The 71,595-nt window shown below is 43.8% G+C and overlaps 1 protein-coding gene across 2 annotated transcripts; it reads left to right on the top strand.

The window, feature by feature from the left end:
* The first annotated feature begins 16,910 nt into the window (after nt 1–16,910).
* On the top strand, nt 16,911–55,135 carry EIF4E3 (eukaryotic translation initiation factor 4E family member 3). 2 transcript variants are annotated; one of them, XM_060109885.1, is made up of 7 exons: nt 16,911–17,088; nt 31,679–31,751; nt 40,645–40,739; nt 42,342–42,402; nt 45,024–45,090; nt 48,821–48,976; nt 53,314–55,135. In XM_060109885.1, the coding sequence occupies exons 1-7, from the start codon at nt 16,925–16,927 to the stop codon at nt 53,358–53,360; spliced, it is 663 nt and encodes a 220-aa protein (XP_059965868.1). In that variant the 5' UTR covers nt 16,911–16,924; the 3' UTR covers nt 53,361–55,135. The 2 variants fall into 2 exon arrangements, with proteins under 2 accessions (XP_059965868.1, XP_059965869.1); XM_060109886.1 differs by lacking the exon at nt 16,911–17,088 and adding an exon at nt 17,373–17,389 and having other exon boundaries at nt 53,314–55,133.
* The last annotated feature ends 16,460 nt before the right edge of the window (nt 55,136–71,595 follow it).

Raw genomic sequence — 71,595 nt, 5'->3', positions numbered from 1 at the left:
ATAAGTTTATTTATTTATTTTTTGGCTGTGTTGGGTTTTCGTTGCTGTGCGAGGGCTTTCTCCAGTTACGGCGAGCGGGCCTCTCACTGTCGCGGCCTCTCGTTGCGGAGCACAGGCTCCAGACGCGCAGGCTCAGTAGCTGTGGCTCACGGGCCCAGCTGCTCCGCGGCATGTGGGATCCTCCCAGACCAGGGCTCGAACCCGTGTCCCCTGCATTGGCAGGCAGATCCTCAACCACTGCGCCACCAGGGAAGCCCTCTTTTCATTTCTTTTTATGTGGTGTATATATCTCAGTAAGATTTTACATATCTGAAACCGCACTTTTTTTACCTTCATACTTGATTGATATAGTTTGGCTGGGAACAGAATTCTCCTAGGTTGGAAATAATGGCTAATGATGTTGAGCATCTTCTCATGTGCTTATCTGCCATCTCTGTATCTTCTTTGCCGATAAATCTGTTCAATTTTTTGCCCTTTTTTCATGATACCATTTGTATATGTTTTTATTATTGATTTTTGAAAGTTTTAAGAATATATTCTGGAGTCAAGTTCTTTTTCAGATATATGATTCACAAATATTTTCTCCTGGTCTGTGGCTTCTCTTTTTATTATTTTAATAGTGTCTTTTGACAAGCACAAGATTTTGATTTTCACCAAGTCCAGCTTATCATTTTGAATTATTTTATGAATCTGATTTTGCTGTCACATTTAAGAAATCCTTGCCTAAATCGGGGTCACAAAGATTTTCTTCTGCGTTTTCTTCTAGAGGTTTTATTTCCTTAAAATTTTATGTTTAGTTTTATGTTTCATATTAAGCTAAGTCTTATAAATGGTATGAGGTATGGGAGGTATGGATTGAAGTTCTTTTTGTTTTTGCATATGGATAGCCAATTGTTCCATCCCTCTCTGTTAAAAAACTACTATTGTTCACTCAATTGCCTTTGCATTTTTGTCAAAAATCAATTGTTCATATATATGTGTGTCTATTTCTGGACTCGCTAATCTGTTCAGTTTATCTACATCTATCTTGAGGGCAATACTACACTGTATTGATTAATGTGGCTTTTCAATAAGCTTTTAAAATCAGGGAGTGTCATTTCTCCAAATTTGTTCTTCTTTTTCAGAATGTTTTGGCTCTTCTGAGTTATTAGCATTTATATATAGATCTTAGAATCATTTTGTCAAATTCTACAAAAAAGCCTGTTGGGATTTTAATTGGGATTGTGTATAGATCAATTTGGGGAGAATTGAAATCTTAACAATACTCCATCTTCCTATACATGATCAAGGTATATTTTTCCATTTATTTATGTCTTTAATTTCTTTCAGCAATATCTTGTAGTTATCAGTGTACAGTTTTTACACATCTTTCATCACATTTATCCATAAGTATTTCATATTTTTGATACTATTATAAATGGTATTTTAAAAAACTTCCATTTTTCATTCTTCAATCCTAGTATATAAATATATTATTGAGTTTTGTATTGATCTTGTATCCTGAGATTTTGCTAAACTCACTTATTAATTCTAGTAGCTTTTTGGGGTAAATTCCATCAGGTTTTGTATATAGATGATTGAGTTGTCTGTGAATAAGGACAGTTTTACTTTTTCTTTTCCAATGCTTTTTATTTCTTTTTCTTGCCTTTTTGCACTGGCAATAAGTACAATGTTAAATAGAAGTGATGAGAATGGGCCTCATTAGTCTCTTCCCCCATATTAGAGGAAAAGCATTCAGTTTTTCACCATTAAGCATGATATTAGCTGTAGGTTTTTGTCGATGCCTGTAGATGAGGAAGTTCCATTCTATCCGTACTTCCCTGAGAGTTTTTTTTTTTTTTTTAAATCAGGAATGAATGTTGGATTGGCAAATGCGTTTTCTGCATCTTTTGAGATGATTTACTATTTCAGTTTGTTAAATGATGAATTATATTAATTGACTCCCAAATGTTAAGCCAATGTGCATTCCTGTGAGAACCTCTAGTTAGTCATGATGTATTATCCTTTTTATGTTTTCTTATATTCTACTTGCTAAGATTTTGTTTGAGATTTTTGCATCTATATTCATGAAGGTTATTGGTCTCTAATTTTCTCCTCTTGTACTGGTTTGTCTGTTTTTTGTTTCAGAGTGGGGCTGGCCTAATAGAATGAGTTGGAAAGTATTCTCTCCTTTACAGTTTTTTTTTTTGTGTGTGTAGTTTGTGTAGAGGAAGAATTTATGTAGTTGGTATTATTTTTTCCTTAAATGTTTGGTAGAATTCATGAGTGAAGCCATTTGAGCCTTGAATTTCCTTTGTGGGAAGGTATTTAACTACATGTTACATTTCTTTTACAGATATATGGCTATTCAAGTTAGTATCTGTTTCTTGAGTAAACTTTGGTAGTTTGTGTCTTTCAAGGAATTTTTCCATCTCATCAGTGTTAATTCATTTTCAGAGACTTATTAATCAGCCCTTTGTTTTCTTTAGAATTCCCTTGCTATCTGTAGAGTCTGCTTGACATCATCTATCTCATTCCTAATTTTGGTAGTTTGTTTCTTCTCAGTTTTTTCCTGAGCAGTCTGACTAGAGGTTTGTCAGATTTTTAAAATCTCTAAGAACTATATTTTTGTTTCATTAATTTTCTCTGTTGTTTTTCTGTTTTCTACTTTATTGGTTTCTACTCTGATCTTTATTATTTCCTTTCTTTTACTTAATTTGAGTCCAGTTTTCTCTTTCCAGTTTCTTAACATGAAGCTGAGTTCATTGATTTGAGACCACTATTCTAAGCATTCTTATTATAAAATTTTCCCTCAGTACTATTTTAGCAGCCTCCCACAAATTTGATGTATGTGTTTTCATATTTATTCATTTGAAAATACTTTCTAATTTCTCTTTTGATTGCTTTTCTGAACCATGGGTTATATAGAAGTGTGTTATTAACATATATATATATATATATATATATATATATATATATATATATATATATATATATATTTGGAGATTCCCAGGGGTATTGCAGTTATTAATTTTTAATTTAATTCCATCGTATCAGAGAACATATGCATGTGACTTGAATTCTATTAAATTTATTGTGATTTGTTTTATGGCCCAGAATATGGTCTGTCTTACTTAAATGCTCCATGTGTACTTAAAAGAATGTGTATTGTGTGGTTATTAAATAGAATGTTCTATAAATGTCCAGCCAAGTCAGTCGATAATGTTGTTGAAATATTTTATACTCTTAGTGATTTTCCGTCTACTTGTTCTATCAGTTATTGAGAGAGGGGTGTTGAAATCTCAGACTATAATTATGGATTTTCATATTTCTCTTAGCACTTCTAACGGTTTTTTCTTCGTGTATTTTGGAGTTCTGTTATTGTCAGGAGCAACATGTTTAGAATTGCTGTGTCCTCTTGATGAAGTAACTCCTTTATATTATTAATTGACCATTGTCATTCCTGGTAATATTCTTTGCTCTGAAATTTAATTAGTGTGATAATAATATAGCCACTCCAGTTTTCTTTTGATTAGAAGTGGCACAGTATATCTTTTATCTACTCTTATTTTTTTATTTAAAAATTTATTTCATGGTAGGATATGCTCATAAAATCAAGCTAAGGATCAATGTAATGTCTAATTTTCTTACAGTCTATGCCTGGGATTTCAGGATGTCTGCTTGTATGTGTGTGTTTGCGTGTGTACATGGTGTGTGGTTTCGAATGAATTCCTGAAGTTCTTTTGTTTTCTTAACAGTTTTTCTCATATAGTCTTGGTTCATGGGAGGTGCTCAGTAAATATTTGTTAAATTGAAAGTTTTTGTGCATTACCTGCAGAAAGAAAAATAGACTTTCTATCCTTTTTACTTTTTTTGTGTGTGTGTGGTAAGCGGGCCTCTCGCTGTTGTGGCCTCTCCCGTTGCGGAGCACAGGCTCCGGACGCGCAGGCTCAGCAGCCATGGCTCACGGGCCCAGCCGCTCCGCGGCATGTGGGATCTTCCTGGACCGGGGCACGAATCTGTGTCCCCTGCATCGGCAGGTGGACTCCCAACCACTGTGCCACCAGGGAAACCCTATCCTTTTTACTTTTAACCTGCTTCTGTCCTGTTGACTTTCTGCTCTTTTTTTTGTTGTTGTTGTTGTTAAGGTTTGTTTTATGTCCAGGATGTAGTCTATATTAGTGAACATTTTAGAGCATTTGAAAAAAATGTGTATTCTGCTAAAGTGCGGTATATTTCAGTTAGATATTGTTGACTGATTTTGTTGTTTATTTCTTCTTTACCCTTGCTGATGTTCTGTCTCATAGTTCTATCAATTGCTGAGAGTGGAGTGTTTAAGTCTTCAACTATAATTGTGGATTACCTTTCTCCTTTCTGCTCTTTCAGGGCCTGCTTTGTGTTTTTTTTTTTTTTTTTTTTTTTTCTTTTTGCGGTATGCGGGCCTCTCACTGTTGTGGCCTCTCCCGTTGCGGAGCACAGGCTCCGGATGCGCAGGCCCAGCGGCCATGGCTCACGGGCCCAGCCGCTCCGCGGCATATGGGATCCTCCCAGACCGGGGCACGAACCCGTATCCCCTGCATTGGCAGGCGGACTCTCAACCACTGCGCCACCAGGGAGGCCCCATCCTTTGTGTATTTTGAGGCTCTTTTGTTTGGTGCACACATTTTTGGAGTCATTATGTCTTCCTGGTGGGTTGCTCCTTTCATCCTTAGGTAATGTCGTTTGTCTCTAGTAAACTTTGCTCTGAAATCTATTTTATCTGATATTAGGAGCGCTGCTCTTACTTTTTTGTTTTAGTTTAATATTTACATGGTATATCTTTTTCCATCCTTTGCCTTTCAATGTAACCATGTTGTATTTGAAGTGAATTTTTTGTATAGAAGATATTGTAGGATCACGGGGTTTTTGCTCGTGTCATTGTTTGTTTGAGCCACTCTGCCTGCCTGGTTAAGGTAGAAGCCTAAGCTCCCCTCTTGGCCTTGCTGGCTTGGGTAGAGGTAGGGTCACAGTCTTTCTCATGGTGTTTGGCTGGTGTAGAGTAGTTCTTGTCTAAAAGTGTTTATCTTGCTTGGCTACTCCTTTCCATGTCCTTTGGTTAGGGAGAAAGGCTTTTGTTGGGGCTTTTCTTGTCTGTACCCATTGTCGTTTCCAGGTTGTCAGCTTTTCCAGCTCCAAATCTGGGATATACGTGGCCAAAAAAAAAAAAAAAAAAAAGGAGGGCTTCCCTGGTGGCACAGCGGTTGAGAGTCTGCCTGCCAATGCAGGGACACGGGTTCAGGCCCTGGTCTGGGAGGATCCCACATGCCGCGGAGCAACTATGCCCGTGAGCCACAACTACTGAGCCTGTGCATCTGGAGCTTGGGCTCCGCAACAGGATAGGCCGCAACAGTGAGAGACCCGCACACCGCGATGAAGAGTGGCCCCTGCTCGCCACAACTAGAGAAAGCCCTCGCACAGAAACGAAGACCCAACACAGCCGAAAATAAATAAATAAATAAATAATTTTTAAAAAAAGGAGAAGAAAAAAAATCCCAGAAACCTCACCATCATGTCATTCCTTGGGTCCCAAGGTGCCTAGCTGGTGTGCCACCTTCTTTAAACCTTCTGTTTGTTTCATATATGATGTTTAGGATTTTTCACTGTACTCTGTGAGAAAAACTGAGGAAAGCATTTCTACTCCATCTTGCTGGAAGCATATTTCTTCTCCATTGTCTCTGATAAGATGTGTTACTGGACCTAGAATTCTAAGATGACATTTTTTAAATTTCAGCACTTTGAAGAGATTGCTCCACTCTCCTCTTACTTGTATTATTTCCCATGAAAAATCTTCTCTAATCCTTATTTTTGTTTCTCTGTTCATAGCGTATCTTTTTCCTGGTATCAAACAATTTGATTATGCTCTGCTTTGGTGTGATTTTCTTCATGTTTTTGGTATTTGGAGTCCCTTGAGATTCTTGGATCTGTTGGTTTATATCTCTTAAACAGTCCCTCTCGAGAAGCAGGTGGTTCTACCAAACTTCCAGCAAATGCTAAAACAGCTGTTAATTTGTAGTTGAACTCTGATGTTTACTAGTCCCATATTGTTTATTTAATAAGCATCTATAGTCTTTGTACACTTTTTCCACAGTGTTCTGTTTTTAGCATTTGGGAGCATAATCCGAATCCTTCCCTAAGTCAAAGGCCGAGCTCATTTTTCATATGACAGAGAGATGTCTTCAGGGAGGTGAAACTTGTCCTCAAGAGAAGAGTTTGTACATGTTAGGACCACAGGCTTGGAACCAGACTGACTTGGGTTTCAACTCTGTACGTCTTGCTGTGTAATTGTGGGAATGTTCTTTAACCACTTTGAGCCTCCAGTGTGTAAAATGGGGATGATAATTGTATCTACCTCATAGAGTTGATATGTGGAATAGCTGAGATAAGTAAATGTGGAACGTAGTTAAGCAGTCATGAAATTGTAGCTATTATTGCTGTTGGTATTCTTTTAAGTAGTCTGTATTTTTTAGTGCAGCTTTAGGTTGACAGTAAAATTGAGCAGAAGGTACAGGGACTTCCGTTACTCCTATTGCCCCTACATATGCACTTTCTCCCCCACTGTCAAAATCCCACCCAGAGAGGTCCATTTGTTACAATCCATGAACCTACATTGACACATCATTTGTCATCCAAAGTCTGTAGTTTACATTAGGATTCAGTCTTGGTGCTTTACATTCACTGGGTTTGGACAAATGTATAATGACCTGTATCTGCCATTAGAGTACCGTACAGAGTAGTTTCACTGCCCTAAAATTCCTCTTTTCTTTGTCTATTCCTTCCTCCCTCCCCGCTAACTCCTGGCAAATACTGATCCTTTTACCGTCTCCATGTTTTCCCATTTTCCAGAGTGTCATATAGTCGGAATCATATAGTACGTAGCCTTTTCAGATTGACTTCTGTCACTTAGTAATATGCACGTAAGCTTCCTCATGTCTTTTCATGGCTTGAGAGTTCATTTCTTTTTATCCTTGAATAATATTCCAGTTAATGGAATAAAAACCACAGTTTATGTATCCATTCACCTGCTGAAGGACATCTTGGGTGCTTCCAGGTTTTGGCAATTATGAATCAAGTTGCTGTAAACATTTATCTGCAGATTTTTGTGTGAACATATTTTCAACTACAATACTTTGGCTAAATATCAAATAATATGATTGCTGGATCGTATGGTAAGAGTATGTTTAGATTTGTAAGAAATCGCCACTGTCTTCCAAAATGGCTGTACCATTTGCATCCCCACCAGCAATGAATGAGAGTTCCTGTTACTCCACATCTTCATCAGCATTTGGTGTTGTCAGTGTTTTGGATTTTGGCCATTCTAATCAGTGTGTACTCATATCTTGTTGTTGTTTTGATTCGTAATTCCCTAATGACACATGATGTTGAGCATATTTTCATATGCTTATTTGCCATCTGTATATTTTCTATGGTGAGTTGTCTGTTCAGGTCTTTGCCCATTTTTAAATCAGGTTGTTCATTTTCTTATTGTTGAGTTTTAAGAGCTCTTTGTATATTTTGGAACTGTTGGCATTTTAATTTGAATGATCATTGTCTTAAGTGCTTGGACAAAGGCTTTGTTGAGACCTCAGCATTCTAGGCTGCAAAACATGAAAAATCTTTTTTTTTTCATCTTTTGGAAGGAGGTAGAGAAATTATCTTCACCTGAAAAAAATTACAAGATGTTCCCAAAGGAACATCTTGATCCAAAAAGAATTTCCAGCTACCTCTTAGATATACTGTGACTTCATGGGCCTTCCATGCTGTGAATCTTTCCCCACAAAATTAGCTTGTACCATTTGTTTCTTGATGATTGCCTTACTAAGTATTGGAAAATGACTGCTCATCACAGCCTTGCCTTTCTTCTTTCTGTGTCTTTCTTACATGCATGTCAATTAACAAGGGCCTGTGCTGTAATCAGCAGCAGTGACAGTACACCTGTTAACACATCACCCCAACTTCCAGAGAACTGGCCTAGATCATTCTGTAAAAAATAGTCACTAATGCTGTAGAAGAAAAATATGTCCTATTGTTAATGAAGGTGGTATTATATTGTCTGATTTCCATCCTTCACCACTTCACTGTGTGTCAATAGATTTATATCATGGGATTCATTTTCATTTTATGCCTTTTATTTACACCCCAGTTCTTTTGCAAGTAATTTTAATTCTCCCTTTTATGAGAGTGAGGCTCTGTGTCTTTGTAGTTGTATATAAAATAAAGGGAATGATTGTTTTTAATGCAGATTTGAAAGAAATATAATGGATTTCAGTGACAACAATTTCTCCCCATTTAGAGGAGATGAACACCTAGTTAGATGAAGAACGTCATTCCTAGTATAATTTGAATACATCCTGTTTCCATGACAACTTGTACTTACCAGCTTGCCTGCAAAAGAAGTGTTTGAATTCTTTCTTTGATAAAAGATTTGACCAAACACTGGGGTTCCATTTTTTTTAATTCCAATAATTTCATTCCAGTTTGGGGCTGTTTTTTTGTTTTTTTTGTTTTTTTGACATGGGCTGCTTCTGAGGGAAAGAAACCTAAAGACCATTTTGGAGGTAACTTCACCTTGAACATAAAAGGAGGGGTTTCACAGGGCAAATGTTAATGAGCATGGGAAATGAAGATATTTTTGCAGGTCATAATCATTTTCTCCTATCTTCCAGTTAAATTAAATCAACAGAGATGATGCAGCAACTTATTAAGATGCTATTTGATTTGACAGAGAATGATTCAGTTATTCATTTCCATCTGGACATTATAATCATTAGGCTTGTTTCCTTACTGCCAATATATGTCTTGCCTTTATGGACGGTTTGCGCCCTCTTACTGCTAAATTTCGATTCTTGCAAAGAGTATGGTCTTATTAATGGTTTTCCCTCAGAATGAAAGATAGGAGATTCTTTGCATCATTGACTATGCTTTTGCAACATCTGAAAGAAATGATACTGTATTTTATTGACAAGATTATGTTTCATACAATAGAAAAGATGACCCTTGGGTATTTTAGGAATGATAGAGAATCAACTCAAAGTTAGGATAATTCAGAGTTTAGTTCTGAGGGATCTAGAAGGTTTTGAAAGGACAAAAATGATTCTTAATTACCTCCAAGATCATTGTCAACATAGTAAATATTTATGACACAAGACACACGTGCAAGGTGATCTGTGGACTACCATGTTGCTCATAACGCCCACTAGGGACCACGTTTTGTAACACATTTTGTGTAAATAATATGTGCATATCCTTCACTTCCCAGAAAGAGACACCATCTTACCATAAAAACCAAGAAACTGTTAAAGAAATACCATAACGTGCAAATTAACATCATGCACAGAATATGTAACAAATGAACATCAACAGGAAAGAAGTAAAAAACTGACAATATCTTTCTTTACTGGGAGCATGCAGTTCCTGCTGATGGTAAGAGATTAAATGACTGCAAGGTTTCATTGGCCTAAAATGCTGTTTGAAAGCATCTTCGTGATTCCTCATGTAGCACTCTGCACACGGTAGTGATTGTTCTAAGAATTTTATGCAATTACAGGTTTTTGGTTTTTTTTTTTTTTAGAAAACAAGTAATGTGGTTTCATTTCAAAACTTGCTTATTTTCCTTTTCTAATCGCCCATCAGTTGATAACAGCTTCTCAAATTTTAGACTACTCAGCTCTTAAGAAGTAAATGACTTACAAAACATTTCATGAATGTTTTAATCACACAGGGATTCATCATCCCAATATTTATTGAGTATCCGCTACACGAGCCATCTGTTCTGTGGAGACCACAAAGGTAGGCTTCCCACCCTCAAGCAACTTAGGCTAATACGGAAAATAAGGTAGAGGTGGTCATTTCGTAACATGGCTCATCACCTCCGAATAGTTTGCTGAGGAAGTTGATATTTTCTATATCAGGATTTCTTAAGCCATAGAATGATGTGATTGTTTAAGCTTAAACAGAAAGCTGTGGAAAGCACAATGCCCTTCCTCAGAATACCGGCTTGCAGAATGCTCCCCTTAGTGATATCTGAGCCATAAATGACAGCTCCAAACGAAATCTTATCCGTAAAGCAGCGAGCTTCTTAGCCGTGAAGAAGTGACCAGCTGGTTGCTGGTCACTCTACCAGCAATACACTCCCACTGTACCAGCAGTTTTCAGCCGCTGTGGGGACTGGAGGCCTCCACGATGGACCCGTGCTCTGTGGACGTGCTCCTGGCACGACCAACCGCCCCGGTTTGCAGAGGACCGAGGAGGGGTTTTCCAGGACTTTCTGTGCCCCAGTCCCAGGCAAGCCAGGACAGTCGGTGGCTCTACACATTTTTCTGTAACTGTCCAGAGTGCGAAGGAGAACACCCGTGTTCAAACAAGCGCAGGAGGTGTGCGGCTCTCCCCGCCAGGAACGGTCATCAGGAAACAGCGCCCAGCACTCGCGGGGCATTTTAAGGGCTCACGCAGAGCCTCGCCTCCAGACAGCACTGCGAGGCGGGGACTCGCGGGGCACTCACTGTTCAAATGAGAAAAAAGGAGATGCAAAGAGCTTGACTCAGTTTTCCAAAATCACCCGGCTGTTAGGTGTGGGCAGCTCACCTTGCCTCTCTACTGTCTGTCTTTTCCTGTCCTTTAAACACTTCCAAAGACCATGTGGAAGCCTGCTGGCCTTCCTCTTCGGGTCCCGTTTCTCATCTGCGTCATCCTCACCTCTCTGGCTGATTGCTTGGCCTGGGGGAGCATTAATAACTACTCTTTGATAAGGAGTCAGTGGTTTGCGGAGTATATTTATTGCAGGGAGGGGAGGGCACATAGTGGACACAAACCTTGGTAACAATTTAAATGCCCAACAGTCGGGGTTGCTTTTTAGGAAGACTAATGTGCCATCCCCACAAAGGATACACTGACCGGGGAGAAAGTCTAGAAACTGGGAGATGAATGCACAGACTGTTCCTTTCAATCAGTAGCTGTGGTATACCCAGTTAATTTACTGAACAGATCCTGGTGATGTGTCATACATATGGCCGGCTGTGGGCACAGCAGAGCAGAACAGGGGCCTGGCCCTCTGGGACCGGATGTTCTGGTGTGGGATGCGCTAGGTCAGTGCGGCTGGGACACGTGCTGGGAAGGAAATGATCAGGGGTGGAGGCGACTTGCTGTAGAGCGGGAGGCTGGGGAAGAGGCTGCCCAGGAGGCCTGTGTGGGAGAAGGGGCCGCTGTGCAGAACAGAGGGGCTGGAGGTTCAGGAGAGGAACCAACAGGGGCCAATGCCTCAACGCTGCCACGGACTTGGAAAGGCAGGAAGGATCCAGAAGATGCTGAGCCCTGGTGGCCACCGGAAAGAGTCTGAGCTTTCTCCCAAGAGCTGTAAGAAGCCAGTGGAGCACTTCAGACATGGTCAAATGGGTGTTTGGGGACAATTGCTCAGGCTGCTGTCCCACAGCGGGTTGGGGGGGGCTGGTGCCGGAAGCAGGGAGACTAGTGTGCTTGGCTGGACCTCAGCAGGTGAGGCCCGGGAGCGGGTGCCACCCCTGGGAATAAAGAGGAAGACCAGCGCAAGGGCAGGAAGAACAGGACAAGGACTCTGGGGCTGATGGGTGGACGAGGAGGTGGAAGGTGGGACAACCGGACCTCAATGTCACAATTTCCAAGCCCAGTGACTGGGAGGACCGCCATCTCCTCCTCACAAGGGCTTTAATAAGTGGTCTTTCCCTTACCCCTCTCTCTTCCACTTGCAACCCTGAACCAGACCTTCAGGGGTCTTTTAGATTCTGTAACATTGCTTGAGCTTTTTCCATGTGCAGCTTGTAAGGTGCCTTAGACATGTTTTCTCATGCATGCCTTAAAGCAGCAACAAGAGGGAGCTCTTGTTATTACCTCTTCGTTCCACAGGAGAAATCTGGAGCTCAGCAAGGTGAATAAAACTTCCCCCGGTCACACAGCTTACCTGGGGCAAGGTCTTGGTGAAGGCAGGATTCAGTCTCACTAAAGCAATCAGTCTTACACCACACTACAGTCTCCCCTTACACCCCCAGTGTCCCAGAGGCGTTTCTAGTCTCCCCCACCCCTCCTAGCCTTGCCCTGGGACGGACCAACTGCAGCCCTTGCCTTTGTTGGAAGTGTCTGTCAGGGTCTGTGCCCCGGGTCTGTGCCCCTGGCCTGTGCCTCCAGGCCCAGTATCTGGGGAGACAGGTCTGCCATCTAGTGGCCACTGCCTTCCTTTTTCCTCCGAGCTTTTAAAAGAAAGGAAAACGTCGGGAGTTTCCACATCCAAGACAGGCCTGCATATTTATAGCATCACACCCTGTAAACAGGAAACTTTTCAGTCTTAGAGAAGGAGCCCAGTAACATAAACATAGCATATTGCCAATGAGTTTCTCCACCCATTCAACAAACACTTAAATAGATATATGTATTCTGTGTGTGTGTGTGTGTGTGTGTGTGTGTATCAAATATTCATTCCACTGCTTCCTGAGATAGGGATTTCTTTTGTCTGTATTGCTCGCTAATGAATCTCAAGGCCCTAGAACAGTGGCATTTACAGAGCAGACATGCCACAAATATTTACTGAAAGTGGAATAAATGCTTAACATTTACTGCATGTTTACTGTATTCCAGGCACTTGATGTGTACGTTTTCTCATTTAATCCTAATGACATCTCAAGAGGTGGGGACTATGAGGATGCCCATTTCTTAGATGTGGAGACAGAGGTGCAGAGGGATAAGAAGCTTTCCAGGTTTGGGGAGAACTGGCTTTTGACTCAGGTGTTCTGACTTCAGAGACCTTGTGTTTCATACTGTGCGGAGCACCCCTTGTGGGCCAGGCCTCGTGTGCAGAATTGCCACCGTTTAGACAAGCAGTAGAAATACCTCCTGGGGACCACTTGCCATTCCCCTGCCACGTTTTGTCTTTATTGAGTGAAGCTTCCCTTTCCACAGTGCTGTGATAGCAGTAAATGGAGTGAATTTAGGAAAGGCTGGCTGACCACCGAGTCCCTGGCACTAGCTATAGCTCTGTGGCTGTGTCACCTTGTACAGCGGCCCTGAACCTCAGTCAAAGGAGGAGACTGAGTTCGGATCCCTGCCTTCCCTTCCAGCTCCAACATTCGACTGTTCCTGTGACTCCCAGGGAGCCGGATGTGAGTGGAAGACAGAGGACCAGTTGTTCCTAGGCAACCAGTACCCACCTCACCCATGTTGCCATGGTGATGATGAAAGTCTGGCCGATGGGATTACCAGCTCCTGTTAATTGCATATGAAAGCTGAAGGTCTCCGTCTCTTTCTTGCTGGCTCTCTCCATCTTACTTTCTTGTTCTTCTAGGAACTGTGGAGAGATCTCCTCTCCTCCATCTGCAGTGTCCCTGAGGGAGCCATGGTGCAATGGAAAGCAACTAGAAATGGAGACTGGCTGTGCCTCTGAGTAGCTGTGTGACCTTGGGCAGGTTACTCGGCTTCTCTGGGCCTCCATTTACCCATTTGGAAAATGAAGGTGTTGGAGTAGTGGTCCCTGTCTAAGGTCCTTCCCGGCTCTCAAATCCTTTTTGATGCCTAGGGAGCATGTCAGGGGAGCAGACCACACTGTTACTAGGCAACCAGCAGGCACCCTGCCCAAGTTGCCTTGGTGACTGGATGCTGGAAGGGAGGGGCGTAGCTGCTGCAGCTCACTGCTTAATTATTTATGAGTGCCTCAAGTCTTTTTTGTTGCTTTCATTGCTAGGGGCTGTGGGGTCACCTTCTCTTCCTCCCTCCTGCCGCCCCAAGCTGTCTGAGTTGCGTGTTACGCAGTGGGAGAGCACATTGGCCTGGATCTCAAGCTACCCACGTTCTAGTCCTGCCTGTGTTATTTCCTAGAGCTGTGGCCTCGGGTAAGTCACCTCACCTCTCTGGGCCTCAGTTTCTCCATTTGTAATATGATGGGTGTGCGTAGGTAATCTCCAGGTTCCCTTTCTACCCTGAAATTATTGGAATTCCTGCTGCCCAGTTGCAAAGTGGGAAAAGATGAGGGGAATTTTCCTCGTTTATTATCTTCTAAGGATGATTCTGAAGAGTGATGACAAGAGTTAAGTCTCTTACACATTTCAGACAGGAAGGGAGCGAAAGTAATGCCCATTGTTCCCTCCTTGCTTCTCACCTTAGTCATGTTGCCTGACTTCTTTTATTAACCTTAAGGTGATTTAAATTTTATACTTTTTGTATATCACCTGCTTCCAAAATAGATTTGAGGGGTTCACGGTATAAGATGCACACGTGCAATTGGATCATTAACATAAAAATAGGAATATATTAACATAAAAATAGTGATGCTTTTTCATTGGTTAATACTGATGTTGTGATTGAACAGCAGGTGTAATTTCGAGCATCCTGGAAGCCAAAGCAAAAAGAGAGGGAGGTACATAACTGATATTCAATAAAGACAAATTGCCAGACTGTTCCTAGTTCTAAATTCTGAAAGTGATTTATCACGTGCTGCATACTCTCTTTTAGAAACTGCAGATAAAACTTTCAAAATATTCCTTTCTTGCCGAGAGTATTGTCACAGAACATAAGGAAGAAGCTAAACTTGGCAGTTTGACTAGTTCTAATCAACAGAAAGCAAAAACTCCCTTTCTACCAATGCCTTAGAATTTTATATAAAGATTAAAGGTGTCACTAAGTAAATATAAAATTTCAGAATCAGCCATTATTTATAAATCAATTATATATAAATGTATGTAACCATTTGCATGGTAATTTAGCAATTTTAGACACAGGCAAAAATCCTTCTTCAAACTTATTCTGAAATAAACTTGTGCAGATGAGGAAAGACATTAAATATAAAAATGCTTATGGTAGCATTATTTATCAAAGAAAAGGACTGCAAACCAAATAAATCTTGAGAGCTTGTGAATTAAATTACTTCTTTAGAATGGATTACTTTGCAGTCCTTAAAATGAAGTAGATTTATATGTTTTGATATGAAAGTCTTCAAATATATAATGTCAGTTAAGGTAAGGAGGTGCGGCAGTGGTATAAAATGCTTCTATTTCTTTATAAAAGATAGAGGTAGGTATACAATTTATATTTGTAGATATATGCCTTTACAGGCATACTTGGATTTTTCCGGAAGGAAACTGTTAACAGTGGTTTCCTCTGGTCAAGAAGGCTGACAGCCTTGGGAGGGAAGGAGACTTACTATTCATTTTCTTATTTTGACTGTGTGGACCTGTTAGTTTTCCAGTTAGAGAGGTAGTAGAGACTGGCAGTTAGAAGCCTAGACTCTGGAGCCTGAATACGTATGTTCCAGTCCTGGCTCTCTCACTAACTGGGTGACCTTGGGGTTAATTTAACTTCTCCACTTCTCATCTCTTAAATGTGCTAATAATAGTATCTTCCTCATTGGATTTTGTGAGGATTAAATGAGTTAATAAGGATAAAGTGCTCAGAATAGCTTAAACACTGCCATATATGCATTTTCTGGAAAAAAATAAAAGGAGAAATTAACCCACCCCCAAAATGCATCTAACCGAAAGCGCCCCTTGCATCTCAGAGGTGCAAGGGCCTTTAAATATGTCACTGCTTCCAGCATCATACGTTGTATAAAAATTATGTTCGAAGCAGGGATAGCAAAGCAGCGGTTTTGTTTTCATTGTGGTCATTTTATCAGAACTTGAATACCTTTTAGGGAAGGCACCTACCCTGGGATTCATAACAGGTGTTTACAATGCCTGTGAAACCCCCGAACCCATCTAGTTTTGTAGCTCCTCTTCTAGTCCATCCCAGAGATGCTCAGGCTAAGGGCGGAATGTATGCTAGGCCACGGAGAAAATCTTTGAGGAGACAGAACTCTACATCCACAGCTGGTAAAGGCCAGGGAGGCACTATCCAGAAATTTCAAGCTTGAGGAGGGTGTCCATGTCCATGCCAGTTATGGCATGTGTGTTCACATGCCCTCATACGTCTCCTTTTCTTTTGAAAGAGAGAATGATAGACACTTGCCAAGGGGCGGTGCTAGGAGGCTCAGGAACCTTTAATGGCCATAGGGGCTTCCTCTGTAGTCAAAGGTGCAGAAAGCGGAGGGCTGGCTTCCTGATGCCCAGTTTCCTCCTCCTTCCTTGTGGGTGCTTTGGGGCAAGTGTGGAGACCTTGGGCTGATTTTGGGCACCCTCATTCAAAGTTGGTCACACTCTGGGCACCTCGTGGCCCCTTCAAATCAGCTGAGTTAGGAAACATGCAAAACTGACCTGGAACAACTTCATCCCCCGGTCAGTGGTCCTGGTTCTGTCTGTCTGACCCTTTCTTTCTGCACTCTTGGGCACTCCAGTCTCTATTCATTGGGCCAGCGGTTCCCCGGGCATCTGTCTCTCACATCCAACTGTGCTTCCATCTGCCCTTCCATCCCTCCACCCCTCCTCCAACCATCTGCCAGCTTGCCCACCCATCCTTCAGACTGCCGGTATGTCTATCCACCCCTCCTCCCCTCCCACCATGTGGGTCTGAGACTCCATCCACTGGACCATCCATCCATCCCTCCCTCCATCTCTCTGTAGCCCACCCATACATCTTGCTCACCTCTGGATGCACAACCCACCGCTTGACCCTTCCTCTGTTCCTCCCACCCCTGTGGCCTGGAATCCGTCCCCGCCGCTGCCCTGCCCTCCCCCAGACCCGCGAGTCCGTCAGTCACCGCACGCTGGGTCGGTGCCTGCGCCGAATCGGCCCCCCACTCGCGTGGGCCATGCTTTTGTTCGGCGGCCCCAGGCGGGCCGGGCCCGGGCGGCCCGGCGGCGCGGCTTCGAGGCCGGGCGGGCGAAGGGCCGGGCCGGGGCGGGGCGCGCGCGGGGCGGGGCGGGGCGGCCGCGGCGGGGCGGGCGGGGGCCTGGGTGACTCAGCCGCCGCTCGCCCCGCGGTCCGTGCGTCCGCCGGCCTCGCAGGCGGGGCGGAGAAAATGGCGTTGCCCCCGGCCGCCGCGCCCCCCGCCGGGGCCCGGGCACCGCGGGTGCCCCGTGCCGCCGCCACCGCGCCGCCGCTGGGCCTGCAGCAGCTCTCGGAGCTGCGGCCCGAGCCGGGTGGGGTCCCGCTGCACTCGCCCTGGACCTTCTGGCTCGACAGGTGAGGGGGTCGCGGGGCTCGCCACCGCCGCCGTGCGCCCGCCGGGCCTGCGCCGCCGCTTTGTCTCGGGGCCCGCCTCCCACAACCCGGGCCGGGTACGCTCGGGCGGCCCGGGCCCCGGGCGCCGGCCCCGCCGCGCGAGCTCGCGCAGAGCCGGCTCGGAAGCCGAGGGTTTAGGGCCGGCGCGAGCGGCTGTCGGGCGGCCTCGCCTCACGGCCGGGAGAGAAAACACGCAGTCGCCAAAGTTTCGGCAGCACTTTTCCTCTTTCTTTCCTTCCGAAGAAGAAACGCCGGCGGGCAGGTATCCTGGCTGGGCAGTGGGAGATGCCGGGCCTGGCGGGGGTGATCCGTCCTCGCTGTAAAGTGGGGCGAGTGATGCTGTCCTGGTCACCCCCCACGGGGCTCTTGGGGGAACTCGGGACACGACCCTCGCCGTGACAGCGCTCGGGAAAGTCGACCAGCCCCCTGGGAAGTGTGCGGAGATGGTATTACTATGGCACAGCGGGCGCCTACCCCCGCCCACCGATGCTGCCTTTGAATTCTTTCTCATCCACTGGGCAGCTATTTCTTGAGCACTTACTGTGGCCCCACACGCCTGCTAGGCGCTGGGGATTCAGTGGTGAGCCATGCCTCACCTTGTTGGTAAAGTGGGAACAATTACAGCTTTCTCAGGGGACGGCTCAGGTACCTTCTCAGAACTGCCTACATGACTGCCGCACCTAAGTTAGCACCCCTCCTCCCTCCCTTCACTCACGTCCTCCCTGTTTTTCTTCATAAAGTTCATAATGCTACCGAGTTGTGTTGTGTAGGAAACTGTTTATTTTTCCATCTGTCTCAATCCCTCAACATTTCCCCCTCTGTTATGGGCCAGTGAGCAGGAACTTGTGCCTGGCACCTAGTAGGAGCGCAAGAAAATTTTGACAGATGAATAAATGGATGAATTGCAAAGTCCCTTCGTAGTATCTGTCACCCAGCCGGTGCCCAAGGATGACACTTAAAGGTTGTCCCAAGAGCTTATGGAAGTTTTGATGACACTGTATCTCTATGGTTAAGTGTTAGGGAGGCATGGATGTATCAGTTTTCTGTGAAATTTACTCAGTAGATGCAAATCTGCTTTTTAAAAGCCTTGTGTAAAATACCTGCAAGATTTTTAAAAAGTGATATTCATCTTTTCTTAGGGAGACAAGCTCATTCCTTTCTTCCTGTTGGAATTAGCACCCATCTTCAAGAACTGACACTTGGCATCATTGTCTTTTCTGGGGACACAGAGAAGTTGGGGGGTGGGTAAGATACAGTGAGTCTGCTTTTTTTTTTTATTTTAGTATTTTCACTTTCGTTATGAGATGCTAAGAGAGCGTTTTACTGTCAAAACAAGAATGGTTTTGACAAATGTAGCAGAATGAAATCATGTGCGTCTTTGTTTTCCAAGGTGTGTTGTAATTGCTGTTACCTGGTATCTGTTTTCAAGGTGTTAAATCTGGACCTCTGGACCATTGGATACTGGTGGGCTGCTGGAAACAGTATCAAGAGAGTGTGTTTATAAACAGGTCAAAAATTAGTCTCCTTACAGGCACAACATTTTTAAGAATGGTCTAAGATACTAATACTATATAGCAACACAACTTTTAAAGACTATCTGATACCTTTTTTTTTTTGGAAGCATAGTTGATGTACAGTATTATGTAAGTTACACGGTGTACAATATAGTGATTCATAATTTTTAAAGGTTATACCTCATTTATAGTTATTATAAAATATTGACTCTATTCCCTGTGTTGTAAATATATCTTTGTAGCTTAACACAACTTTTAAAGAATATCTAATATCTTTTAAGTTAAGACCACGGTAACTCCAGTGAAGACAGACTATAGCTTTTCTACTGTGTGTTTGCACGTTTTTGTTCTCTGAAAGCCAGTAATCAGATGAAACACGTTACTGCCACCATGTCCAAATCTTCAACAGAAGTGGCTGTATTAATTTAGAAATAATATTTAGTTCCAGCATTGCACATATGAATTCATTTTGCCTGATCAGTCATCCCATAGCTACTATTGAACTTTCTCCACTTCTCTGGAGATGCAGGGTGCCCCTGTTTCCCTCGGGGTTGTGAACACATTGTGTTCTAGAGGTTCCCTTGTATCTTCCCCCCCCACCCAGAGAAACAAGATTGTAGAGAGGGTGGTAAGGCTCTCAGGAGAGCCCTCCAAGGGCAGCCTTCACCTCAGGTAGCTGATGTCTGCCGCCGATGACGTCAGTCTCAAGACCCACACCATCCAAAGGTCTCCTGCTACTTGAAAGTCTTTGGCACCTACCTCTTGGCCTGTCCTACCTTCCAGCCTACTCTGTGACGATGAACAAATGTTCTAGCCTCACTGTGCCTCACTTGCATGGTTTGTGAAATGGGGATAAATAATCATAGGATATTCTGAGGGCTACATGAGCGCTGTGAATGTAAAACACGTAAAACACCAACAAGTGTCCTAGCATAGAATACGTGTTCAGTAAATGCTAACTACTAAAATTATTATCCAGTGCTCCCTCATTACCACCCATTCGCCCATCAGTGGTTCCCCAAAGCAACTTGTCTGAATTCAGGGTTAGGAAGCCAGCATCCTAATTTATTCCCGTCATGGATGAATTTGAGAGGCCCCCAGTAGAGTTATGTGCAGTTTCAGTAGTAAACTCCAGTAAGTCTTTGTTTTTTTGTTTTTTAATTAGACTTTATGGCTAAGGATTCAAACATTTGGGGGATAATTTTGGCTGGGGGTATAGGATGAAGAGTTTTCCTCCCCTTTTCTGGCTATGGAAAACTCGGACCCGTCTTGATTCTTGGAAGCCACTCTTGGTTGTGTGCCTCTGACTGCTTTGTTTTCATCTCATGGTGACCCCCCTTCTCCTCTTAAGTTTTATCCATGGGCTCAGTGCTCAGGCCTCTTCTCTTGTTCCCATCCACACCAGTGATCTCATCCAGTCACAAGGCTTTCAGCTCCGTCTGTACACTGGTGATTCCCAAAACCTTACACTCACGCATCCAGCTCCTCCTCTCTGTCTCCATGTGGATGTCTAATACACGTCCTTACTCAACACGTGCCAAACCACTTCCCCAGCTGCCCTCCCCATCTTGTCTCCTTCGTCTGTGTCATCTCAGACCAGAGCAGTTAACAGCAACCCCATCCTTCCAGTTGTTCATCCCCCCCAAATCTTGGAGTCGTCTGTGATTCTCCTCCTCTTCCTCCTTACCTCCCCCCCTTTTCTATCCCCTTCCCCATCCTTGTTCCTCCTGCTACATCCGTTAACAATAAATGCTATTGATTCTACCCTCAAAATGCATCCAGCATCCAATGTATTCTCACCACCTGCGTCCCAGACCCTGGACCACACCACGTCTGTCACCTGGGTGAAGGCAAGAGCATCCTCACTGCTCTCGTTGCTTCTGCTCTTGCCCCATACAGTTCATTCCCATCACAGCAGCCAAAGCGGTCCCTTTAAATAACACAGTTCAAACACGTCACTTCTCTGCTCCCGGGTCCTCTCCGAGCAAAGGCCAGAGTGCTTTTCATGGCCCGTGAGACTCTGCAGCATTTCCTGCCCCGCCTGGTACACCTTTCTCCTGCTGTCTGTCTGTCACTCTCCCTACTGCACGTGCCCTTCTGGCTTGCTGGACCCCTTGCTCTTTCTCCATCATCCTAAGGATGGCCCTTTGCCACTGGGGGTCCTTCCTGCTGGGATGCTCTTCCCTCAGTCATCTGCTAGGTCTGCGCTTCCCTTACTTCCAGTCTCTGCTCGAATGTCATCTTCTCAGCGAGACTTCCCTGACCATTGGTACAAAATGACCCACATCTCCTGACACATTCCCCGAGGCCCTGCTCCTGCTTTAGTGTCTCTGTAGGGTTAGCACTGTTCGTCTGTCTTCTCTCCCCAGAATGTCCACTTCGCAGGGTTCTTCTCCCCACCACTCTGTCCTCAGCTTCTAGAGCAGAGCCTAGGACAGCTCAGCCCACACTAAATATTTAGGGGGCTCTTGAATTCTACCCACAGTGACTTTCCCTTCTCCTGTGGCGGCTGAGGTTACTCTAATTATCAGTTGCAAATCTGCATCCCAGCCCTGACCTCTCTCCTGAGTTCTGGACACGCACAACCTACCCTGTTACGGTCGACACCACCACCATCCTACCTGGAATCCCCTTCTGTCTCACGTACCCTTCCCCGTCCAGTTCTGTACTTGACGTTGCTCCAAGGCTAAGCCGTCCTGTCCTCTCCGTGTCCCTCCCTCTGCACATCCTGGGCCCCTCCAGCCGCAGTCACACGCTATAGCGTCCTGCTCCCAAGCTTGTCTCTCCCCAAGCCTCCCCGACCTGGGCTCACAGCTTAGCCTTCTAAACCACGCCTGGTCTCATTGTTCCAAAACCCCCCTGCCCTTCTCCTCTGTCACGGCAGTGGATTTTTTTTTTTTAACATCTTTATTGGAGTATAATTGCTTTACAATGGTGTGTTAGTTTCTGCTTTATAACAAAGTGAATCAGTTATACATATACATATATCCCCATATCTCTTCCCTCTTGCGTCTCCCTCCCTATCCCACCCTCCCTATCCCACCCCTCTAGGTGGTCACAAAGCACCGAGGACAGCAGTGGATTTTGACTCTGTGTCTCTCACCCGCTAAGGGTGCCTCTGTTGTGGGGCGGTGTGCTCCAGCCAGGTGGAATTGTGGGTCTGCAGCCCTACCTTTACCAGCAGCTCTGATTGACTTTTGTGGTAGAAACTTCTGTATTGCTCTTTTTAATGTGAAACCCACCTCCTTTTCAGCTTCATCACCTGTGTCTCCCCAGCTCCGTTATACCTCTCAGCCTGCCCATTCTCTCTGGCAACAACAGCAAACGCCTGGCCCTTCTGCTGGGTAAACCATGGACTTGCCAGCCTCTGAGATTTGTCTTGTGAAGTTCCTTCTGCTTGGGTCGCTCTCCTCCCCTTTGTCTGCCTAAAAAGCTGCCACACATCCTTCGAGGCCTTCTTGAGTTGCCACCTCTGTAATTGTCCTTCAGAACACTTGGCCCAGTCGTGATTAAGTCCACCTCCTTTGTGGTCCTGCCGCATTTTTATAGCCTGTATTTGTATTAAGGATCGTTAATTCCTCCTCCGTCCCTCGCTCGTGACCACGAGACACAGAACTGCCTCGTGTCTGCTCCCGAGTGCGCCTTAGTGTGCAGAGTAGGTACCTAGCGAGTATTCGTGCTCTTGTGTTTTGAATCGCAAAGGTGGGCCCTCACTACATCGCCCACCGACCCCACTCCATCAAGACGTAGCTCCGCCCAGTCAGCGTTAAAAAATACAGGTTCCCGTCCCTGCCCCAGACCTGCTCCATCAGACCTCTGGGGTAGAATGTGCATTTGTAACAAATGCCTCAGGTGCCGAAACTTCACAGTTACTGCTCTGCTTGTTGATGAGATTACCTGAACCTATTAGTCGCCAGTCACTGTTGTAGGTGCTGAGAGTGCAAAGATGACAACATGGGCCTGGGCCTCCCAGGAGGTTACACACTATCTGCTTCAGTGGCATCAGGGAAGAGTTCAGCCAGGTACTGAAATCTAGAGGGACCCGCCTTCCAGGGTGGAGTACGTTCAAGTGTGTTCCAATGGTGTCTCCATAAGAACACGTCTCATGGAGCCGGGGTGGGACCAGGCTTGACAGAGGGGATCTGCAAATCATCCTTGTTCATCCCAGAGCGGCCTACTGGGTCTAGGTGAGGACAGGGGCCTGCATGGAAGGCCGTAGGTGACAGGGAGAAAGTGGCTGGAGTTTTGACTTTTCCTATCCTTTTTCTCCATTCTCGCCTTTCTGAACCCACAAGCTCTCTTAATGGCCAGGATTTTATTTTCTGTAAGAGGCAAAGGGGTTCTGGGTACTTCAGGCAAGGAAAGGCCCTGACCTAGGGGATCACAGCCTGTCCAGCTGTGGGTCAGTAGCTGCTTCCTACAGACAGGCCTAAAGGCCCTAAACATCCTCACTCAGAAAGCTTACTAGTCCTTACCTGGTACTAGCTTCTGGAAAATATGTTTTCCTGCTTTCAGACTTACAGATGCCATTTCCTTGTTTCCAAGCCTAAGCCAGCTGGCAAGACGTCAGTGACCTGGCCCTTCTTAGTTCCGTCGTCAGCTCCGGAACACTGTTACACCTCTCTTTCACCCAGCCTCCATGTACTAAAGGATTAATTAGATATCGAGATGAAAAGAGGCCCAGTTGCTACCGGCAAGGAGCTCATAGGCCAGGAGTGACAATAGACAAGAGAAGGGAAAAAAAATCAAAATCAAATAAACCTGCAAAAATACAGCATTTAGATAGTTTCAATAGATGCACTATTAAATGTTATTAATAGGCCCTGGCCCGTTTTTGCAGGTGACCCTTTCTCAAACAGGAAGCTGGTGTAGCCACAAGCCACAGATCTATTTAAAAGTGATTAAAATGAAATCATCTTTAATGGAGTGAATGATATACAAGGGACCTCCTTCAAGTATCTGGGCTTGTGCAGATTTTCTTTCTGGCAGCTGAGCCTGATGTTAGTCAATTCAACAAGACGACGGGCTTTTAGGAGACATATCCCTGGCTTTCAAATTTTCCCCGTTTAGGTTATTCTCTTGGCTGAAATGAACTGATCTCTCATATAAGGTGAAGTCATCATTCGTTTTTTCACCAAACGTTTATTGTGTGCATGTGCCCGGGGCGTGTCTATCCATAACTTGGCTATCCTGTAACATGTGTAAAGTTTTAAACATTTTTTTCACTTTAACCTATTAATGTTCACAGCTGTTTACTTCAGTGCACTGGGCACTGGACTGGAGCTGTACATAATTATCCACAGAATACTCACGATACTGAAGTAGGCTGTAGCAGCAACATTTTACACATGAGACAGCTGAGGCGCGGACAGGTACCTTGCCTGAGGTCACACAGCTAACGTAGAACAGAAACGGGGTTTGGAGTAAAGACTGTGACCCCGAGCACCGGCATCCCTCACCCCACTGAACACTGCTTCCCTGTGCCTATGAACAGCGGATGGGACACAGTTCTCCCATATTTCATATCCTCAAATATGGGAGCTGGGCAGGACTCGAGAGGTCATCTGGACCTGCCACTGAATTTCTCAAATAAGGAAACTAGGGGCCAGTGTCACAGGAGATAATTAAGCCAAGGACTCCCTGCTTTAAAATTGACAGAGAAAAAGAAGAGAGCCCCACCTAAGACCCATGTTTAAGGGCCTTTATAGGATTGTCCTTCACATTTAATGATGACCCCGTCTTAATCACCTCTTTGGGCGATGAAAAAAATGCATCTGTGAAAATGATGATTTTTTTACATTTTTCTCATGATGCTGTCTATATTCCATTAGCTCTTATTTCCCATTTCTTATGGTGATTTGCTTTACATGATATAAATCAACAAACCTCAAACTTTAATGTATAGACAAATTACCTGGGATTCAGCTGGTGTCAGGTGCGGCCTGGAGACTCCGCAGCTCTAACAAGCTCCCGGGTAATGCTGCTGGTTGATGGACTATAAGTGGCAGAGATGTGGGCAGGGTTTGGGGAAACCTTTTCAGCTTCTTTCCTTTGTAGGAAGCATCTCCAGAAATCCAGGTCCCTGGTAAGTGGTGCTGTGGTCTGCTAAGAGCTAGCCAAGGAATGGTTAAGATAATTTCTGAGGTACTGACAAAGGCATCTGTGAATTTTATTCCTGAGCTCAGCCTGCAGCAACCAGGTGGGGTTTAATGGAGAAGGCACGTTTGGACTGCTGCAAAGTCAGGGTTCAGGGTTGCAAGGTGCAAAAGAGCTGAGAATGTATTTGGTGCCGCGTTGTGTTCACAGCACCAAGCAGGGTAGGGGTCCTGCTGGAAGTGATTAGTTCAGGCTCTTGACAAAGAGCCAGGTTGCCAGGGACCCTTGGTTCAAGTACCAACTCTCCTATTAGCCAACTGTGAGCCTTTGGGCAAGTCGCCACCCTCAGACTTAGTTTGCTTATCTGCAGAGTGGGGTTGCAACCGTTATTTACCTCACGGTGTTTAATTAGTGATGCATGCATGTAGCACACGACGTATGGTCTTTTCACCTACTGGGAGCACAGTAAGTATCTCTTGAATAAGAGAGAGGATAAAAATGCTTTGAAGCATCTCAGACTCAAATTGAGCTAAATGAGTTCTGTCTTGGGAAGATTCTCAGGAACTTGCTTTAATGAATGGATAAAGATGATTTGCAAATAACACATTGAATTATTGCATGTAAATGGTGGTTATGTGCCTGGAAACCATTTACGTTGAATAGTTGGTCCAACTTATTGAACTTCCTGCCTTCTCCTAATTCCCCAAGTGAAAAGGGATTTTAACCAGTTTTACGTAGAGAATCTTAAGATGCATTTGCTCTAATTCCGTGATTAAGTTGAAGACACACAGGGGCAATATAAAGCTGGACTTGGGGATTTTGTAACATTAAGAGTTCCCCTGACAACTTACACTAATCATCTACTTGGCAGACCTCGGAGGATCCCTTCCCACTCCTGCCTTAACCATAACAGCTTCCGGATTCGCCAGGTCCAAGTGGAAGCAGCTCCTGGAAGCTGTGGCCTTAAGCCCAGAGAGACTGGCACCGGGTGGGCTTTCTTTCCTGAGGATGGACCCAGGAGTTTCTCAGCTCGGTGTCACTCTCACAGGCTTCTTGGGATTTTTGCCCTCGGTCCCACAGAGTAGAAAATGTGCTCGGTGTCTCTTAGTTGTGACGGCTTCCCCCTCTGTTCCTCTCCTCTTGCTGCTGCCGCTGGGGACAACAGCCACTGTCGCCTGTTAGATGCCAGTTGCTGTGTCAATACTTTACGCGCCTTAGCTCTTGCAGTCTAAGTAGCAGTGTAAGTAGGTGTAGAGACCACTCAGAAAGGGGGAGCGAGGGTCAGGGGAGTCAGGCTTGTCACACAGCGGGTGGCTGGCGGAGCTGGAACTCAGTTCTGTCGATTTCAAAGACCATCCTCTCAAGCCCTCTGCTTTCCTGCCTTCCTGCCACAGCCCAGCTTGGCTTTTGTTTGGTAAGTTATCTTCCTCTCATGTCCAGCCTCAGAAAATGATGACCTGTAAATGCGTTCTTCCCGAATTGTGTTCCTTGTATCACGTTTTGGGGTATCATCATTGCCAAGGGTTCTGGTGGACTCTAACCCTGTCCTGCGTCTGTGCTTCTCCCCCCCGGCCCCTGCCTCCCAGCAGTGTGGCTAAATGGGTGGTGGTGGAGGAGAGAGTGAGTGGCAAGGGCAGTGGGTGGGCCCAAGGATGGAGTAGTAACCTAAGAAGGGCTGAGAGGGGGATTTGGCGGAAGATGTGCCATCTGTGACCACCCGTGCTCACAGTGACTGCTTGGTGTTTTACTGAGAAGCGTCCTCATCCAACAGGAAGATCGTGGGCATCAGTGCCAGAGAGACCAGGGAAAGGACCCAGATCTGCTCCTCAAAAACAGGCTCACTGAGTTTGTTTCCTAGTCTGTAAATGGAGATAATGATACCAACCTGGCAAGCTGGCTGTAAGGATTAGAGATCTATATGCAAACCCCTCTCATATAGTACGTGCTCAGTAAAAGGAAGCCATTGTTATATTACTATCATTAAATCAGAGGGGAAACTCCTAGTGGAACAACTCAAACTCCTTAACCTGATCCATCCCGGAGGCGTTTCTTGTTCCACTGCTGTGTTCTCAGCTCCAGCTGTGTACTGTGAGAGGGTGGCATAGTATTCAAAGAACGTGAAAGTAGGTCCTGATTCCTTGCCTCTGCGATTGTCCACAGCTTTGGCCATACAGCCTTCCAGGAATGGACACGTTCAACGTTATATTACTGGTATATTCCTCCCTCAACTTCCTCTCACACTTCCTGTCTCCCAGGCCAACAAAGAGGAGCCTAAACATTGTTTCTTTGCCTTCCGGAATGTGGGAAATTCAGAGAGGCAGGGGCGCCGGTTCTAGAGCATACACGTCCTGAGGACGAGGGCTTCGTCTCCAATGAGCACTGCCATCTCCTCGTCAGCTAAAAGAGGTGCGCAGTGAATCCCTGGTGGGTAAATAGACTACAGGTCTTCTTAGGCTGTTTGTTGCACGTATACGGCAGGGTTTCTCAGCACGGTCTCTTGCCATTTTGGACCTGATCACCCTCTGTTGCGGGTGCCCTCCTGTCCAGCCCTGGCTTCTGCCCGCTCGATGCCAGCAGCAGCCCTCAGGTGGCGATCACCGGAAACGTCTCTGGATATTGCCAGATGTCTTCTCCTCAGAGGCCCCATCACCTCTACCTAGATGAGCACCCTTGGTCTGCAGAGAGAGGGTTTGGTTAGGGTTCTGTTGAGAGGTTTGGGTTTGTAACATGAAGGAAGTCAAAAGATTTTTCTAAAGATGTGAGAATGTACTGTATGTATGATACCAGTAAAAAAAAAAAAAAAAAGTCTCTTTCATTGAAATCCACTACACACACTTCCCTTCCAGTTGCTGCAACTACCTGTTAGAGGCACAGGGAAGAGAGGGTTGCCGGCTGCCTGCTGCCAGGGCTGCAGCTTTGCCAGCAGCTGCCCGCACTGCTACTTTAAGAAACAGTAACTGTAGATGGTACAGCTTCCAGTTCAACTTTGAATCAGCAAGTCCAGTACAGACTGACCTGTTTACAAGGCAGATCACGTACAAACCTCGGCTTGTTTTGCCTTTTGACATTGATTTTGTGGATATGGCCCAGTTCTGTTTGCTGAAGATGGCTGAGGTTCAGATTTGGCTTGCAGGAGAATGGCTTTCCTTGCGCTGGCCAAGCCAGCCAACCATTCACTTCTGTCAGAAGTGCCGACAACATGTTTCTTATTTTGACACCTGGATATTCATAAAACTGTCCAGCATCTGGAAGGAACCTTGAAAATTAGAGAATCCAACCTCCTTCATTAAGAAATTAGGCAACTCATGGCACAGGGAGATCACCTCGGTGCTTGCGACCACCTAGAGGGGTGGGCTAAGGAGGGTGGGAGGGAGATGCAAGAGGGAGGAGATATGGGGATATATGTATATGTATAGCTGATTCACTTTGTTACGCAGCAGAAACTAACACAACACTGTAAAGCAATTGTACTCCAATAAAGATGTTAAAAAAAAAAGAAATTAGGCAAGTCATTTTCCATAGAAGCTGACACATTTCCTTTCAAACACCAATACATCAGCATCCTAAGATGTTAAGCAGAATAGAGCTATTGTTGAGTGTGATCCTGTTGGTTTTAGTGAGGACCTTCTCTACCTTGATCTGATGGAAAGACTATTCGAAGAACATAACGTGAACACAATCTTGTATTAAAAGTAGGATTCAGCAAAAACGGCAGCCTTGATGAGAACACACCAAGAGTCAATTATAAAACTCCATTAAAAAATGTAAGTGTGTAGGGGCTTCCCTGGTGGTGCAGTGGTTGAGAACGCACCTGCCAACGCAGGGGACACGGGTTCGAGCCCTGGTCTGGGAAGATCCCACATGCCGCGGAGCGACTAAGCCCGTGCGTCACATCTACTAAGCCTGCGCTCTAGAGCTCGCGAGCCACAACTACTGAACCCGCATGCCTAGAGCCTGCGCTCTGCAACAAGAGAAGCCACTCTGCAGCAAGAGAAGCCACCGCAATGAGAAGCCCACACACTGCAACGAAGAGTAGCCCCCCGCTCGCCGCAACTAGAGAAAGCCTGCGCGCAGCAACGAAGACCCAACACAGCCAAAAATAAATGAATAAATGAATAAATAAATTTATTTTTTTAAAAAAGTAAGTTTGTATATGGCTTGACTGGACAGTTTAGCAGTGAGGGGTAAAGAGCAGGAAGTCTCAGGTCACCTGTATGCAAATCAGGTTTTTGTGGCCTGAGGCCACACCTTATCAAACCTCTGTAGGCACTGGGCTGCTCAGCTGTAAAATGGTAAGAAGTAATAATGACATCTGAATACGCAGGCTTCCGAGGATTCAGTGCTGTGATGAAGGTGCCTTGCTGAGCACACAAGCAAGAATTCAGTCCATGCACATCAGCCCCTGGCATTGCTGTCCTACGAAGCGCTGCCTTCTTGTTTCATGCTAGAACCCTTCTTGGACTCTGGAGACTATAGAGGTTTCTTCAGAAACCTAGAGCAGTGAAACTGAACAGACCTAAATGACTTCGTATAATTGTCTCCTGCACTAGAATATGAGTAAAAGACCAGAACGTGGAGACAGAGGCATTTAAAAAGAGGCATATAAAGCAAAGGTTTATCAGTGATATTTTTTTCTGGGTGAAATGGTGGTATTCTCATGTTGTATTTGCTTAAATTGACATCATGTTGTATGAGGTGAACACTCAAATTATACTCATGCTAAACCATCATAAATTGAATGGTAGCTTTAAAAATTAGTAAAAATTCGGGCTTCCCTGGTGGCGCAGTGGTTGAGAGTCCGCCTGCTGATGCAGGGGACGCAGGTTCGTGCCCCGGTCTGGGAGGATCCCACATGCCGCGGAGCGGCTGGGCCCGTGAGCCATGGCCGCTGGGCCTGCGCGTCCGGAGCCTGTGCCCCGCAACGGGAGAGGCCACGGCAGTGAGAGGCCCGCGTACCGCAAAAAAAAAAAAAAAAAAAAAAAAAAAGAAAAAAAGTAAAAATTCAAAATACACAGTTTTAAAAATGAAAAAAATGCAACGGACATTTCCTACCTTTGGATCCTTATACCACCCCCTCCCCCAACCCCATTAGGGAAAGAACCCTGTCTATATTCTGCTATATGCTTTGGGCAGCCAGGGGTATATCTTCTGGGCATATTTGGTGGAAAAGTCAGCTAAACTCTTCAAAGGAAGAAAAGTCAGTATTAGAATAAGTGCCAGTAGATTTTCATATAAAGGCAATAGACTGTTCATGTGAAAACCTACTCAGAAAAGGTTAAGGTTTGGGTTTCTTTTTTTTAGTTTTTTCCCCCAATCCTTTTGTAATTCAAACCCCCCAAACAACATAAAACCTGTATCAAGTAGCAAATTAGTATTTATCTAAGTCAATACTGTGGTACCCCGGGCAGTCCGGATAGAGCAGCAGATGCATCATGGGTCAGCCGCCACCCTCGCAGGTGCTGATCCAGCGCCTCACTTTTCACCACGTTCTGCAGCGCAGCTATTTGAGGCTTCGGGTCTGACGGCAGAATGCAGTCATGGTGGTTATCGTGGATTTGCGTTTGTCACACAGCGTCCGGCACGCTCACAATAACTAGAAAAGAGCTGTAAACCTGGTGCTTTGGGGAAGATTGATTTATCAGACTCCACCTGCTCAGCAGGGTCCCTTGTTTGCCTCCACACTAGTCCGTAATTATGCTTCCTTGTGACCTCCGGGCTAGAGGGCGGTATTCAGAAATGCGTTTTTTATATCAGGTTCAACACCCAGGTCCATAATTCCGGGACTGTAGCCTGCAGAGCTCTGCCCCTGGTGCCTGATGCTTGCCCCACACCTGGGCCTAGCCCTCTGCTCTGCCATGCCCTCCACCTCTGAGCTGGCTCAGTTTTGCACACATCTCTTGCCAGGAAGTTCACCATCTTGAGGTCCCCTGGGGAATGTGTCTCGGAGGGTCAGTGGCTGGTAAAGAGCTTTCCTTTTACAGAGTCCAGACCCGGGTGGGTCAGCTGTGGGCTGGTGCTTGCCCCTCACCGCCAGCCTCTTACTTCTTATAGCCAGACATGGGGCTGTCAAGCATTACTGGAGTTTTTCAACCTTAGGCCTGATGTAGCTGGACCCAACATTCCTGAGCAAGACCTGCTAATTCAGTACAGGGAGAAAGGAAGGGTAGCAAGGGTGGAGAGGCTTCACTTCTGCAGATGGATGACACCACGTCCTGTTACCCCCAAACCCAGGACATGGTGCTGGGTGAAGCCCGTCTCAGTGGATGGCTCTTGTGCTGAATAAGCTGGTAGGATGTTGCCATCTAGTGGAACATATGGCAAACTAAAGATTAATGTACTCTGACCGCAGAGTTCAGCAGAGCTAATTAAATCAGCCAGAGAAAATAACTGAAAGTATTTTCTACAGGCAGCTGTTTTGGAAACACGTGCAAATTCAAGTGAGGCGAAGGGTGACTTTTAGTAATCATGTTTTCTTAAAGTTGGCAAAAGGTCACCCAAGAGTTCATGAATATTTACCACCAAGGAACTAACAAATTTTTCAAACATATAACCAGGTCAAGACCCTGCATTCATTGTCATCTATACAACAGGCCCAGTTTCCTATCCAGAGTCCTAGGCCAAAAAGGCTTGGTTATCACATGGTTATTTTTGTATTTTTTAAATTGTGATTTTAAGGTTTCCAATGTCTTTCTTACGTTTCCAGTTTCCCTGTTAAACTTCCACAGGATAGATATGCTTATTTTTAGGAGACGCGAGCACCTGACTTGACAAAGTAGGAGTTTCACACTTTAAATTCTAACTAGCATCCCAGAAGTGTCTGCTTCTGTGGTTTCAGACCTGATTTGTGTGAAGACCTGCAGACTTACATGACATCGTGGAATGTTTCATTAACACTGAAACATTTTCCTTGTTTCTTTGCTCTTTTGCTTCTGTTTGCTTAGATCCCTCCCTGGTGCCACAGCCGCTGAGTGTGCATCGAATCTGAAGAAAATCTACACAGTACAAACGGTACAGGTAAGATCAAGAAACCTGCTGTTCGTGGGACAGTTAATCATCCAACCTGAGACCTGTGCTGTGCTGGCAGCGCCCACCCGGGGCTGGGCCCTGACCTCAGCTCTCATGTCCACTCTGGCAGAGCAGCCCTCAGCCGCATCTACCCCAGAGGCCAGCTGAGCACATGCCCGAGTGGCCTGCTCCGCTCTTGGTGACGTGTGGAGGCTTATCGTCTCCCAGACCCTCGTGACTCTGGTGTGGTTTTGACGCTATCACTCTGTGCCCTCATTTAGGCACCAGCTTAGCCGCTCCCACTCTGGGCTCTGTTTACCATCGGTGAGAGGCCCTGGCACCCACCTGCAAGCTTACTGAAGGTCACAGGGCAGGATAGTGTTGAGCCTGAAAGTGGAAGGTCTCGGACCCGTGTCCTACTCCACGTCCAAATTCCATCATCCTAAACTGGGCAGGCATCAGCCCTTTAATTTGTGTAAGACTGGTGTGATGGTGGCACCTGCCTCCATGGGTGGGTATGAGGACTGAAAGAGATGATGTCTTTTTCAGGCTTAGCAGGAGACCTGATACATGGTAGGTTGTCAGCCAATGTAAGCTCTTAGATCTCTTAGTTCTTTCTCTACCCAACTCTTAGGATGAACATTAAAAAAAAAAAAAAAACACAAAAAAACAACCTGGTTTATTTAGTTGATCACATTACTGTTTTCTTCCAAAGCAAATTCTATCAAGTTTCTCCCCCTCCTCTAGTTTAATACATTGTTGTACACACGATAAGCCTGTTAAGGCTGCTTCATACTTGCATTGACTGTGTGTCCTGAATTTTCTAGAAGGGCCAGTTTTAAATTGTGTGTTCTGCCCTTAAATCTTTTAATGTCTTAGAAATTCCAATAGATCGGCGTCTCTTCGGCGACCTCTCACTTGCACAGGAGTTGTGCCGAGATCTTTTTCCAGACACTTCTCCCAGTGTCTCCCAGACACTTCTTCTCTGGTTCAGGAAATTTAGGACTCACGGTTAGGCAGCCCCAGGAATCTGATTGTAAAGTGCCTCGTGTGACCACAGAGGGCCCTAAGCTGGGTGTAAAGACGCAGTCCCTACCACAGGCTGTCTCTGAACTATTTGAGAAAATGACCTAAGCGTGTGGAGAGCAGAACAACAGTGCTGTTGTAAATAAGCATTCAGTGCCAGGTACAAGCAGTGTCACAAGACTGCACGTGGGCCACCGTCCAGAGGGACAGATGCTCTCAGAGTCCAGGAAGGGGTCCCCTTCACTTCTCCCCGTGGTGACATTATGGACCTTGTTACCTCTTCCCAGCACCGCTGTGTAAACCTCAGAGCACTTGATTCCAAAGCCTGTCCTCATGTAGAAGTTCTTAGAGCCCACTGATTTTTTTGTTTTTTTGAGGTCCTCGTTAGACTTTTGCCACGCTGTTGTGACATTGGATCCACATCACAGCTGTGCCTGGGTTTCCAGGAAGACATTGGTAAAGTTACACCGAGGGATTGGTTTGTTTCCCTGACCCTGTGTGATGACAACAGAGCACTGGTTGAGCCTTGGTATCTGGCAGCAAGTGACATAGGGTCTTCAAGGGCCAATTTAAAGTACCCAGGCTGGCACATACTAGGAAATACCTTCTTAAGAACTTCACTGGGATATAATTTTTTCAGTAAACGCAGGTTTCTTAAGTGTAGAAGTTTGATAAATTTTGACAAAGATATGCAAACATGTAACTATCACCCGGATCAAGATTAAAAAAATTCCATCCTGTCAGGAGGTTTTTCTTCATCCCCTTTTCCTACCATCCTTCTTTTCTGGAAGCAACCACTATTCACATTGCTGTCACCATGCATTGGTTTTGTCTTTTACTGAACCTCATATAAATGGAGTAGTATATTGTGCCTGGTTCCTTTCACTCCATACATACTGAAGGATCACATGAGTGAATGAGAAATTAATAAATGAACCACTTTCCTGTCACAGCAGACTGCTCACATAACGATCTGTTAAGCTGTAGCCACACATTCTCAACGGCGGCAAAAATTGATTCTTGGTGTGGCCAAAAAAATGATGCTGTTTGTACGTAGAAAGCACAGATAGGCATACGGTACATACATAGATATATAGTCTCTTGGTGGTATTAAAGTTTCACAAGAAAGTGATGAGGAAAAGGGTTCCCTCAACTTAGGGGGATGATAATGAAACACTGCCCCAGGGGGTCAGGAAGTTCTGTCGTATCTCCGATGTGCCTGTCCTCGTTTCTTCATCTGTAAAACAGATAGTAGCAGTTCCTCCTCCCTAGGGTTGAGTGAGGGTTAAATGAGATTGCGTAGCTCTTAGTAGTGCTTGGTACTTAGTAAGCCCTCAGCTGTTGGCAGCTTTTACAGAAGGTCGGATTCTACGCTTCAGCTTCATTGGCTGCCCGGGGAGGATGTGGGCCTGGGTGTAGGGGGGTCACAATGCCTGGGTTGGTGTCTCACATCTGCTACTTAGTAGCTCAGGCAAGTTGCTTAACTTCTCTGTATCTGTTTGCTCATCTCTAAGATGGGAGTAATTGTGATACCAAGTGCATCAGGAGGTTGTGAGAATGAAATGGCACAAGGACGTAAAAAGCACCTACTAAGTGCTGGATAATAACAATGAATTCGTCTGCCGTTATTTGCCTACTTCTATTGGAACACCTTCTTGTACATTCCTCAGTCATGTTTTAAATCACAAAACTGTGTACCGCTCCTTCTAGATGATTTATTTCAAGCAGTTATTCCCCAGATTATACCACTGCGAATACCTCTACTTATGAAAATGTGTTTAACTTGTCGATGAGTTTGGGGATTTCAGGCTGTGTCCTTAATATCTGTGAATAGTCCTTAGTATCTGAGAACTAGCCTGGGTGCTGAATTTAAAGTCATTTGAGGATACACTTCTGCCCCACTGTCTTTTTATTTTGTGGTTACATGTTGATTCTTGAACTCTTGCTCTGTCAGCACTAAAAACTTACATCCCTAATCGTGTCTGTTTTTCCCTCGTTTGTGTTTAGATGCAGTGCCGTTATCATGTGGTATTGATGATTGCTTTCCATAAGGACATATTGAATAATATGTCTTTTTGTACTTTGAAGCCCTCAGCAAATCAGAGATGCTGATGGGGGTGGCAGAGGAATTGTTATCCCCGTTTATTAGCTAGAGGGGCTGAGGCTGGGAGGTAAGTGGCCCGAAAAGTGGTAGAAACAGCCAGTCACGCTGTGCTCTGGGACCAGAACGCCCTCCTTTTCTAGGTCCATCCTCTTGCTTTTGGTCCACCCTGACTGAGGAGTGAGGGAGGCCTGTGTCTCCAGCTGGCCCACCGACCCCTGCTGAGGACAGTCTCATCACAGCCACCAGTAATGCCCTCTGGTTGGAGTTCAATTTATTCCCTACTTACCTGCCTTTCTTGGAAAATTCCATGTTTCATCTAGATGTGTTTTCCAGGCACTTACTGATTCCTTTTACTCTTTTGTAAACCTTTCCAAATTTTCCACATTTCTTCTGTGTTTTTATGTCCTAAATGCATGCAGCGCGGAATAGAGCACAGCTTCTGAACAAGCCCGATTTTACCTGTGGCAGAAGGGAGTTACTGGCCAGGTAACGATTTGCAGGGGAGTGCTCCCTTGCTACCCCAAGACCAAAATTCCAGCCCTGAAAACTCATTCCTGTGTAGCATTCTAACCCACCTCAGGTATCACGTTCAAGGTTTCGCCGCACTGTGTCCTGTTGCTCTATGTCCTACACAGTGATCCCGTAAATTGACCAACTTTTTACTTAAATTTACGGAAAACAGAAGCTTCATATTTCTTCTGAAAATGGATATCTAGCATCATTTATCATAAACAGAAGGTCTTCAGAGAAATATAGATACAATCTCTTAAAATGAAGAGAATCTTCCTTCTATACCTGTGTATGGCCGGTGATATCAAGGCATCATCCCTTATCAGAAGGTTGTGGAGCTGCTGTGCTCTTGCAGGTCATTAAGGTAGGACAGCAGATTGCTTTGCAAATCCTTGGGAAAGGAGGGCTGTCCCTTTTGGGAGGAGAGGTTTTCTAGGTCAGGACCGAGAATGGAGAATGACCTGCAGTGAACCATTTGGGTGAAGGGACGGGGTCGAGGGAAGAAAGAGACAAACTCCCTCCTGCAAAAAGAGAGGGAAAGCCCTGCAGGCAGGTCTACTTCATAGTTCTGTTTAGTGAAGCTTAGTATCGAGAATAACAGGATTATGTAGCTGTCATTTAATTTATTCACGGGGTCCGTGATGGGATCAACATTATAGTCACAGCCCAGTTGTGCAGAAACAGAACCGAAGTCAAAGTACCTGGATCCTCTGCTGGCATGTTGGCAGTAGAAGCCACTGTGCAGGTGGGGTGGGATATTAAATCTTGTCAAGTGAAAGTGATTCAGTCACTTCAGATGTACAACTTGGTCTCAAGGGGGATCAGAATATGCCACCCCAAAAATGTCACTTTAACTTAAGAATTACTTTGAACTGAAGGCAGTTGAAAAACAGCAGACCCAGGAGGAGCTCTCCGACCTCCTCTATCAGCCTGAAATCAGGGCATAAATTACCCTTTTAAAGGTGACATAAATTTACATTTGTAAAGGTATCCCTTTTTCTTACCACTTGAGTCTGCATAACACACCTACTAAGCAAATGTATGTACCCTGTATTTCCTCAGCACAGTCACACGATATTCCACCTCTAGGGGCCCCAGACCCCCTTTCCTTTGTCTGGTCACTCTCCACAATTTATCATCCTTTGTTAAAATGGTGTATAAGCTTCTGAGTCCAATCACGTCTTTGGGTTTTCACCAAAGTGAAAGCCCTGTGCACTGAAAAATGTTAACATCAGTAAACATATACTATGGGCCTTGCCCAGGAAGCCGAATACACACTGCTCTGCTGTTTCCCCCACCTTTTCTCCTGTTGTCTCAACGTGTGAACCCCACTTATCTCCCTAACTCAGACTTTTGTTTTTCATTCATTGACTTAACTGCGTGGTGAGAAATTGCCCACTCCCCTATCAGTCCTCCAATCTTTGGTTCTCACTTTAAGTCAAGCCCTTTGGAATGCAAAGCAAAACCCATTTCTCTCTCCACTACCTGTCTGTCCCAGGTCAGAAACACTTTGCTTTCAGCCTGTTGTACCTGCTGTGAATTAAAAGACATCCCTTAAGCTCTTCAGTTGCCTTTCTTCTGGACTCTGCCCTTCCCATAAACCACTGATTTACTTGATGGGCTACGAGCCCCAGCCAATTTGAAATACCTAAGGAATGAAAATGTTTGTTTAAAATTTCAAAAATACTTTCAAAGATTTATATGCTATGACCTGCGGAAGAAATTCTGGATTTGTTGGGTTTTTTGGAGGTGTATTTGCTGGATGCTTTTCTTTTCTTTCTTTATTACTATTATTTTTTAACACCATGTTGTCTGTCACCACACGGCATCTTTTCTTCTCAAGTATTTTCAAGTATATTCTTTTTTTTTTCCTTCAGAACATTTAGTAAAAAAATGAGGAAATTTGCCAGTTTTCCTGGTAATGATTGATTATCTATTTGGCAAAGGACTGTTGGGAGGAGCATAATTGCTTCAGTCAGGACTAGTAGGCTGGGGATTTGTTAAGCAGACACCATTGTCTAGTGAATCTAACCATACCTGGGACTCACCACAGCGCCCTGCCCTCCTTGGTGTCCACACATGTTGACTGAATAAGTGATGCCTGACTTCCCTCCCTCTCCTCGGGTTGTCATTAAGGCTTTTGAAAAAAAACACTTCATTATTATTAATAAACATTATGCTTAGTTTTACTGCAATCTACTGTTTGCAGACCACTTAGAATTAATTATAACTCTTAAGGGCTTTTGAAATCTATTTGCAAGGTTCTATCTATAGTAAAATTTGGATGATTTAACAAACATAAAAGTATGTTACAGAGAATATGACCAAGAATTATCAAGTTTCCAGTGAAACAGCACTTTGGCTTCCGCAGGGGAGGAAGAAGGTCTAAGGAGCTGTGTGATGCCGGGTTCCTTCCTTCAGCTCTTTTGCCATCATACATGCTTGACGAGTATTCTACACCCTGCGTGAGGTTTGCAATATGGAAACAGACCGACTTAGTGCCACGGACTTTAATGGGGGTCTTTTCAATGAGGTCACCGCATATTTCACTCTCATTTTGTGTTCATGCAGAAACATGCAAATATGCACTTGAATAAGTACATTAGGTCAGGGTGAAGTCTCTCACTGTATCTTCTTGGGCTGTAATCTCCTCCTCTCACATTTGCCAAGACTCACAAAATCAGTTGTCTGTGTTTTCAAGAGAAGCTTCTAAAGCTGCACACTGTAGCACGATCCTTAGTGTGATTTTCTCACCTTTGGAACGGGAGAAGCATTTTGTTGTGTTTTCCAAGGTGCTTCAAACCCTGGGTGAAAAGTTAGGATTTGAGAACTTTGGCAAGGGTGTGAGGGCAGGTGCTCTGGCCTGGTATGCCTTTTAGGAGACTTGAAGTTTGCTGGCACCAAAGTCCTCTTGGTGGAAGCAGGGATGTATATTCTAGCATAAGTGTGTCCATAAATTCTGCACAGGTCATTGCCACACCATTGCAGAAGTCCTAGGCTAGATAGAGCTAAGGCAGTGGCATAGTCAGTGTGATGAAGGGCACGTGCTGGTGGGAAGACATCTTCAACAGGTGACCCTCACTCTGTGACCTCGTCCATGACCTCATGACCTGGTCCATGGCTTCTAGGACTGGAGAAAGATGTGCCTAAAATATGTAGTAGTATCTGCAGAGGAAATAGCTTAGTGGTTAAGGGTACAGGTTTTGGAATCCAACTGCCTGGCCTCAAATTCCAGCTCTGCCTATTCACACCCACACCACAGGCTATAACTGAAATATTGGAGTAATTTTATTATTTGCACTGATAGCAAACCATTTATAAGGTGGGTATCTCCACAAAGACAGATGTCTGAGGATCTACTGTTACTACAGAGCTATTTTCAGTTACTTCCTACATTAGTACCATTTTAGTATAAGGGACCCAAGGTATTCTTTTTGTTTGTTTATTTTTTTGTTTTTTCCTAGCATTAAAAAATTTTTTTTCTCATCATATTCTTTTTTTAAATAACTTTTATTGGAGTATAGTTGATTTACAATGTGTTAGTTTCAGGTGTACAGCAAAGTGAATCAGTTATACATATATCCACTTTTTTTTTTATATCCACTTTTTTTTTTTAAGATTCTTTTCCCATGTAGGCCATTACAGAGTATTGAGTAGAGTTCCCTGTGCTATACGGCAGGTTCTTATAAGTTATTCTTAATAAATCTACTGTCAGGTGTTTTGGGGGTTTTTTTGCCTTTAGTTTTATCTTATCATTCCCTGTTGCTGGCCTTGCAGTTAATTTGGCTTCAGTTTTTATACAGCGTGGGCTCAAACAACCCATAAGGATTATCATTCAACATCGATAAAATTTCATTCCACCTTATGCTGCTCCATTCATGATGCCCTTGGATTCATGTTTCTGATTGTTCTATTGCTTGTTCTGTTCTCCTCAGATCCACTAGGAGACCCAGACAACCACCCTTGACTTACTTCACCACGCAGAGTGATATTTTTCATTTGTATAGTAATTCTATGCATAGAGTTCGTAGCATAGAGATTCTTGGTACCATTCCAAACAAACTGGGAAGGGTTTTCTTCTTTGTAAGCTCACTTCTTGTCCTAATCCTGATGGTCATACCAAACAGTGATGCTTGGGAGGAATAGTCTGTGTGCCTCAGTTTCCTTATCTATAAAACAAGAATAATAATTGTACCTCCTAATTGTAATAATTAGGTTGTCATTAAGATAAATTACATAAACATGTAAAAGTCAGAGACCAAATTCTGGCCCTATTACTGTTGCTGCTGTTACTCTCATTGTTACTATTACTCTATTATTTTTATGTAATCTGTTTCTGACTATCAGCCACCCTGTGTCTTAGTTCCAGCTGTTATAACAGAACACCATAGACTGGGTGGCTTCAACAACAAACATTGATTCCTCACAGTTCTGCAGGCTGGAAGTTTAAGGTCAGGGTGCCAGAATGGTCAGGTCCTGGTGAAGGCAATCTTCCTGGGCTTATAGACAGATAGGCATCTTTTCATTATATCTACACATGGTGGAGAGAGAGGGCTAACTCTCTTTCTTATTGGGACACTAATCCCATCATGGGGGGGTTCCATCCTTATGGCCTAATTATGCCCAAAGACCCCCACCTCCTAATTCCATCCTATTGAGGGCTTGGGTTTCACTCTATGAGTTTGGAGAACACACAGTCATGGAATTCCTAACACTGTGTATCTTGGGCAACTTGTGGCTTTGGCAGCTGATCTATTCCCTTTTCCTCCTGGGAGAGGAAAGGAGGGGGTGCAGAACACACGAGGTGATTCCTCTTTGCCTCCTCTGTACCCCATCCCCCAATCCAAAGTGTAACAGCCTCCTTCTAGGCTTAGAAAGAAGCCAGAGTCTGTGTCACAAGGAAATATGGTTCAGTACACATACTCAGCACTACAGGCTTTATTAGATGCCATATACCTGTCAGAAAAATCATTAGCAAGATCCTTACCCTGTTTTATGTGGAGACACATTGCATAGGAATGTTTGCTAAACCATAGCTTCCTGAAGCATACAACTTAGCCTGCCTTCAGAAAAGAAAAGAACATTCTTTAATGTTATGTTACGTTTTCTAGCAGAAAATTAGAATACTGAGAAAAATCTAGTTTGAATGGATAGGACTTAATGAGAATCTGATTTTTTTTTTCTTTAATGCATTCATTTTATGAGCTCACGGCACAGTAAGTCAATACTGGGTGTATTAAACAAAGTGTGTTTCTTTTAAAGATATTCTGGAGTGTGTACAATAATATTCCTCCTGTGACTAGCCTGCCCTTGAGATGTAGTTATCATTTAATGAGAGGAGAGAGGCGGCCACTTTGGTAAGTGTCTTCTGTATAGTTTGAGGTTAAGGTGGGAGGGAAATGGTTGTGAACTGAATAAAATAACTTCATGCCAAATTGGAATGCTAAAGTAATTTTCTCCTGGTGGTGTTGCAGAGTCATTTTAGCCATGATTTAATGTTGAAATAGACCCCTTCCCTCTACCCCTTAACCCTTGTGCTCCAGAGTGACGCACAGGTGTCTCAGCATCTGCCCATGGAGGACCCCATTGCAGTCTCACAATACGTAGGTCCACATTAGCTCGCTCAAGGTGCCCTGCAGGTCTTTGTATCGGGGTGTGGCATCATTTGGGTTTGTTCTTGCACTTGTTCAATAATGACCTGGACAGTGGAGTGAAAAAGCTTATAGGCTGGAGGGGAGATGAGGGAACAGATGTGGTACCCACATCTGTTATATGAACAAAGGTCATATAACCTCAGACATACCTCATGTGGACCACATAGAAAGTGTATGATACTGATCATGGCCCAGGGTCGAGGAGAGGGTGTCTTCTTTAATAGCTGGAGTAGCGTTGAGGGTGGAGGACAGTAAGCCAGTTTGCCTAGGTTGGAGTCCCCGTTAGTAGTAAATCCTTGCATCATGTCCCTCAACTGATCTAAGCCATTTACTCATTAATAAAATGGGAATATACCTTAGCTCTTTGGTAGCAAATGGCAGAAACGTAAACTGAGCCCCCCCCAAAAAGAGGAATCTTTTGGCTTCTGTAACTAAACAGTCTACCGGTAGGGCTGATTTCGGGCAGATCTGGGTGTTCAATTCTTATTAGGAATCTGACACTCTCCGTCAGACTTGCTTTGCTTTGCTCTGCCTTGGTTTAATTTTCAGGCAGGTTCTCCCATTTGTGGTGACAAAATGGCTTTTATAAGCTCCAGTCTTAAGCCCTACAAATTTGTCAATGTCAGCATTGACCAGCTCCAGTAAAATGCCAGGGCAGGCTCTCATCGGCCCAGCGTGGGTTGCCTTTCCATCCCTGGCCAATCATAAAGACTAGGAAGCAAACCTGGGTCATAAGCCCACCTTTAAAGCTAGGATATGGAATCAGCCATATCAGAAAGGGTCTGGCATAAAAGTAGGGGACAAGTAGCTCCTTAAAGGGAAATTGGGGTGCTCTTGCCAGAAGAGGGAGCAGTTACTACACAGGGAAACAGCAGATGTCCTCTACCGGGACTGAATCCCCTATTAGGCTTATGACACAAGATTGAAATGCAAATCAAATGAGGCGATGTCAAGAGCATGACATTGAAATGTAAAGGCCTTCACACGTGTGAAGCACTTGTATTAGTTTGTCCACCCCGGGTGGTCTAGGGAACCTCTGTCCTCACCACCTCCTTGAGGATGAGAACCTGGTGTCCCATCACCTTCCCTACCCTTTTGGCCACTGAATCCCACCTTCTTCCCTCCCCATCTCCATCCCCTCCCTTTTTCTTTCATCTGCTTCTGTTTCCAGTAAAACGAACCGAGGAGAGTTTATTGCAGAATGCTCCATTGTTTTTTGTTTTTAATGTCATCCATTGTTAAACTAGGTGTATGTAGAGCTACTTAATCCATGAGTGTAACTGTGAACATTGGTCTTTGATCCAGGGAAGAGGAGAGTAATGCAAAGGGTGGCGTATGGAAGATGAAAGTTCCCAAGGACAGCACGGTAGGTTTCTTCTCATGCTTTTCTAGAAGCTAAGTTCGGGGTTGTTGACTGCTTATGATGAACCTCTTGTGCGTTCTAGACAGTCCGCCTGGTAGACTCAGAACGGGACTGGGGGTGAGAAGTTCTGTTCTGACCTTGGTGGTTTTCTGCCTTACACTGTCACCTTGAAAATATATTGTGAGTCTCTGTAGAAATGGTGTAATAGTGTGACTGTATCATAGAGTTCTGAACAGCTACATGCCTATAAACTTTACAGAAAAGCTGATTAGGGCCGTCATGTCCTCCACAGCCATGACCGACATGTGGAAGTGGGTCTACGTAGTGAGAAGCAGGATCCCTCCCAGCAAAGGCTCGTCCCTTCCCCACTGGGGCGACAAGCACTTCTGAGAATGACCCTGGCACAGAGAGTGGGGACGTGTGGGAGGCCTTGCATCTCACCGCTCTTTGGGGTTTCATGCGAGGCCGTGTCCAGTCTCCCTCTGTGGTTGATGAAACCCTGGTTGATGGCACGGCCTGCTCGGGCGCTGGTTGGTGGTGGTCAAGCCTCAGAAACCTGGGTTTCCCAGGAGTGGGCTCTAATGCATTGTACTGACTGAAAAGAGCCTTCAAATCTATTCTTAAGCCACCTTTGAAAATGGATGAAAGGACACATGCTCCCCAGTCTCACCTTTTCATGGTTTCTTTCATGTGGCTGAGCTCAAAGGATTGAAACATCTCCAGGGACCCATAGGCTTGACCTTGCATTGTTTCCCCATGAGCACAAAGCTAAAGATATGTCCCAGTTTGTTTGTTAAAGGTGCAAACTATCGTTAAGATGCATAGCTACGAGATTTGGCTAGTATTGGGCATATATAATTTTTAAAACGTCAGGGGAGCAAACAAAAAACCAAGCAAGGCCTGTGAAGCTCTTCCTGCCCCCCTAAAAGGAGAGAAAGTTGTTTTGAATTTCCACAAGAACACGTTTTCCTTGCCATGTTCTTTATGTACTTGCAGTAGACAGTGACTTCTGGTAGAAACAATCATGATGTCAGCGTTGGACGAAAGGTGGCTGAAAGACAAGTCTGTCCCCCCTCCTTGTCAGCTCACTTGACCACGTTCAGTCGCAAATAATAACGCTTTCACATCTGCACAAGTGTCCTCACCCCAAGCAGCTCAGCCCTCTCTTTGTTGCTGACCAGTGGGAATCCGGTGGGTTAACCTCCTCTGAATTCACAGCAGGAGAGGGAACGTCCCCTTCCCCTAACTTCCTCTCAACACTGTCATCTTCGTTCCTTATAGTGTAAGAGACTGCAGACGAGACAGATAAAAAACAGAAGGGGTGGTTTCTAGGTGGGAGACAGGTAGGCCAGACGGAGGGTCTAGGAAAGAGAAAAGAAAACCCTCCTTGAGAGTGAAAAGCCATGACGGTTAACTGCTGTGGTCTTGGTTAAAAATTCAGTGAGGCTGCTTTCAGCTCATTAGAACATGATAATACCTACTCTCATTATAGTTAATGTATTAGTGGGCGCCTGGTCCAGAGCAAACACGTAGCTGTTTATGGAATGGATCTTAAATCTCCAGTGCTGTTGTTGCAATCACGGTACTGAGCCCATCGAATGCAACATTTGTTGACTAATTTCACGGTCACAACAGCCCTGGGAGGTCGGTCCTATTATTATTCCCTGTTCGCTGAAGGAAACTGATGCTCGGAGAGGCTAATAAGCCTGCGCAGGGTACAGCTCTAAGCCGACTGTCAGGAATCAGACCCGGTTCTGGTGGAGTTCAGGGCCTGCGAACCAAGACAAGGAAGAGATACGGAACCAAGAACTTTTCAAGGAGGAGTAACTGGAAAGAGCTGGGAGACCTCCAGTTACCTGTGCGTGGATGCTGGCTGTTGATTGGACAGCATTAGGGGATCTTCAGCCAGAAGAGACTCAAGGTTTTCTCATAGGGAAGAGGTGGACTAGAGCGTGCACTAACTCTTCCAGGGAAATGCACGTGTGCGCACGCACGCGCACACACACACACACACACACACACCACAGTTCAGTCACTTAGCAGAAACAAAATGCCTTGAAGTGAATGGAAATCTGCAAGTATCTGGTATTCAGTAAAGCAGGAATTTCCTTAAGTGTTCTTCACTTGTGTAACCTTCGAAGTACCTTATAAACTGCAGGAAAAGCAGGAAAGGGTTTTGAAGAGAAGGATGGTCCTAATAGCATTCACTTATAACCAGCTTATACATTTTGAATCAGTGAGAGGTAAAGAAATTGGAAAAGTGTAGGTCATTTGAATGCATTTTTCCCACGTTGCTCTCAGCTTCATCAGAGGTGGCACTAGAGATTAGCTTTGTGGCTTCGGACCCCCCACAGTTTTGTGGACACAGAGTTTGTGACTTGGGATCCCTTGTATCTCTCTGTGCAAAGCGATGTGTAAAACAATACAAACATATGCCACCACGTGGGTGTTTACGCCTGTGATTCAGCGATGTCTGCGGGCTCCAGATACGGGCGTGGAAAGGGCATGAGAGGTTAAAGAAAATGTGACTTGGGTAGCTCCTGAAGATAATTGTTTAAAAATATGTATGTGTTCCTTTTCTTTGGTTTTCTTTTGTTTTGCTTTCTGTTCTTTTCCCACACCAGTCTACAGTTTGGAAAGAGTTGTTGTTAGCGACTATCGGGGAACAGTTCACAGACTGTGCCGTTGCAGGTAATGAGACCCTCAGCTCTGGCCGTCCCCACTCGCGCGTGCTTGGCTTGTGCTTGTTCCTTGCTGAGCTTTGTTTCTGTGTGTTTGCCTTTTTTACATATTTTGGAGTCGCTTATTTTGTAACTATGAAGTTACTTAGCTTTTTCCCATGTGATCGTGGCGTTTTCACGTTACATGTGTATGTGCATATGTATATCTACATGTGTGTATTACGTGGATATACATATGTGTATATGCCTATATATTTTTTGCACTTATAGCTCATCTTCATAGTATCCATGACCATCTGTCTAAAATAAATAGGCAGAAAAAAAGGAAAACTTTTTTTTTTAACTGAAGTATAATTGACATACAGCCTTATATTTGTTCCAGAAGAGAATGAAATTTGACATTGGGCTCCTAACACCACGGGTGGTGGGTTTCCTTCATCAGTTCCAATTCTTCCAGAAGAGCCCCATGCCTTTGTTGTCACCTGAAGTTTGTAGTTAGGTCGGCACAGTCCTTTCTGCCCCTCTCAATTACTCGCCCCTTCCTCCTGTCCCTCTCTTGGTCCCTTCTACTCAAAGTGAGAGATAAAGGGGAGGTGGGGATGAATCACCATTAGTGCCTGTGACCCGACAATTGGGGCTAAAATGTAAAGTCTTCAGGACTTTACTTTGAAGACTTTACTTGAAGACTCACTCAGCTTTCAAATACTGAGTGAGTTTCTGAGAGCCCTGTGAATACATTTTTATTTTGCTTTTTTCGTTTGTTTGTTTAATTAAAGTATAGCTGATGTACAAAACCCATAAGTTACAGGTACACAACATAAAGAGTCACAATTTTCAAAGTTATACTCCATCTGTAGTCATTACAAAATATTGACTCTATTCCCCAAGCTGCACGACACATCCCCGTAGCTTATTTTATACCTAATAGTTTGTACCTGTTAATCCCTTACCCCATTTTTATTTTGCTTTGTTTTTGTCATGAAACCACTGAAAGAGGAAAATTGAATTGCTAGTTTAAAGTTTTGTTTTCTTCTTGGGTAGTTCCTTCTGAATGCTTCTGAGGTAACATTTAGAATAACATTTTTCCTGTTCAGCTTTCAGCTTTAATTTTTTTTAAACTATTTGGTATTGATTAATTTGCCCTCAGGCTTCTTAACTGGTTCTGTCTTTGGGAACCCTTGTGGGCCTAGCTGGTGCCAAGCAGGTTTCAGATTTACCTCACTAACAGTTTCAATCATTCTACTTTTGTTTTCTTTAATTCTTACACCTCTTTTTATTCACTGAAGACAGAAACTGGGTTAAAATGAAATTGTCTTAAAAGTACAGGTTCTTTCTGTTTAAATAGGGCATAGGTAGCAACTTTACAATATGTAGTCAAAAATGCATCTTCGGTATAATTATAAACAAGTAAATCCCTGGGAGAGGAAGTTTTCTGTATGAATTATTCCTGTTTCCAGAACCAGGGAAAATAGTCTAAGTAATAATAAATAGGCAGGATTGAGCAAAGAAGACCTATTGTTCCGTGGTTGACTTTGGAACGAGAGCACCATTAAGTATTAACTGTTCACTCTTAATTAACCCAGCTCCACCACTACAGCAGGTCAGCTCATCTCTCTGGTCCTCACTTCCCCCATCTTCACACAGTGGCTCCTCCTAGCTCTGACATCTTGTGCTGCCAGTACCCTAAAATAATCAGCGTTTTTGCTGGTTGATTCTGCTTATGAATATTACACGTTTGCTGATGGATCTCCTTTTGCATATGGGCTGCAGCCTTTTTACCATGCCCTTTCTGAAAGTGCTGTGCTAGGAGGTTACACGTAGGTACCAAAAGCCAGGCAAGACTGAAATATTGACAGTTCAGCATTTTCAGCGCCCGTAAAGCTATAGTACCCTCTGACCAACAGTGTAGAAATGGGCAAAACAAAAAGACTGGAAAATGCTGCTCTTTTCCTGAAAGGCTGAGCTAGTGTCTTCATGACTGTTCTTGAAAGTGGTAAATGCCAAAGCTTCCCTCTTCACTTGATGATTTTTTTGTTCACATAGAATTTAACATTGAGCTCTAGCAAATATACTTTGAAGATAAATGAGAAAACAACAAACATGTACCTAAGACACATTTCTTGATGGGATAATAAGTTTCTGTGGATAGCCATGATCAGGTACTGTTTACTCCTTTGGAAATTTTTGTTTAAATGTGACATGTATACAGAAAAGGATACAAACTATGATGTGTGTACCTTGATAAATATTCTCAAAGTAAACAGATCCCTGTAACTGGCACCCAGATCAAGGAACAGAATGTTACTGGCCTCCAGAATCTCTCCACACCCTCCCTTCCCCCAGAGGTGGCCACAAGCCCAACTTCTGACACCTTCGACTGATTTTGTCTGCTTTCAAACACTTCTATACATGGAATTATTTAGTGTCACGTCATACACATTTAGCCAGAGTCAAATTTATTTATAAAGGGAAGAAGGGAGAGAGGGGAAAAGGGAATGAAGGAGAGAAGGGAAGGACGGAGGAAAGAAAGGAATTATTTTACCGAAGATGAACTCCTTTAGTAATTGGACAGGTCCTCATTTAAATTGTATCTAAATGCTGGAACATTTTAACCTCCAGAAGACACACGGAAAAACTGATAGCAGAAATACTGAGATGTACAGATTTATAGTAAATAAGGAAAATTAGGCAAAACATATTAACTAAAGCAAAATTTCCTAACTTTGATAATGCTCATCTTTCACATTTCACTCGTTGATGCTGAGTGTGCAAGGGCAGCGGGGTGACCCTACTTCAGTAACATGCTGCAAACATGTATACCAGGAGTCAAGTCTTCACTCCTGTCATTTTACTGCAAATTACTGCACACAACGTGGCTCCATAGGACAGTACACAATCCTACTTATCCAGCCACCATTCTCGAATGCCTACAGAGCAGCCCCAAATCCAGAATTTAGTTAAAAAAAAAAAAAAAAAAAGACCTACATTAATCAACGTAGATAAATGCTTTCCTGCCCATTTGCCGAAGCGCTCTAATGACATGGCCACACTTAGAAGATACTTACTTTATACACAGGGCTAACAGATGGTCATTCTCTAGCCCACAGTGAAAATGCCCAAACCAGAAGGGGGATGGCTAGGGAGAAAGAAGCAGGCAAGAGCAGGGATGATTAATAGGAAAGGAGCAGACAAGCAAAACCACGGAAAACAGAATGAGCAACTCGGAACACACAGTCTGGGTCCAGTTAGTGTTGGGGCCAAGAGCACTAACCACCCCGAGATCTCTGAATGGTTGGCAGGAAGTCGGGAGGAATACTTGCTGTTCTTAACAAAGACAGCCAAGCATCGAGGAAAAGTTCATGTGAGTTCAGTTGGCTTTCAGAGGGCCGATCATTATGCAACTTGAAAAAGTCTCATCAAAACAGAGTAGGAAATAGTCCAAAGCTTCGGTAACATGTTAAGAAGGGTAAGTTACTTGTCTGGAAAATTTGTTTGGCCGGGACACTCTGTTTACCTAAGTCGCCGGATAAATGTGATGTGACTGCTACAGCTTTTGCCCACTAACTTGCTTTTGTCCAACGATTCCCCTTAGAAACAATATTTATCACGGGTTCTCTCGTGCCACCTTGTCTTGATCATCTTCTCTACAGCTTACAGATAAAATGATAAGTGCTAAAAAACCGGCTCCAGCGGACTTGAAATTATCACTCATTTCTTTCTTCCCCCTTTCTTCCACTCAGATGACGAAGTAATAGGAGTTAGTGTCAGTGTCCGGGACCGGGAAGATGTCGTCCAAGTCTGGAATGTAAATGCCGCTGTAGTGGGGGAAGCCACCGTTTTAGAAAAGATCTATGAACTCCTGCCCCACATATCTTTTAAAGCCGTATTTTATAAACGTAAGTGCTTCATTTCCAGTTACTACTTTCTAGCTTATTCTATCATACTTTTAAAGACAGAAACCGTGTTGCTAATGAGGTGCAGGGGGAATCTCTTGAAATTCTATAATCCACTAAATAATTCAATAAAATACATTTTAAGGGTGTTTAAAGAAAACTTTAGCCTCAGAAATTGAGGTGAGATTTCGGTTGTCTCCTAAACACACGGATCAGAAAAGGAGATACTTACTGTTTTTGTTATTTCAAAAATTCAAAGCTGATCTCAGACTTGTCATTCTCAGAAAAAATTACCTTCTATTCGAAGCAACAATAACAAAAAAAGTTATTATATGAGCCGGCAGGTAGATTTTCAATCACCCCTTCATAAACAGGGATTTATAATGTGTAACATCTGTATCTGTGGAGGAACCCGTTCTGCGCACAGGCAAGATTGAATGTTCTACTGAAATGCTAATACGTCCTCATTGCGGATGACTGACACAGAAGAGAATGCACGCTTAGTGGTGAAGTGTTAACAGTATGAACAGCTGTGTGGACCCATTGTTTCCATCATGATTCATGTTCAGTGCTTTTGTGTGCTCTTTTGAAAAAGTCATCTTTTTCATAATGAAAACAGCTTAGTGCTATTAAACCAATGTTTGGTAGATCAAACTGCGGGTTACAGTTTTAACAGTGAGTTAGAGAAAAGGATTGACAGCCCCACACGTACATGATGAATTTCCTATTCCCCAAACTATTCCAAGAGTCAGTAACCCAGTTTTTTTAAACCATGGTATTTCATTGAATCTAAGATGCCCTTGATGATAAGTATTATTTTAGTATTACTAAGAAAGAAAAATACAAGGCTCCTAATTAAACTGTGGCACATTCTTGATTCCGAGGGTCTTCATATGTGCAGTGGGGAGGCGGGGTGGGGAGTGCATCTTAGTATTAGTGAAATATACTGTATTACCGTTTCACTTTTCCCAACCCCTTGTCAAAAAGGAGAAGAAAAAAATCAAATTTTGCTTTGTGATTGTCTTACTATGATATGAAGACTAAGGCCTCCCTCTAAGCCATCATATAATCACAGGCCCAGTGATTTAGATTTTAAGCAGTGGGACAGATCTGCTGCTGCAGATATTCCGGAGATGCTTAGCATCTGAATTTTAAATGAAAGTTTAAAAAAGAGACAAGAGGATGGCACTGCAGAAGTCGCTTATTGATTGTGCCGTGTGGAAGTCGCACATTTGTAGATGCAATTTTGACTCCATAGGGAACATTAATTGTATTTTCAGCCCAGATATTAATTGAAAGTTCACCGAGAGTCTTTTTTTTTGTACTCCACGAGACTAAGTCCAGCAGAAATTCTCCAAAAGGAAGTATGTTTCGCCGCCATTTATGAACGGGGCAAACTCGTTCTTTACCTCCTTAGAACCTTCTCCACATTTGACTCCAAAGAGGAGAAAAGCAATTTGGAATGGTAAAGTCAGGCACTCTGGATTTTTGTCCCACTTCAACACTGTGACCTCGAGCAAGTCACGGTTTCTCCTCCTTTCACTTTCCCATCTTACTATTGAGAAGGTTGGTCTTAAATGATCTCCAAGGTCCCTTCTGCTTCAAAATTCTAACACGTAGGGTAGCAGCAGGCTCAACACACGATAGGAGTGTTTAGGCCACAGAGGTAATCGGGCCACTGAGAGGTTAGGCTAGGTTTTAGAACAATGGCAATAACGAGGTAAGACTAAGCAAGGATGAGTCATCACTTCATTGTTGTGATGGCTGGGGTTGGGGGAGGGCGGGGGGAGAAAAAAGCCAGACAAAGGAGGGGACGTTGCAGCTCCCCAGATCAGGCACCCTTTAGGGTGTCTACATTTATGTGGAGGCCATAGTGATGTTCGTGAGTTAGGCAGAACTGGCCGTGGGTCTTAGTAGAAATGCATATTTTAAGGGCATAAATTGACATTTAAAAATTCAAAGATTATTCAAATAAAAATTGGAATTGGAAAAAACAAGCAATTGTCTTTATTTTATATAAAGCAGGCAGTCCTTTACTCAGGAGGGTTATACACCACGTGCTGCAGAATTGATTTGGAAAAATGAGGTTTTGGGCAGAAATGTTACTCACAGCTTGATAAAGAACAGGTAGAGTGCTCGGTAGGTAGGTAAAGAACAGGTAGGGTGGTAGGGTGAACTAGGTCAGAAATGGCCAACTCCACGCTTTTCCTCAGTCTTGTTACAGGAGCCACGTGACAGGGGAGATTTTCCCCGCATAGAAAGAGCCCTAATGAATTTGGGCAGGGCCTCCAGTCAGGTGGCTGAGGGTCAGGCTGTTGATAAGTTATCTGTGTGTTAGATACAGTTTGGTTACTTGACTGGGAAACTTAAATGAATGGAGACCCCCTCCCCCCGCCAAATTCTGTTAGGTTCTTCGGAGCAGCTGAATGACAAATGTCTTCTGATGTGAGAATTGTTTAGAGCAGAGTTTGGCAAACTACACTGTCAAGCCAAATCTGCCCCCTTCCCACCTGTTTTTGTATGGGCTGAAGCTAAGAGTGGCTTTCACATTTTTCAATGGTTGGAAAAAAATCAAAAGAAGAACTACCTTTTGTAACATATGAACATTGTATGAAATCCAAATTTCAGTATTTATATATAAAGCGTATTGGTACCTAGCAGTGCCTGTTTGGGTATATATCATCTGTGGCTGCTTTAATGTTACAAGGGTAGAGTTAATAGTTGAGACAGAGATCCTGTGACCCACAGAGCCTAAGATGTTTATCCTCGGCCCCTTTCCAGAAAAAAAGTTTGCTGACTCCTGGCTTTGACCCAAGGCTAACCTAAGGCCCACAGAACTTTCCCCTGTTCCCCAGAACTCTCCCGATTCTGAATGTTCTGTTCCCATCTCCATGACCCATCAGGATTGCACTGTCTTAACTATGACTGCCCCAAACTGTCCCTCACACTGAGAAGTAATAAAAATCCGTGGACAGTTCCTATCTCTTGATTTATCATTTGGGGTCCAGCATCGCTAAGAGGCCTGTGGGCACCCCCCATTTGACCCAGTAGCAATGCTATACTTCATTGAAGAGCAGGCCACATTTTGTTTGATGTCTGTCCTAAAAATCTTTCTTAAAAAAAAAAAAAAAACATAAAAAGTGAAATATTTTTAAAGTTCTACATGTGAGAAATGTTCAATTAAGTCAGCTTGGATTCCTGGCCACCCTTGGGAATTGGGCCAACCTGCAGTAACCCCGGGAGCTGTAAATTGTGCTTCTCTCAATGTTTTATCCAAGTGAAGAGCAGGTTTGGGTGAATAACCATGATGATCCTAAAGGGCAAATGGTCCTGTTCCCCGCCTCACCCCTACCACACACTACTCTGAAGAATTTAGTCCATCTTAAAAATACAGACTTAGGGGGTGCTTAGGAGGTGAGAGGGGCCAGCCCATGTCTGCCTTCCTAGGACCTCCTTCCTAGGGGGGAGGGGGGATGGACAAAGCGTGGGGGATCCTGAGTGGCCTTTGGCTTTTTCAGCCCCAAGTCAGTAACTTTTCCATTTGAGAGAAGAGGATCTGCCGTTGCTTCATGATGATGGTTTAACCAAGTCCAGGAAGTGGATTTTCAAACTTGGCCTTTTGCCTTGGAGGCAATATTTTATATTTCACAGGTCTCCCAATTCCCACCTCCACTTTATAAAAATTTAAGTCTTTGGAAAATATTTTTCATAGCATCATTTTTTTATTCTGAAGTTCCTAATTTTAATTAGTCATTTTGCAAGCCAGACAGTAGGGCTGGAAAAAAAGAAGAAAGAAAGAAAGAAAGAAAAACGTGATTGGGAAAAATAAAAGACCCATCCATTTAATGAAACTTCATTTCCCACAGAGGGTGTTTAAAGGTAGGGGAGGACCTAAGAGAATTGCTACCCTCCTTGTGTTGTTCTTAGTTTTGTTTTACTTTTGTTTTGTTTTATGTTTAAAGCTAAGCTTGTGAATGGCCCTGTCTTGGTTCTGTGAGGCCCCTCCCCAGCACTGCATTCTGCGGGGCGCGTTTCCCTACAGAATTTGCTGGCAGCCCAGCGTATCCTCTTCATCAGCTTGTTGGGATTACTCATCCTCTCCGGCACAGCAAGAAGGAACAGGCAGCACGCCCATTGCTTGTTTATTCCTTGTTTTAATTTTCATTATTACGTTTCTCAGGAAATGCACGCCTTAGCTAACAGTTACTGGCACACAAAGGTATTTGAGTTCTTGCCAACATTTGGGGAAACTGAATGAGATGCCTTAGAGGAGGGTTGCCCCATCCTTTGCTTAAAGTTTTCTTTCCTTTTTTTCTTTTTTGTTTTTTTCTGTCCTTTAGCCCATGAAGAGCATCATGCTTTTGAAGGTGGACGTGGAAAACACTAATTGCACTCTGTAAAGAATTCTTTGTCCTTTGCTGATTGGTTTTGGAAACGGTCTTAACAGGAGGGAGAGTGAAGAGAAGACTTGCCGAAGCCCGATGCTGGTCCATTTAGAGTGGGTTTCTGCCCTTGCAGATTGAGCAATTAGGATTCAAAGTGGCAGGTGGGGTGGAGGGAGATTGTGTGGGTTTTTACCGTCACATTACTTGCTTTTTTTTTTTTTTTTTTTTTTGCTTTCTGAATTCTCTGTTCTTTTCACTCCAATTTTTTTTTTGCCCTTTTAAACTCCTCATTCAGTCTAATTATTGTTTTCTATACTCCCCTTTCATTGAGGCACAAGAAATTGGTTTCCCTTTAAGTAGCTCTGCTGTACCTAGTTAATGAGAATATGCATAATCGTGACAATACTGCTTTTGAAAACCACACTGTCCTCGGAGGAATACTAGCTCGGTGAAACCTGTCTTTTGATTATTTGTTGTGACACATTCCTACATACTGTGCACTGGGCATTGTTTTTTCTGTCCCAGGGAAAGGAAAAACCTTACTTAATCTGATTTTTCACTGAGAGCACACACATCTTTTATTTTTCCTTTTTAAGATTTTTTTTTTTTGAGATGAAAGGAAAATAATAGTTGGGTTGCCAAACATGAAAACTATAATCACAGTTGAGTATCAGGATATAAATCAAACTGTAGATCTTTGGACCCTCTGTGGAAATATTTTCCAACCAGAATTTCAATTTGGCCTTTTCAAAGGGAAGCACTTGGAGTGGTAGCAAGGGGTTTGTCTCAATAGGAAACCTTATAATTTTTGATCTAAAGAAAAGGTGATATTTTAATTGTTTGAATTAAGCTGCTTCTAAATTTTGGGTGTGTGTACCCACTTAGGGCTTTCCAAATCAATTCAGACACATTTTGTTAAATGATCCCCTTTTACTGTTCATACTGTGTGTCGTTTCCAATAATCAATCATTCTCCGGTCTGGGCAGCTTTCCCCTGCCTTTTTCATTTAGGAGCAGAAGTTAAATCTCATTTCCAGGATGAATGTGAACATTCACAAAGTTGAACTCTGAATGCATTCTGTTCACATTAATTTTTAGAATTGTTGAGATACATCGTATTGTGTTACCAAATAAATACCGGTTTTAGTAGAAGGAAATGACCACCCTCTGGAACACTCAGAGTGTTCTGATTTCCCTCCCTCGACTCTGCCAAGCCTCCCTCTGAGTCTACCTGAAAAAGGCAGGGCCATTTGGAGATGCTTCCTCCTGCTGGCTTTTTTTCTGGACTCAGGGGAGCTAAGGCATGCTTATACATTTCACGAAAGGGCGGTGCATCCGAACTTCATTGCACCCAGGATTTTTAATTCCTCTTGCAGTATTGACCAGCAGAGAGAGGTGGGGCTACTTCCAGCCCGCAACCTGTGTTTGTAAATAAAATCCTCCATTCAAACATTTTAAAGGATTTGAAACAATATCTTTTTACAAAAGTCGTGCCCTTCACTTGCATCACTAACCACATCAACCATAATAACAATGATCATGGCTTTTCTTTTTTTTTAATGCTTTGTTTCTAAACTTGAGTTTCTCCAGTGATTTCAAAATGAGGTATAAGGGTATCAGACCCATTTTTCAAAAGCCTGGAACTTTTATCTTTTTAAACATTGTACTAACATCCAACTTGTTTTTAAGTTATTGATCAAGGATTTAAAAAAATATTCTGGGCATGAATTTAAATTCTTTTTTATAATATAAGTATTTTTCTGATAGAGTAGAAAAAGGATATAATTGACTTCTCTTCATTATAATTGTCACATATATTTCCATAAGTAAATGGATGTTGAAGTATTTTTATTTTTGAACTTTATTTAAAGCATTGTGATGACATGTTCAAGTTTTGCATGTATGTAGCTTTTGAAGTAAAAAAATAAAAGGAATAGGAACGTTAGGCTCCCATTAATGTTTTCTAGTTTCTATCGTTTATGATCACGAAACATGGCATAACACACAAAGTAGGTTTTTTTGTCCCAGAGAACTTGTGCCACTCTTTCTGACCCTGTGGAAAATACCAACTGTGAGAAGGGTTTAATTTGCCCAAGTTAAAAACCTATCATCTAAACTACCCTAAGAGAGGATTTTGTCAGATTTTGCTTTGGAAATTGTTTTAATTGACTATTTAGTTCTTAAGAGACAGTGTATGAACTAAGCTGATGTAATCAGTTTAAAAACCTCTCATTACCTTTTTGGATTAAAGAAGCTAATACTCTCTGGAGATACAAGGAACCGTTTTGTGGGGCACGTGACTTTAGTGTTAGGGTGGTGTCCCCCACCTCGGCCATTGCTGGGGAAAGGGGGTACCTGCAGTAGAATCCGGGTGTCTTTCAGTGAAGTCTTTGCAGGTGTAGCCTGGACTCTCTGCATAGAGCCATCCAGAAGCCAGAGAGCTTGCTCTCTGGTCTTTGTCATTCCTGTTAAGTAAGAACAGATGGTTCGCATTGAAAGTAACTTGTCTGTATTTCGCTTCTCTTTTGTAAGCGCTTTCTGAATGCCAGCTCACTCCGTTTTAATATTCCTCCCACCCACAGTGTTTCTGCATTTCTGAAGTGAGGGTGTAGTTTACAGAGGACACGTCCAGTTAATATAACGTGCCTATTAAATTGACGGATACAGTTGATGGAGAAAAAACATGGAGAGGAAAACACAATTCTGGTAAACTCTGAGTTTAACTTGACTCTGACCTTCTCCACTTTCTTGAATTTAGCCGATGTTTACATCATACATCTAGTCACAAGGCTTTGTACTTGAAAGAAAGTTTGAACATAATTGGGCCCACTAGACATAGTGTATAATCTACCAACCGAGAGATTGCCCTTTGTGAAAGGACAGGGGACTAGCCAGCGTGATAGAGCTGGGCACTGAAGTCTGCAGGCTACACCGCAGTCCAGGCTTCCTGAAACAGGGAACACTCAAAGTCTGTCCCCCTAACGCCAAAACATGTCACCCCAGTCACGCACTAAATATCTGATCCAGTCTGGCCATTGATACACCGATACATAATCAGATACCCTTGTTATAAGCAGCTCTCATTCTCTGCCTGTCACACTCAGTGACCGAAGCAGTGTCACAGTGTGGCGTTAGAAAATAACCTTATGATTCCAGGAGGTGGGCATCTTGCTACACGATGCCCAACTGTGAGAGGATCCCAACTTTTGTATTTACACAAAGCTGACAACGTTTGGAGCGATCACATGGTGGCGCTGCTTTCCCGCCAGCGGTTCTGTCTCAGCAGCATCATGTATCCAGCTCTGTTTGTACAATCATTTTAAGATTCCACTGCCTGTTGCTCTTGTGGTTTTATAAAAATTTGATGAGGTACTACCAGTAGAAGTTTAGCTCTCCTACACCTAATAAAAATGTGTCAAAGATAGAGTGCTCCGGATGTGCTTTAAAAAAAAATCTCAAATCTGAGGCTCTCATTGAGCCTATAAGCAGTTAGGAAGAGAAGGAATGAAATAAACTAACATATAGGAAATACCAGAAATATTTCATCAAAGTGGGCAAATCTTGTGCCCAAAGGGAGAAGTAAAGTTAGAGTTTGGAAAAAAAAAAAAGTTAGAGTTTGGTTCTTTTTTCTTTTTAAATATGAAACTCCCCTTTAAAAATGTAAGTCTGCTGTTCACCTTTCCTAGATTGATGTTTCTGTCACGTTTCGCTCGTTACAAATGAAAGTAGACGACTGCCTGAAGACAGTTTATTTCTTAAAAGAGGATATTCAGTCCGATGACAAGTTACTTAAGAGTTTGGTGACTCAGGATGGTCCATGCCTGGAGAACTAACTGCTGCAACAGCAGAGAGGGGTCAGAAGGTGAGGAGGAAAAGGATAGGAATGGAAGTGCAGTGAAAGCCCCCTTGGGGTTCTTCTCCTATGCAGCAGTGAGAATGGGCTCTTCCTCTCCATCTCCCATGAGGAAAAAAGCCCAAATAGATGCCTCACGCATCTGATGATACTGTTCTGGTTTTGTTTTCTGCTTTTACGTATGCATCGAAATCTAACAGCACTCCTTATTTAGGTTAACCCATTCAGGCTCAGAGTCACTGTCTTATAGATCTGGCTGATACAACTCTACTCGTAAAGCTCACAGACTTAGAATTTTAGAGTGGAAGGGACCTTTGAGATCATCTACCAGGGCTTCTCATCCCTTAGCATGCAGAAGAATTTACGTGCGTGCTTCCTTTCTCGACCCCGAACCTAGAGTTTCTGATTCTGATACCTGCCTTTTTAGCAGGTGCCCCAGAGGTTCTAATGTGGATGGTCTTCAGACCCCCACTTTGCAAACCCCTCATTATATCCAACCCCCTGATGTTTCAAATGGGGAGAGCCTCACAGCCACCACCCCCCCGAAAAGCCCTCTCAGGTGACCTGATTTGCGTGTATAATACCAACAACCTTCTGAAGGCTGGAGAAAGCCATTATTACTTAGACTTGAGAAGATGATATTCGTAAATAAGCACTTTATGGCTAGGACCACAAGCAGTAATAGGTGGCCCACCTCCGGAAGTCCATAATATAAAACCTTTAATACAGAATGGTGGCTTTTCTCTTTTCTAGATACCATTTCAGCCTGTTAAGAGAAAAGAAATTAATGTTCAGAAAAAGTAAGTACCCCATATGTGCAGTAACTCCTTTTTCATAATGTCTTATGGCATCTGGGGTTCAGCATCATTGAACAAGATTAAATGAACGTTACAGAGCTATAAAATTGCATGTAAAATAGTGCAAAACTGTTCAAATGACTATCAAGGTAGTCTGGGAATGAATTTCCACTCAAATTAATTGTCACTCCTAGATGTGGCTTAGCAAAGCTGTTACTAAATTGGAAGGATCCTTTGATACATGGAAGTATCCAAAAAAATCAAAGTATTCCCTAAACCACGTGAATGATAAGCAAAAGTCATTGTGAAGTCAGTATTATTTTGTTCATCGTTGCTACTAAAATTGAGAGTCCCATTGTATATGTGTGTGTTGAATGTACCTTACTAGAATATCCAATACTTCAGCCTTTTGGATATTCTATGCACTTGTGTCCTCCGGAAATCACAAGGTTGAAGAAATCTGTCTTAAATGGTTTTGTTTTGGTTGCTGCCTGAGAAAAGTGATCAACTCACTTGATGAACCCACGATCTCTTTATGACAGTTTCAGCTTAGTTTCAACTTAAGTTGAAGTCAGAGAATTTTTCTGAAACTTCTATTTGGGAACACGTGTTTGAGATTTATTAACCTGGCAACTTCGAATGAGAGAAACAAATGAAGTAAATATCAGCATTTCTGAGTTCTCTATAGAACTTTTTTTTTTTTTTTTTTTTTTTTACAAACAAGTGACTTTTGATGAAGGTTTAGGAAGTGAAATTTTTAGTTTTAGCAGTTTACATGAATGATGAATGGGGAATATTAAAGGACTTCGAGCATTTTAATTAAGCTACAGTGTTTCTGTTTTCAAATAGAGCTATTAGCTTTGTGAGTATACATTAAATCACCCCCCACAAAGAAAAATTTCTCAGCCCTTAATCCGGTAGTATGGCTGACAGCCACTGTATGGTTTTTCAAAAAGTTTTAACTATCTTCTCAGTAACTGGATAATCACAAGTCCCCATCCCTTTGCATGTCCCCTCACCGAGATTTCAGTTTCATTGAGATTGTTACACAAAAGGATTTCTGAGCTTAAACTAGTGGGCACGCTTTACCTTGGCACCTCCAGTACCCTTTGTCCCCAATTTAAAATCTTATCAGTTGCATTCACAATTACTCATTCTTTTGAACTGTGTTACCTGTGTAACTTGAAGCAGGTGTATTTGCCTGACGTTTTGGATCTGCCGGTGCCCCCTCCTCCCCGTGGTATACCATCTGTGCCCTGTGCATTTGGGGCCCTTTCACATATGGCTACAAGCTGGTGTAATGCCCTTCCTTTTGATCTGGCTTCATCTAGTGATTTGCTCAGTATTTTTAAGGTCAGACTGAGAAGTTTTCTGTTCCAGTTATTTTTGATTTTATATTGTGTGTTGTGTTTGATGTTCAGATACATGTGAAAGTTGCTTCTCTAAGTCAGTCATTTTTATTCCAGCCTTTGGCAGCCATCAGGTAAGACTAGACTGTACTTTTCTGACTTGAAAAAACATAGTGATTTATGTGTTTAGTGCACGTGTTTGGACTTCTCATGCAAAAGTTCTTGCCGTTTTCTAATTTGGGACTATATCGCTGTGAATTGGGGCTCCTTCCTTTTTTTAAGTTAGAACTTGGTGGGGTTTGTGTAAGTGTTCATTAATCTGTAGAGCTTTATGTTGAGAGCTTTCCTAATCTGTTGCCATGGATTCTCACGCTGTAGTTGGGTTCTGTAGTATAGAAATGTCGTTCTGCTCCCTCAGGTTTAGAATTCCATGCAATGTTATAGACCACACTGCTTCATCTTAATAAGGTTCCAGGTATATGTGTGGTGATGGTCAAACGCTGTTTATTCCGGCACCTACTGAAACGTTCTGTTCACCTGTTTGGATGCGTGTGAAGCTCCTAGTATGGTGTCTGACACCTAGTAGGTTGCCATGCGTCCTCCGGCAGGAAGCAGCTATTCCTGTTTCTTCTGCTCCCTTCTTGAATGTATTTGGTGATAGGACTCATGTTGGTGTCTTAGAAAACACATTTTATTTATTTTCATTCTTTTTCTTTACAGACCTTTACTGAGAATGGTTTCATTTTAGAGTAAGCCAGTCATGCTTGTTTCTCTTTTGTCCCCCAATTTGCCCGTAAGATTCAGCTGCCCCTTGTTTAGCCACGTAAAGTCGATTTACTCTTGCTTTCTAGCTAACATGTGCCTTTAAAAACAAGCGAAATACCAGCACTCTTATTTCCCCCATTCATCTGCAGACTCTTCCTAACTCTGCCTGTAAAAGCAAGCAGTTCAGGATTGTGTATATGATGCTCAATTAATTTTAACACAGTGAATGAAATGAAATTAATTAATTAAATGAGAAGCAGGGCATAACACTGCGAAGGCTTTAAGATTTCCTAATACCTCCTCCACCCATTTGAGTCTGATTACTGCAGCCATGTATTCAGTGTGTACTTTATCACCTAGAGGTTATCCATGCACTTTTGGAATGTGTTCTTGGTGGTTTTATAAGCATAGGCTCTGCCTTCCCACCTAAAATTGAGGGGTTTTTTTGAGGCCAACTGGTGACTCTTTTAGTGTAGTAACCGCTGTTACAGAATTTTTAACTGCTTTCACTAATGAATGTATTTTTTAAAACTCTCTGGAATTCTACAGGAAGTTAGGTCTTTTGTTATAAAAAGAAAACAGTAGCATTTACAAGGCTCAGCAAGCCTTAAAATGTGTATCATGGAAATATGTATCTATTTCCCATCATCTGGCTCAGCCGTGGTGCTGACTAGCGTATTTCTTGCCAGAGAAAATAAGTTTAAATCATAAGCATATTTAACTAGCAAGCATAAATCATAAGCCTTTCCAGTCATAAGCACGCTGAACTCTGGTACCGTTTGTACAGATGGTATGGTTAGTGTGTGTGCTCCGCCCAGCCTCAAAGATGTGGACAAGTTTTTACTCCCCGATTTCCTCTTTCACTGGGGAAACTTAAATCATTTGTTTTTTGTGCACATAGAATTCTAGAAAGCACAGACCTAGAGGAGGTTTCAGGTCCTAGGAAAGTTTTGGGTTTTGTGACTTACTGGAGAATGAAGGAAATGAAGGTTCAACACTAAAGCAATAATGCCCCCTTTTAAGGCAAACATAATTGGTGTTCTGTGAAGATAGTCAAGTTCTGAAGGACAAGGCTTTGATTTTCCGAGTGTATCTTTAAAAAAAAAAAATCACGGACTCAGAAATAAAATTTTAACAGAAGTCCCTTGGCTGTCAAAGAGTGTTCCCCAGGTGGCTGGTTCTACAGAAATACTTCTAGATACTGCAAACAAAGCTGCTATTGTAAAATATATTTTTAAAAGTCTAGTAAAACAATAGCACATCCATACTGACGTGCATTGCGTGGCAAAACGTTAACATTTTGGAAGCCAGTAAGCGTAATTTATGTGCTCATTGATTTTGTTTTATGAAACATCACTTTTAAGACCTTTTTATTATAAAATAAAACAAAGATATAGAAGAGCCACCCAAAACAAACGTGTAGCTTAGTGAATTGTTATAAGGGGAAGATTCTTAGAACAGCACCCAGGCCGAGGACTGGTGCCCACTACCCCAGGAGCCCCGTTCATGAGTCCCCTCCTGGTCACAGCCCCACCTTCCCCATTAAAATAACCTTTATCCTAACTTAACAGTAAGCACTTCCTTGCATTCCTTTTGGTTTTATCACTCGAGTGATAAACCTCACTTTTATCTTTTTATGTAGAAGCTCCTCTACTTAGGAAAGTTGAGGTCAGAAAAATTATTTATAAGCCCTTTCAATGGTAAGTGCAGAATGACCCTCTATAAACAATTGCTATCCCCCCAAGTCAACAGTTGGACAGACTCTGATGTGCTTCTGCTGAGGATTGCTTCTCTGGCCATAGCTATATTATTAACAGTAATAGCTAATGTGTATGGAGTTCCGTGCCCTCTAAGCACACGGAGTAATTGAGGTACTTCTCTCCAAAGCTCTAGGAGGTAGATCCTCTCATTGTTGTCCCCATTTTCTGTGTGTGGAAACTGAGGTTCAGAGAGGTGAAATAACGTGTCCGAGGTCACACGGTCGGTCTGTCTCAGAGCCAAGTTATATCCAAGGTAATGGCTCCAGCCTGTTCTCCCAATGCTGTGCTGCCTTGATGGGAGTTGAAGATTCCGAAGCACAAGAATTTTGAGATTCCATATAAGAGTTTACTTCTAAAGGAAGGGATCTACAGCTTTAAGAAAAAGATGGAAAAATTGCTGTCCTAGATCACCTTTTTTCCTTTTACAGATGAAAAAATGACCCAGAGAATATAAAGAATTTGTCTAAAGTCACACAGACAGTTGGTGGCAAAGTTTACAGACAGATCCCCAAACCTTCCAGCTGTTAAAAATCAATGATCTTTCCTTCATTCCATACCTTATGTGGAAAAAAGACACTTTCTAATCTGCTTTTTTGCATCATTTCCACAGAGCAGAGTTGACTTGAAACCAGTTCATAACTAGGCCGCACCACCCACTTGCTTATTTTCTCAAGGTTTTAACTGGGAATTTAAAAATTTGTATTTGAAGTTTGCTTCCCTGCGGCACTTACTGAGTGCCCAATCTGTGGATGCATGTGCTTCACACTCTTCTCCAAAGAATGTACAAGAATAACACATTTGACTGTTGTGGATGGCAGGTGAAAAAGAATTACTGGGATAGTGTAGGCCCTTCAGCATATTCACGGCCAATTCTGGATTATCCCAGCACAGATGGATTGTGCAAAATCCCTCTTCTGCTTCTTACTGGTGACCTTTAACTATTTGTGTTTGCAAATGCTTCTACCAGAGATTGCAAAGAAGAGCAGAGAAGATGGAATTTGATTCCATGACTAGAAGGTTAGGCATCCCGGTAAAAGGTTGGGAGGTTTTGGTGGCAGACTGTGGGATTCTCTCTGGGTTGAACCTCTCTGGGATGCCCGACTTAGGCTTGGGTGTAAAGCTTCAGAAGGGAGGCAAACTGGGCATAATGCACGGAGCTTAGTTTGAAATTTGTGTTACTGGGTTGAAATCCCGTTAGCTTGTGCCTTGAGCGAGTCACTCATCTTCTCTGAGCCCCGGTTTCCTCATCTTTAGAAGGGAGGAAGGTGGAGCTTCTTCAAGGCAAACAGCATCCTTAGGCACCCAGCTCAGTACTCTGCTCATGCAGAGCGTTAGTAAATGGTACTTCCGCTGGTTGACCGTATCCATGGAGTAGGTCCGGTAAAGAGAATGAGCCGATCCAGTGAAACTTTGGCACTTTCCTCTTGAGGGATTGGCCCAGCTTCAGCTGTTTGAAGTCCTGCAAGTTGTTGGTGGCAACGCTGGCCAAACCCGCTAGTCTCCTAACTGCTTGTTTACTGGTCTTTCTACCTCAGCACACCATATTGGGGAAAACAAAGCTACCTGCTCTGTGTACCTGGCTTCTGAGTCCATTTGCCATGAACCAGTTTAAAACCTGAATGAACCTTCCAGTTAATTATTTTTTAAGGACATGACTGCCATCATTCCTCAGGAATATGTATTAAGAAGGAAGTTCGGTAGATGAAAATATTTCCAGGCCGAGCAAATTCGTATTGAAGCATGAGTCCCGTGTTGTCCAGCGTGGATTGCAGACACGTAAACATGACACTGGACGAAGATTGTAGCAGGCTCCCAGGAATTCCCTGAGTTATAGGCATATTCTTTGAATCCTGGATACCTTAAAGGAACATTGATAGGCATTAATACAGCTGAGATAAGGATTATATGGGATACTGACTCATTCAGCAAGTATGTATTGAATCTTAGTTAAAGTAAGAATTGTATCCTAGTTAAGATGTGCCGGGCGCTGGGGATACAAATATAAACAAGTCATCGTCCCTTCTTCGTGTAGCTTACAATTCAGGGGATTGGTAGATATCATAGAACTTCTGAACTACTCCACGGTAAGAAAGACAGGAAGTAGATCTTAAACACCTCTGAGTTCCAAATGCCTACACATACTGCAGACTCAGTGCAGGTTTGAATGAAGGAATGTTTGCATGTTACCCTAAGCAGAGGTGGTTTGTTTTTTTTTTTAAATCAAAATATCCTTAGATCTCTAAAGCTGAGTGTTTTCACTAATCTCAGTATTGTTTTAAAATTCTCTGGTAATAGTTTTGACAATGAATTCCGTAACCACAAAGGCTGTTTATAATTTGTTGGTGCTTTTCAAACATCTTTCAAAGCCAAGCGAGCCCCTGACTTTGGCCCAGTAATTCACTGTGTCTTTCTGTCTCTACCTGAGGGGTAACCGTCATAAAACAGCCTGTGCACCAACATGTTAAATATGGGCATTCTTACACTGTGGAATGTCTAAAGATTGCTTACTCTGTCATTTTTAAAAGCCCTGTAATTCCTTATAAAGCATATATAGCATCTGAACAAGAAATATGACACTAAGTCTAGGATTAAATAATATCTTGGGGCTGCTACCTTATGCATTTTCAGCAGTTTGGGAACTCCACTAAGTGCAGGTTAACAAGACCAGAGCATCATAAATGAGCATCTGTCCCATGACCCAGCTGGAGACCCCTCCGATTATTCATTCCAGAAGCACGTGCTGACACCGAGTTCAGCCCTCTTGGCTCTCCCACTCTTAGTGGTCTTTTAAGATTGGCAGGAGGTCAAATCCTTCCAGCCCCACGCTTTGTGGCATGGCTAAATGTTCTCTGGGTCTTGCTTTGTAGCCCTGATGACTCAATTTTCAAAATTAAAGTAAACAAAAGGAGACCCTGGTCAGGGAGCAATCCAACCCTGAACGTTTACGTGGAAAAGTGTGTGTGTGTGTGTGTGTGTGTGTGTGTGTGTGTGTGTAAGTGTTTTAAATGAGAACAGGCAGCTCTGCGGAGCAGAACGTGTTCGATTGGGCACCTCTGCTGTTTTGCCCGCTGACCCGGGCTTTCGCAAGCCCCAGTTCATCCTCCCACTTCAAAGGCCTGGCTCTGAGTGGATCACACATTTTCCTTGATGACAAATTAATCAAACTTGATTTCTTGTACGAGATGGATACAAAAGAACTACAACTCCCCAAGGCCCGAAAGTCAATATAGCCCTTCTGGCTCTGATTAGAGTAACAAAAGGATATCTGAGAGGCATCTTCCTCCTGCTCGAGGCTGTGGGACGGAGCTGAAAGCAAGCCGGGCTTGTAAAGGAGAAAGGCCTTATTAAAACACATTTCAGCTGCGACTGAGTGCATGGCGAGCCCTCCTGACAGAGAAAATTACTTCTTAGTAGATGCTCACCTTTACTCAAGAGCAAAGTTTCCGCTTAGAAGGACTGAGAGGAAGTAGTATATTATGAATCTGAAATGTTTATAGATCTCTCCTTTTATGTTTCTGCTGTGAAGATGAGGTTAGAAAAAAAGAAAGAAATCGCTCTGTGATATCTGGCAAGCGTTAGAGATAGCCCTGAGTTTGGATAAGGAAATGGACTAATACCTGGCTAAAAAGGGAATTCCCCGAGTGCAGGGGCTTTATGTACCTGTGAAGGCAGGCCTAGCACAAGGTGAAGGAATGGGCTTCAAAGTGCAATTGCTGTGGGTCTGTGCCGACAGCGCACTCAAAGGAGAGAGTGAGAGAAGCCTTCTGCTAAATCGGGGAGCACAGGATTGCAACGCAGAACCCTCCTAGCAGCTTTGTCATCTGCCGGTTCTGTGGGGCATCCAAGGACAGTTTGCATCCTTCTTGTGATTGCTCTGCCTTCTAAATTGAGAAGAATTGCTGTTGCACGAAATATGGTCCCCTAACTGTCCTGGGCGAGCTTTACGCTTTTCCCAAAACGCCTTCACAGAAAAGAATGGTTCATACCTTGAGATCACAATTTTGGAAAGCAGTCCCGGAAGGTTTTTTTCTTCCCGTTTAATAATGTAGGCAAAACACGCACAAGTACACAATGCGGGGTCCGCTTGCCCAGAGCCCCTCCCCCCGCCCGACGACTGATGGCTGATAAACGTGGGTGGAGGGAAGTGGGGTCACAGGGGTCCACCTCTCACGGCTGACACTTGGTTTGAAGATCAGTCCTCCAAGTATATTTCTGATCCTGACAGGTTTCAAAACGTCTGTGGCCTTCCAGGACCCTTAATAATTTAAAGCTGTCATTTAGATTCCAGCAACGGGCCAACTATACTGAGGGTTCTGCCGTCCCCCCCGCCCCCCGCCACCTAGCCGTGAGCTGGAGCCGTCCTCACCCCTGCTCTCTGACATGCAGGCTCCAAGCTGCCAAACCCTCCGCCCCCATCCCTCCCTGCTCACCCCTTTCTGGCGCTCTGGGGGTGAGCCCAGGCCCCCTCCCCCATCGAGCTTGTTCTGAGCTTTCCAGCTTGAGCGGAGCCCTCCTCTCTCGGAATCTAGGAGATACTTGAATGTCTTTTACTCCGCACACCCCACCCCCGTGGCCCTTGCCTCATTCTGGTGTGCGTGTTCGTTTGTCAGGCGTCCCCAGGCCTTGTCACACTCCGCCTCACCTGGGTAACAGGAAGGATGAACGCCCCCGTCATGGGGTGGGAAGAGTAAATGAGAAAATTACGCGTGAAGGCCCACTACCAACTGTTAAGCGTTGTTCTTGTGTAGGTTTTGCTGCTCATGCCTCATGGTACTGCAGTGTTTTGGTCAAGGTAGGCCTGGGTGTTTTGTTTTGTTTTGGGGTTTTATTTTGTTTCGGTTTTTAGGCATTTGGCTAATTGTTTTACAATCACATTCTAAAGTAGAGTCCAGAAACCCTTTATTTTTATGAAAATTCGTTGTTTTAGGTTAAAAGTAGTACATGCTCATTTAAGCAAACGTGAACAATAATAATAGTAGCTGGCCGCCTCCCCATCAGCTTTTTTATGCCTAAATGATTAGTAGGAAGTAACAGTGTTTATGAATATCTGAAGATGTGCAAGAAAAGTGGGCTGCTTCAGGCCAGGGTTGGGGCGAGGGGAGAATGCAGAGACGTAAAGAAAGTAAGGGATAGCGAGTAGGAAAGAGGAGGGACCAAAGGAATGCGGTGAGCCTGGCGAAGAGGCACCGCCTTACCTCAGGTGGTACCAGTAAGTAATTTATTAGTAACACCTGTCTCTTCCCCGTGTTTACGCCTATAAAGGAAGCCTAGCTCCACCTCTTCACTCTGCTCGCCGAGGGGAGGTTTGAAGGCAGAGAGAACCTGCGAGAGCCCCCTTGCCCTTTCAAGGGTTTAGAATGCCCCCCAAATTAGAAATTAAGTCGTCACTCCCACTCGTCGACAAATACGCATCATCTTGCCACCAAGAGGCAGAAATTTGGGGCCCTGCAGAAGCTTCAGTGGAGGTTTGTGGTCTTTAATTCTTTTTCTTGTCAATGTTGTATCTCGCCTGTCTTTAAAAGTGGCTTGTGCCTCTTGTGTGTTTTTTTTTTTTTTTTTTTTCGGTACGCGGGCTTCTCACTGCTGTGGCCTCTCCCGTTGCGGAGCACAGGCTCCGGACGCGCAGGCTCCGGACGCGCAGGCTCAGCGGCCATGGCTCACGGGCCCAGCCGCTCCGCGGCATGTGGGATCTTCCCAGACCGGAGAACGAACCCGTGTCCCCTGCATCGGCAGGCGGACTCTCAACCACTGCGCCACCAGGGAAGCCCGCCTCTTGTGTTTATGTTGCTGAATTCTAGTCCCCATGACATGAGTTGTGCGCTGTAAATGGTTTCTGCTGGACGGTTGGCTAGAGTTGGAGAGTGTGTTGGATTCTAAGAGGCTGAAAATGGGAGTTACTTTGGTCTTCTCCTTGTTTGGTTTTCCTCGGTGGGTTGTTACGTCTCTTTGCCCACGTGGAGCCCCCAGACAGAGCAGCCCTGGAATGTCCTTCAGATGAGATGGCAGAGGCTGCAGTGGTGTGAGGACTTTGCCGGGACTGCGTGTGTGTGTGTGTGTGTGTGTGTGTCTTTGTGCCATGAGAGCTGAGAAGATGCCTTCTGCCTGTGGAAAGGCATCAGTGACTCCTGGTTATAACATACCCTTGTTCTAACAAAGCTCAGTAGCCATTTCACATATCCATTTCGTTTTGTATATTTTATTTTATTTTTTTACAAAATTTAAAATCTTGTCTTGCAGACAGAAACACCTAATGAGTTCCTAGATTGAGCTGTTGGAGGACAAAATGTGTTTACCTGGGAGAGAACACAGGTTTTGAAAGCAATTTGCATTCAGTCTGTTACAGTGACTGGCTTCTTTATCTCCAGTTCTTAAAGATACTTTCTTCATTGAATGAAGTTCAAAATAGATCAAAAGTATCTATTTTTAAAAGCTGCAGAAATTCTAAGGTTAATTTTTAGCCGAATAGGTAAACAAAGCACTCAGCTCATCAGATGGTTTCAAATTCACTACCCATGTGTAACCCGCCAGCGTCAACCTTGATAAACTCACCAGTGTGGTTTTCTTGAGATCCTTGCGGGCCTCCTCCCAATTAGCTAGATGGAGTCATCAAGAGACAACCAAGACCAGCTGTGCCTTGGAAACTCGTGGTGAGGGTTCGTTCTAGAGAGATTCCACGGTGGTGGAAGGTGAGCCCAGGAAAGTCCTCTCTCTCCGTCGGTTAGGTGGTAAGGTATGGTCCCCTGAGCCCAGTAGGACTCTGGCAGGTTGGAGACCCTCTCCCAGGGTCGCCATTGCGGATTTCCAAGATCCAGTACAAGTTAGGTCCTCTGGGGTTGTCAGTTACTTAATCCCACCTCTGTGAGCAAGCGCAATGATGAACCTTTCTCAGCTGCACCTGTCAGACACAGGTGTGGACCTTGTTGGAAGGAAGATAAACTGCCATTTACCTTTGGATATGAATGGGCTTCCTAAATCCGTGTTGGTCATCCTTTGATGATTCGAGAGCAGTCACTGACCTGAATCAGGGTCCCATCTACTGACACTCCCTTATTTCAGCTGAGGATACTGAAACTTAGAGCAGAAAGGTCCCTTGTCCAAGGTCACAGAGCTAGTGAGCCTCAGAGCAGGATCTGTACCACACTCCCCATATTTCACATCCAGTTTCCTTTTCTCTAGGCTACTATAATTTTGTAGTTGTTTAAATCACACATCCCTGTTCTCTATTCTGCCTTTATTTTCTGAATTCTGTGTATTCCAAGCCTGAAGTTTTCACTGAGGAAAAAACACGTTTTAAAAGTAAGAATTAGGGGCTTCCCTGGTGGCGTAGTGGTTGGGAGTCTGCCTGCTGATGCAGGGGATGCGGGTTTGTGCCCCAGTCCGGGAAGATCCCACATGCCACAGAGCGGCTGGGCCCATGAGCCATGGCCGCTGGGCCTGAGCGTCTGGAGCCTGTGCTCCGCAACGGGAGAGGCCACAACAGTGAGAGGCCCACGTACCGCAAAAAAAAAAAAAAAAAAAAAAGTAAGAATTAAGTAAAACACCAAATTAACTTCAGTAGTTTAAAACATTAGGGAACAATGAGAGAAGGTCACCATAATCACCATTGCATTAGGGCTACTGCATTCCAAGTGACAGAAAAACCAACAGAGACTGTCTTAAAGAAAAAAAAAAATTATGAATGACATAACTGAAAAGTTGTGGAGGAATGGCTTTAGGCAGAGTCTGATCTGGAGACCTGTTGTCTTCGTTCTTATTTTTCTGTTGTCTTCATTTTCCAGGTCTAAACCTATGTCCTCCCAGTTTTAAGTGCAAAAATACAGACTTTTTCTCTCCTTCTCTCTCCGGAGTCCTAGTAAGTTCCAAGGTTGTGTACCATTGCCTCTAACTGGTTCTCATTCTTATTTCTGAGCCAGTTACTGTGGACAGGGCACAGCCATGTGGTGACAGGGCAGGCTTAAGTTACATACCCATCCCTAATGCAGGAGTGAAGTCGTGGTGGTCCCCAGGCAAGGGGGTATTAATACTGGGTGACAGAATTGGCTCATAGCAGGTGTTCAAAGGATTTCTGGAACGTAAAACAACCAGGGGTGAGCACTAGGCCAGCCGATGGGCATCTCCCAGCTGAAGACCTGGTTGGTCCTGAGGGTTTGCTGCCCGGTGGATGAGGGGACTTCGTGCTGACCTGTAGCTGCAGTCATCACCCCAGGTCTAGGCCGCTTGCCTTGCACGGGCTCCTATAGATGCCCAAAGAGAGTGAGCTGGACATGGAGTGAGTGCCCTCAGCCCCGTACCATCCCACCGTTGGAACAAACCCCGGGGCCCTGCCTGCACAGCCTCTTAACAGTCCATGTCTAGGTTTATAGGCCAGGTTATTTTGTAATAAATTCTTGTTTTCAAAGGATGAGCTGCTGCCTGATTCAAAAAGCAGATTTTAATCCACGAAAGAACTTTCCTGAAAGTCAAGATTTACTTTCTGTGTTAAAGCGTTAGAGCTGCTCAAAGTAAAAATGTCTCTGACTCTATGTTAAGGGAATTTGGCTTTGGTAGGAGAATCAAAAATGTCAAAGAAACAGAAATTTGGAAATAACACGATGGTTGATGGGACCCACCCTCTGCCGGCTGCCCCCTCCCCCTTCTCGAGTAGAAGAACCTACTGTTCTTCCCATGGGGGTGGCAGTTTTCAGGGAGGGTCTTGCCAAAGGTGAAGTAGGGAATATAATTCTTTCTAGTCAGGTTGGGTTTTGACTGTTCACAGGCTAGAAATACTTCCTTGCTGTAAATGCTGGAGGTGAGCTAAAGGATTAGACCCCAGCTGCAAATGCATGCCGTATGTCTTAGAAATGAATCTGGGCAACTGTGCTCGTCAGCTCGGCTTGCACGCCTGCTTCCCTCTCTTTCTGCCGCCAAATTTCCTCTCGTGGAGTTGGTCTCTCTCTTACTGGAGTATTTCCCATGTGTTTGCTAAAGGGAAATCACCACCAAGACATCTGCAGAGTCTCCAGGCTTTGAAGTACCCACAGGAAACTCGGCAAAGAGAAACCCAGAGTTACTTTGAGTCTCCCGGGTGGGTGGACATACTGTTTGTTTGGTTTTGGTTTGGTTTGAGAGCAGCTGGGGGTGAAGCCCAAATCCAGGGCGCTGGCACCACCGGAAATTAAAGTGTCTTCATTCTTCTACCTGAGACAGGAGCTTTAAAGAAAACTTTTTTTTTTTAAATTCAAAGCAATGAAAAATAAAAGCACGCATAGAAAAGTGTTTAGTGTCCCCTTGTTCGAATGACAGTTCAGACCCGCGTGTACTTTGAAAGTATGTGTTTTGAATTCACAACCGTTGAAATATGTACCATGTAAGAGTTGACAAAGGGCATTTGTGTACATTAGCTCAGGTCACCTTTGTAACAAGTCAAGGTGGTTAGCGTATTACCATTATTTTGGTGATGGGTTCACTGAGAGGAAGGTGGAAAGACTTGCCTAGCATCACTTTGCCAGTGAGTGGCAGCCCGCGGTCCCTCTGATGCCACAGGGAGCGCTGTCCAGCTGAGAGACTCTTACTCCAATTACTGGGGGAACGTGGCCTGACACTGAGCTGTTTTTCCCCTCCACATCGCCCTCAAATTGTGGAGTCATCTCTTCTTTCTTTTGGGAGTGGAGGCCAGTCTTCATGGCTCCCCAGATAACATTAAAGATATTAAACAATAATAGCAGTATGATTAAT

This window comes from Mesoplodon densirostris, chromosome 10, assembly GCF_025265405.1.
Source record: "Mesoplodon densirostris isolate mMesDen1 chromosome 10, mMesDen1 primary haplotype, whole genome shotgun sequence".
NCBI classification, from domain to species: Eukaryota; Metazoa; Chordata; class Mammalia; order Artiodactyla; family Ziphiidae; genus Mesoplodon; species Mesoplodon densirostris.
The sequence above is the reverse complement of the archived record's forward strand: the minus strand, read 5'-3'. Positions and strand labels throughout refer to the sequence as shown.

Coding starts and splice junctions, on each gene's coding strand:
- EIF4E3 (XM_060109885.1), top strand. CDS start 16,925: ATGGCGTTGCCCCCGGCCGCCGCGCCCCCCGCCGGGGCCCGGGCACCG. Junction 17,089..31,678: donor TGGACCTTCTGGCTCGACAG/GTGAGGGGGTCG, acceptor CTGTTTGCTTAG/ATCCCTCCCTGGTGCCACAG. Junction 45,091..48,820: donor CACAGACTGTGCCGTTGCAG/GTAATGAGACCC, acceptor TCTTCCACTCAG/ATGACGAAGTAATAGGAGTT.